Consider the following 72,089-nt stretch of genomic DNA (forward strand, 5'->3'; position numbering starts at 1 on the left):
TGCGCCAGCAGGGAAGCCCAGGGCTGTCACTTTTGAGATTAGGCTATGAGAGACTCCGGCTTCCATTTGACACCTGTCTTCTTGCTCACTCACTCTGAGGAAAACCAGCTGCCATGCTGAATTTTACACTAAGTGGAGGCACCAACGGCGAGGAAGGAAGGGAAGCCTCCAGCCAACCAGCCGGTTGGGACCCAAGACCTGCTAGCAGTCACATGAGTGGCTTGGAAGCAAATCTTCCTCTAGTTGAGCCTTGAACTTACTGCAACCTCAGTGACACCTCCATTACAGCCTTGTGCAGACCCAGAGCCTGCGGTTCCCAGCTTAGCTGCATCAAGGTTCCTGACCTTCAGAAACTTTGGGAGAGAGTTTAGTTGTTTAGTTGAAACATCTTAGTTGTTTAGCTGAAACATCTTAGTTGTTTAAGCCTCTAGGTTTTGAAGTAATTTGTCAAGCAGAAATATTAATAGGTAATTAATTCCGTTGCTAAGAGAAACAGAAAATTAATATAGTTGCTTCTCTTTGCACGGAATATATTTCAACTTACTAACATCATGTCCTTCTTATGTTTTTGGTGTTAAAAATGACCTACATTTTATGATTTGATTGTGATAATATATTGTTTTTCCAAGCATATAGTTACCAAAATAAGTCTATTTGAACCCCACAGGAATTTTTTTTAACAAGTTTTGTGATTAATGAAATACACAAGTTTAAGAACTTGGGCGCCAAACATTTTCCAAAACATTTACATTCTTCCGTTTTCACTATTTTGTATAAGATAATATAAATGTTTATTTACATTTGTTTTATCTAAATAAACTGTGAATTTCTGAAGTACAAGGACTATGTGTTATTCATGCTCATCGGCACTGAGTCTGGTATCTTTTGCAGATAGTAGAGTCCACAACTGTGTATTAAATGAGTGAATAATACAAGTATGAATTAATAAAAACGTTAATTCCAATATGTCAGCAGCTTCTCTAAAATATCCTGGCTTCATAACTTATATTGCTATAGTGTGAAAATTCTAGATATAATGGAAAACATTTACTATATCCTCTAGATAACTTCTAATATTGGTTTCTTTTAACTAGAAAGTTCAATTAATCAGAATGCCCATTCTCTTTTCCATCACAGAGTTATTTTCATGCTTGTATTCTATATATGACTCAGTTGGATATTGATTCAAATTTTAAGTTTTCTCTTCCATTTCTATCATTATAAAAGCATAGTGCATGTGAAATATTTATATACTGGGCCACTGACGATAACAATGACAAGCATAATTAGAAATAAAAACTGCCAAAATATGAAATTCTTAGATTTATGCATGATGAAGCAGACAAAGATTCAGGAAACACACACAGTCACACCACCCAATCAATTAACTTTCTGCAATCAGACATATAACAATTGGATTTAAGAGGAACTGAGAACTGTTGTATTAAGATAATATCCTAAAAAAATGATGATAGAAAAGAAAAAGACTGGCTATATAGTGCATGGGGAAAAAAATGTGGAAATTCTTCTGTATGTTCAACTGCTTAGCAAAACTGTGAGCCCTAGAGTCACTGACATCCCAATAGAATCAAGTTAACTGCATTTACATCTTCCCTGACAGAGGACCGTGACCGATCAGCTGATTGTCAGTGTGAACCTTGTGCAATATCTCACCATAACCAAATGGAAATCGCTTCTCTAACATGTCTAAAGCACATTGTATCATGATTACTTCAGTATGTAGCACTAAGAGTTTTAAAGGAACACACTACAGGGAAACTAAAAGTGGCAATGAGATGATTTCAATATGAAATGTATGTCAAGTTTCTTTCAACAAGCATAGAGGTACTATTGTAAAATACAGAATTATGAGGGCACTGTAAAGTGAATGCTATGTTGTTTCCTGCCTTACCACTGTCAGTGTAAGGTGATTTGGTGATTAAGCTACTGTATGATATTGATAAATGAACAAAAAATGGTCAAGTCTATGGAAGCAGATTCTGACCTGACCTCACTCCTGGTATTCATAACCTTGTGAAATCATCTCTTCTTGAATGTGGGCCAGGCTACTTGACTTGCTTCTAACAAGCAGAGCATGCAAAATGTGAAGGGATATCCCTTCCAAGATTAACTTATAAAAGACTATAACTTCCATCTTGCTCATCCTCTGTCTCTCCCTTCCTCTGACTTGCCTACTCTGATGAAGCCAGATGCCATATGGAGAGGCCAACAAGTCAAGAAGCCAATAGCCAATGAGGAACTTGCCCTCAGTTCAAAGTCCTTTGGGAAATTGAATCATGCAGACAACCACATAAGTGACTTTGGAAGTAGATCCTTCCCCAGTTGAGCCTTGAAATGAGACCACAGATACTGCAGACATTTTGACTACAGCTTCTGAGAGATTCTGAAGCATAGGACCCAGCTAAGCTCTGGCCATATTCCACACCTACAGAAACTGTGAGATGATGTGTTGCTGTTTCAACCCAATGAGTTTTGGAGTAACATGTCATGCAGTGATGGATAACTAATGTATTTCTCAATGCCATACAGGGCTAGGCAATGCTAAGGGACTTTTGCTATAGTTACATTAAGAAAATTTTTTCTGTGATCAAATTTCTCTAACAAATACTAAGTATCTTTATAATATTAGGAACCCTCATAGATCCACAGAGAACATGTCAAATTTTATTTTAATAATGAGTTTGAGATTTGGAAAGAATTTGGCCAAAGTGAAACGGAGCAGGACCCTATGGTCCTCCCCCCCCCACTCCATGTCTTCTACCTGCCTTCGGTGTGTGGAAAAACTTTAGCCGAAGAATAAGTTTAATCAGAGAAGTGAGCAAATGCAGAAGCAAAGGAAAGCAGTCAACAGACAAAAATAATAATAGTTTAGTCACTAAAGAAAGTCAAGGACCTTTAGTTCCTCCACTAGGGCTATAGATAATATTCTAAGCCATATCACTTGAACTGTCTTGTTGATACTGAAACCCCCACTGGGTAGAAGAAGTTATCTACGTGATGAACAGACTGTAATCATGACATAAGCTGCCACAATTCTGAGAACTGGCCTCAAAGAAATGGGAACAAACCAATTCTGGAACTGAAGATTAACTGTACTTAAAGCAATCAAGATGATGCTGATCAGACCACTGCATGACCAATTTCAAGATGACTGTCAGAGCTGACTGTGCTGTTTCTGCATGTAGCCCCCTCCCTCCGCCTATAAAAGCTCTTGCCCACTGACTGTCAACGGGGGAGTTGGCCTTTGGACATGAGCCTGCCCTCCCCACCACCAGGTTGCTGACCTCAACAATAAAGCAAACTTTCCTTTCCACCAACCTTGTCTCACAAGTACTTGTCTTCTGAGCCGTGAGCAGCTGGACTCCACTTTTGGTAACAAAAGGAAGCAGGGGCTAAGCTAGGATCAGGGAAATCATTTCAATTCTAAACCAGTGCTCAGGAGAAAGCCTGATCTGGGCTGATACTGGATGTGCGGGGGTACAGTGTGGATGGATACAAAGTGAGGCTTATTTGACGAGCCCCGGCGAGGAACCATGGGAGCAGTGGGCTGATACTGTGTGTTCCTGGCATAAATGGGAAAAGCACAGAACTCACGGGGACTCCAACTCAGCAAGAGTCCCTTCGGCCATCTAGGTGTTGCATTCTCTTGATTTTTGTAACGCTTATTTCTTCATTTCCTAAAATCGTGAAATATATCAGTTTTAGTTATTTAGTTGCAAGCAACAAAAACAAGCATGAGCCTACTTAAGCAAGACGTTATTGGAAATGGGTAAAGAGGCTTGGAGATTTTAAGAGAAAAGTTGAATATCTAGGCCTTGAGAAGGAGAGAAACAAGGGACAGTATGCAGGAGCTAATGCAAGAACTAATAACTCGGTATCAATTGGTTTTGTCTTTGTCATTCTACTCGATATTTAAATTATCTGGAGAAGAAGTCTGGTTGAACTAACTTGAGTTGTACGCTTGTCTCTCACTTTCTTGCTGTGGTCAGTGAGGGCGTGTTCCTATTTGGTCAAGGGTGTCATGTCCTTTGGGACAATAGTTTGGTCCTACATGAAATGAGATGGAAAAGCAGCAGTTACCTGAAGGGAAATAAGGGTACTGTTTAAAAAAAACATAAGGAAAGATATGGGGTTGCTGCACAAGTTAAAACAGCATGTATTCACTATAGAAGCCACCTTGCAATCAGTAGAGCTGTCTCAGAATCAAAGTAATGTAATTCCTTTAACTGGCATCACTTTTAACAGGCTTGATGCATGTACTGACTAGTGCCTTAAAGGCACCATCTGACACCTGAAATACATTTGATGCTAGGTACAGAGGAAATTGCCTTTCCAGTGAAGGTGTGCTTCACAGCTGCAACTTCATATCCTCTTTAAGCTGCAAAGAAATATTCAACTGGCCCTTCAGATGAGGCTGCCCTGCGGCAAGAACTGTAGCAATTCATCCCATCTGGTACTTCCTGATACATAAGACTAGAGATGTTCAATGATGTTACCAATTTATAAAGAACTTCAATCAGTTGCCCACTTCTTAGCTGCTATTTCCATGTATAATTACTAAACTGTTTATTACCCCATTTACGCATGATAGAACAATTAAATGCAATTAAATGGCTTACCCAAATTCATGCAATAGATGGCATACTTGAAATCAGAATACAGATTACTAAGACCCTGTCAAAGGATCATTTTACTACAGTTGCTTCCTTATTTTCAATGCCTCATCACTACCTGATGACATGTAATCACATATTCAGTTGACATGAAGCTGAAGGGATAACTACCATATTGGATTACTGAATCAGAATCCAGAAAAGTCATGTTAACCTGGAATGCTATGCCAAGTCATGAATTCAATCAGGATAAATGTCAAGTCCTGTGCAAAGGAATACTGGGTAAGTATAGGTAGGTTGTGATATAACTTAACAGTAAAAGACCTAAAATTTAGTGAAATATGATAAATATAGGGAAAAATGCAACCTAATTGTTAATATACTACAAAACAAATCTACTCTTGGAATGTATTAAGACATTTATGTGTTGAGGTTCCGTCCTTTCCTAAGTTCACCAAACTAGGTTCATAAAAGTTAAAACACAACTTATTTTTGGAAACTTGTTCTGCTCTGAATCCCTTTCCAAACTGATGCAGACAAGAAAAGAAAGTTAAATGTCCTTTTTCACTTTTTCAATATCTTAAAATAAGCCTTAAACAACGCAGGGGTTGCTTTTGTATCCTCAGTCTCTAACATAGTTACCTCCTACAGAAATTTGTTTTCTCAAACTCCAGGAAACTTAAAGTTGCCCTTCCCTGTGGTAGACATTTGGAGGATTGTCTGCCCTGGTCTAGAGCCATCTGCTTTCTCCTGAAATTGTCTGATTCTGATCTAGGCGTAAGCTTCCAGGAGTGCTGTTGAATAACATCACCCCATGTCCCTAGGATCTCAGCTCCAACTGGTTAGTGGGGGAGAATACTTGCTCTAAACTGTGTTGGGACAGGTGGCTTATCTCTTCTTAGATTTGGAATTCTAACTAAGGACAGTTGGTTGATGTGAGAAAATCTTAAAGAAAACATGTAAAACTGATAGCCAGGAATGTTGCATAAGCCAGTCTGCAGAGAGAGAAAAAGGATAAAGCAAACCAAAGGTCTATAGAGGAAATAAGATATAAGATGGATACTGATAAAGAGCGAGAAAGAAAAAGAAAAAAAGGATGAATGGACAAACTTTATGGATGTTTTACAGCTCTACAGATCCTTGTTCTAATTCCTTTCTGAAGGTTGGCTACATTCCTAAGCTTCATTTCCGTGAGACGCTTCTGAATTTTTATAGTTTCTATAATACAGACTCCTTGTCTGACTTAAGCAAAATACATACCAATAGTCCAAGATCTTAAAGAATTCCACAGACCTTTCAAGCCCAAAGCACCAGCCAAAGCCCCCAACCCATAAATCCCTCCCACTCTTTTATTTTATAGTTTCTTCACACTTTCATCTAACATGGAAACACAAATTCTTTGCAGTCAATGTTACTAAAGACTTAGAGGCATTGGCAATATCCATAGGTTTAGACAAGGTCTGAAATGATAACTTGAAACAGGGACCCATTAGGAACTGTAGAAGCCCCTCAGGATTGTCAGCTTGGAAAAGAGGTGACTAGAAAAGGTAAATGATCTGTCTGCAAGGTATGTAAGGAAATATTTAATGTTTTATGTAGGATGACTTTTTCTTAATGCAGGACCATTAAAATAAAATGGGTTCTTCTGAAAGGTAGTAAGTTCCCTGAAACTAGACGTATTCCAACAATATGTAGCTGCCCTCTTAGTAGAGTGTAGGAAAAACTATTCAAGCATCAAATCAAATGAGTGGTTGTGTTTGTTTATCTCTAAATTCCCTGCCAACTCTAAGATTCAATGATTCATCGATGTATCCCAAATGCCTGTAGCATAGACTGTAAAATGTGATATTAATCTCTATATGGCTAACAACATCTTGTTGAAATCACAATATGTAGTACTAGACAAAACTTTCTGATGGACAGGCATTACGAAAATATTCAAGGCAATCATATTTACCAATCGTATGACCTGATCCCCAAACAAAGGAGAAATGACATTTCTCCTTTACAATGACATTTAAAGGTGGACTTTTAAGATCAACTGTGTAGAAAAACAGCAATAAGTACAAGGTGGTTCAAACACATGTTCAGTCTTAATGACATCATTTCTGAATTGTGTCTTCAGCTGAATCATCAAGCCTGAAGTACTGTGATCTCACCCTTCTAGAAAGCTTTACAATCACACGTTTGCTATTGTTGCCAAGGTCACAAATTAAGCTCATTAGAAGCTTCAAGTTTTTAAAGTGCGTTGTTCCTCCTTTTCAAAAGTGCTTACTGTATAATCCAGACATCCTCAGATGGATTCTTTTATTTTTTTAAATAAATTTATAATGCAGTTTCTGCTATTAGGGCACATTACAACAAAAAGATTAAGCCAGTTAAAGCACAGAAACAATTACTAAATCTCATTCAGCTGGATGCTCTGATGGTCTAGGTACTCTTCTCTTCCAGACGTGAGAGTGACATACAAGAGAGTAACTGTGTCCTGTTTCCCACAATTCCTTCCCTCCAAATACCCAGAGCAAATTTGATACCAAAAACCCCATCTCCTCCTTCTTCTTTATATTATTTAAGATTATCCATACATGTTGGGCTTATTGGTGTCTCCCAAAACACATGTTCATGTTCTAATCCTTGGAAACTGTGAATATTACCATATATGGCAAAACAGTAAGTATTATCTTGTATAACAAAAGATGCAGTTAAATTAAGAATGTTGAGAGGAGAGGATTATCCTGGATTTTACGGGTGGGACCTAAATGTTCTCACAAGTCCTTATAAGAGAGAGGCAGGGGGAGATCACACACACAGAAGTGGAACAGACAATTTGGGATGGAGTCAGAGATTAGAGTGATGTGGTCCCAAGCCAGGGAATATTAGCAACCACCAGAAGCTGGAAGTGAGAAGAAGTGGAGTCTCCTTAGAGTCTCTGAGGGAATGAGGTCTTGTTGACATCCTAATTTCTGGCTTCTTGTTTATTAAATGTTTGCCTATTTTCTGTATTTGTCCTTGAGTTAGGGATGAAGCACTCCTAAATCAATAATCTGATATTTTTAAAGACATGTCCTGCACAGACAATCCATAAAAAAGAGATCTGAAAGGGTTCTCTAAACATATGAAAAGATATCTTCATTCTCGATCAGAAGTGTAATTAAAACTGCTCTGAGATACCATTTCTAAACTATCAGATTGGCAAAAATTCAAAAGCTTGACAATTCCCACTGTGTTGGAGAGCCTGTGGAGAAGCAATCTCAGACATTCCTGGTGGGAATGTAAAACGCACAACCCTAGGGCAGGAATAGAGACATACACGTAGAGAATGGACATGTGGACACAGCGGGGTAAGGCGAGGATGGGACGAACTGGGAGATTAGGTTTGACATAAATACGCTACCATGTGTGAAATAGATAGCTAGTGGGAACCTGCTGTACAGCACAGGGAGCTCAGCTCGGTGCTCTGTGATGACCTAGATGCAGGGGGGAAGGAGGGGCGGGAGGTCCAAGAGGGAGGGGATATAGGTATACATATAGCTGATTCACTTTGTTGTGCAGCAGAAACTAACACAACATTGTCCAGCAATTTTACTCCAATAAAAAAATGAAAAGAAAAAAAAAATATTCTATTAAACTACACTGCACTTAACCTCTCAATCTAGTAGTCCTACTTCCAGGAACTTACCCTGAAGATATACCTCCAAAATACAAAAATGCAGTAATAATATGCATATGAATAAGGTGATTCACTGAAGCATTATTTGTAATTGCAAAATATTGGACACTACCTCAGTCTCCAAGCATAGGAGAGTGGGTGAATTTGTGGAGTGCTATGCTGCTGTGAAAAAGAATGAGGAAGGACACTATTAACAAGACAGACTCTTAAGTGAAACAGCAGAGTGTAAAACAAGATACATGTAATGCTATATATTGTATAAAAAAGAACAGAAAATGAGAAAATATACATTCACTTGCTTATCATTACAAGCAACCACAAGAAGCACAAACCGGAGAAAATGAAGTTGTTTAACTACACTGGGTGAGGTGGAGGAAGGGAAAAGAGAAAGAGTGACACTCCTCTGAGTATACCATTATGTACAGTTATGACTTTTTAAGCATGTTAATATCCTACATATTTTAAAATATTAACTACATTAATAAGAATGGGAAGGGAAAAAACTGCAAGCAAACTGAAACAAATGAGTCTAATCATATGTCAAGTGAACCCTAAAATCATATGTCAAGTGAACCCTATAACTGAGAAAAACTAATATAAGTACTTGTGAAGAGAGCATTTAGCTATATATATACCCTTACCCTTGGGCAGAGTGGGTTGTAGGGTGGAATGGCAGAACGCAAACAGATCCTAAATTCTTTTTAGTAGTTTTGTTTATAATAACTGAATGTACAAAGAAGAGAAGGAAAGTAAGAGAAAAGAAAAAAAACAATAATTATACAACAGAGAAAGGAGAAATGGGCAACACCTTGACCAGATGTTAAAATTAACACCATTGATGAGAACAGATGGACACTGTGTGGCTCCAAATGAAGGACAAGATCTATCGACTATGCAGTATGCAAGTGACAATGCATAAGCACAATCTAGTCGACAAGCAAATATCAAACCAACATGCAATGAGAAATATTCTATTTTTAAAAAGGTGGGAGGATATTTTTCCAAAAATGTCAATGTCATTAAAGACAAAGAAAGAATATGTAAGTGATCCAGATTGAGGGACTAAATATACATGACTAGTAAATGTAATACCAGAACCTAAACTAGATCCTGTACTGGTAGAGAAAAAAATTGCTATAAAGGATATTGGATCACTGACCAAATTGAAGGTGGATAGTAGTTTAGACAAAGGTATTGTATACATGTAGATCTATGAAGTTGACAACAGTAATGTGGTTATATAAGAGAATATCCCTAATCTCTGGAAATCCTGTGCTGAAGAATTTATGATGTATAAAATTTACATTCAAATGATATAGAAAAAAATAATTCTCTCTATACACATATATAAAGAGGGTATGAGACAGAGAAAGAGAGAACATAAATGATAAGCAAATGAAATAAAATATTAAGAATAGGCAGATTTAGATGAAAGGTTCACAGATATTCTTTGTACTATTTTGGTGATATTAAGTCTAAAATTACCCCAAGCAAAAAGTAAATCCAAAATATATCCAAAACCAGAAATTTTTTGAATCTTGAAATTGCTCAATGCCAAAATAAAAAGTTATTTCTATTTAACATATTTTATAATCAAGATACATCTACCCACTATTCTCCCCTGCCCACAAAACACACACACAAACAATACCTCAAGCCTCAAAGAGCTTACAACCTAACTGAGGTAATGAAAACTGTCACAAGAATAAAATTAACAACTTCGAGTCTCAAATAAATGCTAAGTGAAAGGTGCATGTAACAGTTACTACAGACATTTGTTCCTTATCTAATCGAAATTCTATTTTTTATCATTTCTGCTCTTTCTTTTTTTACCCAAGTGAGTCGATGAAAAAATGATTATTACTTTTTGCTAAATAACCTCACATATACTTGAAAACCTAATGAAATATTGTGTATCTTTTGTTCGTCAGCTTGAGGAACTCTACTTCCTCAAATCTGTTGATCTTGCTCATATTAATTCCCTCCCTCAAGAGTACTATATGCTGATCAGCTGCCATTTATGCAAGCCTGAGGCTAACAGAGGATGCTTTACCAGCAGCCTTCTGTGTCTAAGTATTAGAACTTCTGTTATATGCTTCAAATAATAAATTTGGGGTTCAGTTGATTCAATTTTTCATCTATTACAGGGTCTTTTCCCCAATGTTAAAAAGGAAGCTTTTTTTTTCCCAGTAGAGAAGAAAACTTGGTGATACGAGCTGACGAAATTTCATTTAACTACTGATTACCCAACTGTACTCATCACACAGATTTTTGCTATACTTATCACTACATGGTTTTCAAGTACTTTGAACACTTTCTGTCAAGCTAAAATTTTACTGCCAAAGTATCTGAGCATAAAATTTGATTACATTAATTTCCTCCATTCATAATGTGGAATATTTTTTAAAAGTAGTTTTTGTTCTTGTTTGTGAACCATGATTTGTTTATTGTTAATTAGGATAATAGAAAAATAATAGTACCTTTAAAGATAACTTGTTCAAGAAGCATATCTGACAGTAGAACAGAAACTGATGATATTTTTAAATTAATGCATAAGCACTAATGAGTAACCCAAAAGAAGTTTAAATTCTTTCCGTTATAGCCATGTCAAGGTTGTAAACTTGAAGTTCAAATATCCCTAAAATAATCTGACAATAATTCAAATGTTTGTCAGCAAAATATGTAAAGCATTCCAATATACTGAACACTGCATGAGTTTACAAGAACTTTCTATTTATATTTCTGTTTGTAGAACTTTCAGAATTTTACAGCCTTTTTCAATTTTCATGAATTCTTTATTCTTTCCTCCACTTCCTCTTTTCCTCCTTCCTTCTTTTCCTCTCTTTCTTCTTTCCTTCCTTCCTTCTTTCCTGATAGGGGCAACAAATGAGTTATAATTTTTCACTGACTGCCCACTATGCCTCAAATAAGTGTAGAAATCTGAGATTCCAGTTTTCTTTCCGCAATTGCTTGTTTGCAGTCACAAGTCACTCCTCCTTTTAAATATATCATCACCTTTCTTTGTTCTCTTTCTTTTAGTAATAAATATGGGCATTGAAGTGTAATTTTTTACTCATTCATCCATTAATTTATTTATGAATGCATGTGTGCAATTTATTAATTCATTTCATCATGTTCCAGACACAATCAAAAGTTGACATAAAATCATAAAAAGAAGTGTGTTTCTTTGTTTTTTAAGTACCCTACCTGAGTCTCCCAATTAGAGGCAGCATCTGCTTTTTGATTTCAGGTGTGTAGCCAGCCAGAATAATCTATTTAAAATGTACAAAGGGATGAATTGGAAAGAACAATTAAATATGTTCATTGCTAATGAATGATTTTCATGCTGGGTTAGCCCATAAAAAAGTAATGAGAGTTATACAATGGGCAGCTCTTAGGAACTATCCAGTTCCTTAATTCATGTTCACCCACTGGCTGAAAATGGATTCAAATGGATTCATCAGTATACAGTCTACCAGCTAGCATTTGCCACGTAGGAGAGATTTTCACTGTCAAGTCTAATGAGATATTTCTAATGGCAGGTAGTTCCTGGCAACTGCTGGTAGCATTTATCTGGAATAAGAAAAGTATAAATGAATTCCATGACAACCTGTCCTGGCAGCAGGAAAAGATAAAGGAGCATGCAGAAGGGATAGATCACCTGAAGGTGTAGGGAGAAATACAATGAAAGCTGGTTTAAAGGCTAAGAAGGCACACTTTCTATCACACAGTTGCCTTGGGTCACCTGGTACAGAAAGAGGAATTTTCTGTAGATATGCAGATAAAGATGGAGAGGAGTGTGCTTCCTGGCAAAAGATGAAACCTTTCCAGGAACCCTCTAGAATATCCAGTTAAAGATATTGTCTCACTGCAGATTTCATAGCCCCATTCCACAACTGAGCTTTTGGTTTATGTCCTTTTAAATTTTTCACTTAAAGTACAGAGATTAGAAGCTTTTAAAGACTTGAAGATTATCATCATACTATAGCAAATTACATCTGTTGTGCCCTCTTATTTTGATTTCTTCAATAGAGTGCAGTATCCTTAAACTGTTTCTTATTCATATTCATACTGGCTTCCTAAGGACCCAAGTAATCAATAAGTTTGATTGTTACTACCCATATCAGTCATTAGGGGATCATTCTATTGTCAATCACTCTCCTACTTTTTATAGTAATTTATTAACCAATTATTACAGTAATACAGTAATCACATAACCAAGTTTTGTGTTTCAAAAGATGTTAATGGTAATATGCCTTTTCACAAGGCTTCACCATCTAACTCTTGCTTATATCTTTTCATAGCATCCTTGGTATAAGATTGTGTAGACATAATGAAAAACGTTGAGGAAAACACGGCGTAATCATTAATTTTATGTATCAACTTGATCAGGTCATAGGGTGCCCAGACATTTGTTCAAACATTATTTTGGGTGTGTCTATGAGGGTGTTTTTAGATGAGTTTAGCATTTAAATCAATAGAATGAGTAAAGCAATTTGTCCTCCATAATGTGAGTGGGTTCTATCCAATCAGTTGAAGGCCTGAATAGAACAAAAAGGTTGATACTGCTATGAGTAAAAAGAAATTCCTCATCCCTGACTACCTTCAAGCTGGGACAATGGTTTTCTCCTGCCTACATAGTTGAACTGAAACTTCAGTTCTGCCTGGGTCTCGAGCCTACCAGCCTGCAGACTGAAACTACACCATAGGCTCTCCTGGGCCACCAACTTGCTGACTGCAGATCTTTGGACTTGTCAACCTCAATAATTACGTAAGCCAATTCCTTATAGTAAATATCATTGTCAGCCCTCTATATCCACAGGTTCTGCATCAGTGGATTCAACTAACCACAGATCAAAAATGTAAAAAAACAAAACAACACAAAACAAAACAAAAAACTTCCAGAAGGTTCCAAAGAGAAAACTTTGAATTTGCTTTGTGCTGACAACGATTTACATAGCATTTACATTGTATTTACAACTATTTAAATATCATTTACATTGTATTAGGCATTATAAGTAATCTAGAGATGATTTAAATTATGTAGGAGGATGTGCTTAGGTTATAGGCAAATACCATTTTATATAAGGGATTTGAGCCTTCTCAGATTTTGGTATCCATAGGGGTACTGGAATCGATTCCCTGAGGATACTGAGGGGTCACTGTATATATCTCCTATTAGTTCTGTTTCTCTGGAGAACCTAAACTAACACACATGGTAACTTCCAAAAATAGTGAATTTGATGAAAATATGTTTGCATTGACTTGATTGTCTAAATACCTGTGCACATACATGTTGACTATTTTTTTAATAAGTCACAAAGTCTGACACGTAATTAGTGCCTCATAAATATTTTCTAAATAAATAAATAACCTATTATGTTAATTTTGTACATCGTTAGTATGCTGTGTTAATTATGTATACAATGAAGTATATGTAATATTAATTGTATTATTTACATGTAAGGAAACTTTGTGTTCAAGTTGTTGTAAAAGCTATATATCTGCCCAAAATTGGACAACTAATTGAGCTGTCTTGAAAAGTCTTTCTTTTCCCCTAATATATGGTTAAAAAAGAAGTTTTCCACAACTTGCAATGTGGTTTCAAGCAAGTTATACATGCAGTGTCTCAATTTCTTTAGTTACAAAAAGAGAAAGTTGAAGATTTTTCAGTGTCTTGCAACTCAGTAATTAGAATCTATGTCAGTATAACACTCAGTGATCAAAATATTAGAAAGGGGAGAAAGAAAGAACAGTGAAAATAAATTTATTAAAATAATCAATCCTAATTTTATTATTTCTTTTGGATATTTTATCTGTTGGAAGACAGCTTATTGAGGGTTGGTTTAGAACTGATACACTGAATATTCCATCTTTCTTGCAAACCAAAAAGTGAGAAACAAAATGTCTAATTATATGTTCATTCTATATCAATATTTTAAATTTTATATTATTGATGTCAATTTTATTTCTACTTTTCATTGTGTAAATTTCTCTATTATTTCATTTTTAACCCCTATGGGTCAATCTTTCCTAACATTTGTATATCCTTGCTAATACCTCTTTATAGAATAAGCTACCAAGTTTAAAAGATTATTATATACTTTTTATTTCTAATTTCATAATTGTATTTTAGATTAAGTAAATTGAGAGGTACATGTTTTAATATTAAAATTTCTTTCTTTTTACCTTTTCTTTATGTAACAACCTTAACTAGGGTGCATTAAAGATTGTTTTCAATACTTAAAGTAAATACAATTCAATTTTATAGTGAGCACACCCATTATAACATGAGGCCAGTAAAAAATATGTGAAATATATTTTTTCTCAGTTTCCTCTATATTTTGCTTTATCATGAAACTATGATAATGAGGGCATAAAAAGAGAGAGGGGGTTAGCCAAGGAAAAAGTAGTGAAAGAAGGGAAGAAAATGGGATTTAAAGGCATTCTGTGTCTATAAAGCTATCTTTTTATGTATACACGTACTGCACAAACACATACACTATCTGCACACATTATAGGTAACCAGAATAGGTAGAAATGATTTTGAAAAAAAATTAAAAAACAGATTTATACTAATAACTCATTGATATTATTAGAAAGCTTAACTTTTTTTTTTAATTTAGTAAGTTAACTAAAACAAAATTGCAAAAGTGGAGAAAAATACTCATAAAACACTTAAAGAAAATAGTAATATTATGCCTCAATGGGAAAACAATAAATACCTCAACAGAAACATAGGTGCAATAATTAATAAACAAAATATAAATGGCATGTATGATATAAAAATAAGTACCTCTTAAGAAAAAGACATGAACATAAACAATGAAACAGAATCATAAACCACTGGGGCAGTGTGATTTGAATCAATCTTTCTGGTGTATAATATGTCAGTATTTATTAAAAATTGTAAAAATGTACCTGACTTAGACCTTTACATTTCATCTACAAAAAAAGGAATCTATAGGGTAAAAAAGAAAAAAAAGAGCTATACATAATAGCAAAATAGACATAACCTGAAAGTACTCTCAAATATGTTATTTTAAAAATTAAATACTAAATATTACACAATCATAAAAAGTTTTATTTTTATAAAATTGATGAAATTTGTAAAAAAATTTAAAAATTTTTATAAGAAATTTTGTTTTTATAAAAAATATTTCTATGCAAAATTCTATTTGCATAGAATTTTGCAATTCTATGCAAATAGAATTGCATAGCTTATTTTTTAAATATAAAAATAGGCTTCAGAATATGCAATCTGTAATCTGCCATCTTAAAAAATGCAATCCAATATTTTACACACACACACACAAGTGTGAACACACATACAGGAGTATAAACACACATATTTGTGTGTGCAAATAAAAAAAAACAAAGTATTTTATAAATGTTGACATTGGTAGGATTGTGAATGGTGTTTCTTCATAAGTTTTTCAGTATTTTCTCACTGATATCTTATTTTTTATCAGGAAAAATGTTATTTAAAGGAGATTGCTGTAGAGAATTTCTAATTTCATTCTTTAATACTTCACATTGCACTGTATTATGGTAGAAAGTGTTAGTTTTTTATGTTATTAAAAAATTTCATATTCTTTAATATATAACTGTTTGAGGATATAAGAGTAGGATTTTATAAAGAACAAAGCTGAATTATTTACTCATTTTTTAAAACCAGATCACATAGTAATTGGCTACTAACAACACTATCTGACTTTACTGTAAGAAACTAACTTTCAAAAAGTGCTTTATGAGAGAAAGTACAATTTATGCCATTTAAAAAAAATCACTTAACCCATTTAACTTCAGATAATGATTACCTATAAGATAAAAGCTTAAAAGAGAAGTTAGGGGAGATAGCATGCTTTAACATTTTCATCCCCCGAGACCTTAATATGCTAAGAAAGAGAAAAGAAAATCATAAAGAAGCTTTTGGATTGCAATTTTATTTAAAGTCACTGAGATGGCATCTTCAGACTATTCCGTCTTACAAAATAATTATCCCCTCCAAATGGCAGTTAAAGGAGATTGTATAACTTTTACCAGGATGTTGTCGCATAGGAATAAAAGTCTTGAGACAAAAGAAAGTTGCAAAGGACCCTAGTATTAAACCAATCTGGTAAGTATATACAGACCATATTTCAGTTTATGCTTTTTGCTAATTAGTATGCTTTTCTCTAACAGACAACAAGGTATTTGCTATATTAGGCTATATTAGGCTTCCCAAATAAACTATTTCTTACTGAAGAAAACTAGTAAATCGTCCTTTATAAGACAAAACATGAAATTTTGGAGGGCTGAAGGAATTTGGGTACTTCTAGGCTGAATATTTCAAAGACAGTTGGAGGGTGGAGGAGAGAGATAAAATGTACTGACATGCTTCTCAAACAAAACGTAAGTAGCTTTATAGTCATTTTTATTTTCAGTTCAAATAATCTGGAAGTTGTTTGGGCATCACAAAGTAGGTGCCAGTAGGGCAACACACACACAAACACACTCTCAAAAAACTAAGAACCCAGAGAGTGACAGAATTTGGAAACACAGAGGTAAATTTCCCACTATAAGGGAATCTAGATCTGCTCTTTAAATAAAAGATCAAGGGACAAGGAATCTGGCAAACAGCCCTAATGAGGAAAAGAAAACTTTATAGAGAAATCCAAATCTTTCAGAAAATCTTACATCCCACATGTTTATTACTCCTGTATAAGTACCAAATGGTTTTATTTATTTTGAAACAACACTGACACTCTTGTGATTTTGAAGGATACAATCGATGGAAAGGCTAAAAAATGTTAAATTTTCCCTGGAAGTATAACTAAATTTCTTTCCTCATCAACCAAAGTAAAATATTCCCCTATGTTCTGAGTACCTATGTGGACTCAATTAACACTCTAGAGCATGTAAGATAAATACAAGATATCCCCTCTGAGTTTCCTAGTTTGCTTAAGAGATGGAACTGACACAAAATGATAAGATAATGGTATAGGTAGAAAGGAATCAGTGGTCAAATTACACAATTCAGAGGAAGAACACTTTGCTTCTACAAAGTTCTGTGAAAACATCATTGGTTGTGAAAAAAAGAAAAAAAAAAAAGAAAAGCAGAGTTGAACGGGGAAGAGGTGGGGGGCAAGCAAGGACATCGCCTCTTACAGGCAGACGTGGGGACTGGGTCAGAACTGCCATTTCCCTCACTGTGACACCTTAGGTCACTCTGGGATCTGAGATGGTTTTGAGCATTTAAGGATAGAGAGGAAAAGAAATGGGAATGTTCTAAAATTATTTAAGAGTAGGTGTTTATTTGAGATGATTCTCAGGAAATCCCTGGCTTGTCCAGGTGCCTTGGGTTCTGTTCTGGAGCTACTTTTTGCCTTTCAAATGCTGTTTAAGTGCAAGTCCTCACATGCCACCAGACACTCTTCCTGTTGACAATTTTGACCTTTATTAATTCAGGTCTGCTCAATCTCCCACACTGATCTGTAATGCTGACACCCTGTTACACTCTGATTTTTCAGAGAGAATGCTGAAAGAGTTCACAGGCTATCACACTGGTTGACTTGATGCCAGAGAGAAAATAACAATAATAATAAATCCAGGACTGACCTCATTCACTTTCTATACTAAAACACAGGCCCAATTGAAGTTGCACTGAGGATTACTTATGTGTTCCCAAGAGTTCTCAAGATGAATACCAGACATACTATGGGGATCGTTATACTATTCGTATGCTTATATAAATTGGTTTTCATGAGTAAATTTCCTGGTTTGCCCTTTTCCGCTGAAATATGTCCCTTGTTGCGGGAGAATGCAATAAAGCAAAGCAGTATGTTTTTTAATCTGTGGAAAGTTGAAAAGGTTACATGCTGTGAGTTTTCTATTCTCAGAATATACATAACTCATTCCATGAAACAAACAAACAAACAAAAAGCAGCATAATTTAACAGATCCCTGTGTCTTTGTTATCCCTACACTGTAGTTTTCTGGCAAAGAATGAATAAAAGTAACTTTGCAGAGAAGCAGCAGTTTGTTTTTGTAAATTTCAATTGATAACCATGACCTTAAGTCTTTTCTATGCAAGGAAAGTAAAAATGAGAGGTGTGTACCCTTTGAGATTAACTTATTACATTGCAGCAATGACGCTCAGTGATGTTTAACCAATAAAGTAAACCACAATTGGCTGACATGTATTTAAAACTTAGGTATTTTTGTTTTACCAATTTTTTCATCAGATTACCCACAACATGACTATTATTGAATAGACATCCCTTACTGATTACACTATCATTAGGTGAGTGGTATTAATTATTTTAATGTTAATGTTTAATTTGAATCATCTACTGATTTTAGCCACATTCCTTAACAGTAGTCAGCATCGGGAAGACTGAGGCTGTGGAATGTATAAATCTTTTCTGTATACGGCTAACTGGGATTATACCATCAAATTCGAAAATTGAAATTTAAAGAAATTGGACCTTGAAGAAATGCCCTCATTTGACAGATGTAAATATCAGAGAAGCTATGTAAGTTGTACATGTTGCACAGCACATTAGAAGTAGAGATGAATTCTCGAGGACTGGAGTCTCCTTCCTTCCCTTCAATGTTGCTGCTCGTAACAGTCACCCTGAGTTAGTTACATACACAAACAACGTAAAAACAAAGAAGCCAAAACCTCAGGCATTTGGAGTTCATTAATGTGATTTTTAAAAAATACTCCAACAGTCATTGAACTAAGCCTTGCTTTGCAAAAAAAGTTTTACTTAAGTAAGATAGAAATTTGTCTTTGAAATAACAATAAAAGCCTTCAAACTTTAAAGCTGAGGGATGGAGATAGGAAATGGCCACCACCACATTTTTTACTACTTCTTTCCCCTTCTACTTCACATATGGGCAAAAGAAAACTGGGCCTAAGGGCATGTTAGTGGATGATCACAGTAAGAGCTATGTTGATGAAGGATGCACCATGTGCTAGGAAGAACTTTATATTCCTTCTCTCACTGATTCTTGCTTCCTTGATTCAGGCAGAAATTATTCAGCAAGCATGCCCCAGCAAAACAGACCTAACATGTAAACTCTAGTTCAGAGACAAAAATGTTTTTAGTAAATCGTAATCTGCCTTAAAATAATGTAGACAATTGTATATAAATTGTGAATTACTTTAAAAAGTAGGGATTCAGATTTTTTTTTTTTTTTTTCCCACTGAATTTCACATAGAAGTTTAAAAATAAAAGTACTGAAGTGTAACCTGGGGATAATGCAAGTAAAAAAATAGACGGCCTGAGAATGCACATGCTCGGTTACATAGAAACAAAGTGTGCATTTCTGAATATCTTTAAGTAAATAAAAATTATATATCTGGCATATATCCTCTCTCGAAGGATACTCAGCCTTCCTTAGGCATTCTTTCAAGGGAACGCATTGCTCTAAAGTTTCTAACATAAATATACACATATATTTATGGATATTTATGTTGATTTATATATTATATACATATTTTTTCAGATTAGGATTATTACAAGAATACACAGAAAAGGTGCAAAAATGGTACATATTTTCAAGTGTTCTCAACCCATTAACAGAAAAGCATAATATTGGGACTGTTAATCCCAAACCATTATTATGTTTTCACTAAAGCAATGTTCTAAATATGTAAATTTGACCACTTATTTCTTATAAAAAATATTAATGGTAATCAATTATTTATTTGGTGTATTACTTATTTTTCAAAATTTAACCTAATTATTTGATCACAAGCAAACCAACTCCCTTCATGATTTTACTGGATTGGTCACATACTTCTTTATGCATGTGAAATTGCAAAAGTCACTTGTAGTAGATTTCATTGAACCATCTCTGCTAGCACGTGTATCATTAGAAAGCTTAGTTTATCAGATAGGTGTTAGTATTGGAAGGAATGTCTACTACTTCCATCTACATTAAGACTTTATCTGTTGTTTTTCACCAAAGGTTTTATATTTATATTTGATCTTTAGTGCAGAAATAATGCACAACAGTATGTAATATGCCAGTATGATCATACCTGCAGACTTCATTTAAATGTATCCATTCTCTGAAAGCTCTTTTCAAATTAAGGACTGCAGCGTTAAGTCTGTTGTATGGATCACTTAATATAGGGCGCCCAACATGTGTTCCAAAGAGGCCCACTTGATAATCCACTACAAATAGCACAACATGATTCACCTAACTTTGTGAAATATCCCCATTGTAGACTCATAATATACCCTTGTACGTTACAGACACTTAGATGTTGAGATTATCATACTCAAAGATAATTTCTCCTTTTTTCATCATGATCATGTGTCAGAGTTTAGAGTTAGGAAATATATCAATACGGTCCCTGAGAAATCTAGGAAGGAGGTCTTCAAATAGGTGTAAAGAAACGTCATAACACATTTCAAATCATGTAATTCCCTAAACCTCTGCAACCTTTCAGTGGTTTCTCACCACTGTTGTAAAATAACAAAAATATTTTTTTTTAAAAAAGAAGAAATACACCCAATCCATATATGTTCTTTTCTTTTCTCACAATTATTCATTACCGCTTAATTATTGTATGCAACAGGGTTAAGAAGCAGGGATTTTCTTTAAGTAATTCATGAAAGCTTCCATGTATCATCAAAGTCATCATGCCTGCCCTCCCTTCTGTACTCTGCCCTTTTGCGTGCAGCTGAACATGACATTAATAATAATGTCTAATTAATGGATACCTATCCATTCTGCTGAAGAAAGTTGTATGGCACATTTCCAGAGTCACAGGAGGGCTCTTTTAGAGTACTGAAAACTAATCTCAATTTTTCAATGCCAATGTCAAAGATGTTTGCCACAGTACCATGCTGTGCTCAGTTGAAATTTCACATGTGAAACTTCTCACCAAATCAGAAACAAGGAGAAATTATTTGGAGCACACATGCAAATAAATGGAAGAAAAATCCCCTCATCTCTGGCTTCTGGGAACTCATTAAAATATTTTATTCTAATGCATTAAATAAATGTTACTGTCAAACTTTTCACCCGGTTTTCTTCACAGGTCTTCAATGGGGGATAATCAGGTGTTAATATTAATATGATTCTTTGGGAAAGATGGGGAAAATAATGACGTCACATGGAGACACTGACATTGCTGAGGAGATGAAGAAATTTACAAAATGAGCTCTGCAGCCATTTTATCACAAAACTTTGACTTGGGAGCAACCTATGCTTCAGATAAAGTATGGGCTTTCTTTTCTTTTTCTTGAGGGATAAAATATATAAATGCCATATAATTTGTTTAACAGGAAGAACTATTCGTAATCATCTGTTGAAAAACAAATGGAAAAACTTTGTTTTATGGATTGAATGTATATGTCCCCCTACCCTGAAATTCATATGTTGAAATCCTAACCCCCAATATAATGGTAATAGGAAGTGGGGCCTTTGGTGATTAGGTAATGAGGGTGTGCTCCTCATGAATTGGATAAGTGCCCTAATAAAAGAGATCACACAGGGCTCCCTTACCCCTTCTACCATGTGAGGACACAGTGAGAAGATGGCAATCTATTAACCAGGAAGAGGGCTCTCACCAGAGACTGAATCTTTAGCCCCTTGATCTTGTATTTCCCAGCCTCCAGAACTGTGAGAAATAATGCTTGTTGTTTAAGCTACTCAGTCTATGGATTTTTTGATATAGCAACTTGGAAAGACTAAGACAGAAATCGGTACACACTGAAATTATTTTTTAAAGGCAATCTTGAGATAACTTGTTTTGAACTGAAAAAAGTAATGTATTTTAGAAATAAAGTATACAAACGTCATAGAATTATTTTAACCAGAAGAACCATTAGTAATCATCTCTTCGAAAACAAACAGAAAAAGCCTTCAAATGCATATAAGTAACCTGGGCCTCAGTGATATTATAGGATTGCTCAATATCATACAGCTGGTAAATTGCAGAGATTTACAAACCACCAGATTTCCTGACTTCCTACACATAACTATCCACTATCCATAAACTTTAACTGATTCTGGAAAACTGAGAGTCACTATATAAACTGTGAATTACAACTTTTCAAAAAATACATTCTACTTAAACACTACAGCTATAAGTAAAGAAGAAGGCACAGTGTAATATAAATTATACAGATTTTATAAAAGGAGGAATGAGGAGACCCAAGTCATGGCTCTCAAATGTATCAGCTTATGCTTGAGTCTCAGTTTCCTCTTCCATGAATTAGGGTGATAATAAACTCTGTAGCAGCGAGGTTCATGAGAATTAAATAAGAAAACCTGACATAATGTAATTTTAGTATTCTGTAAATACAAAGAGTTATAGGAAGAGCAGTGATCTCCACTGTACCATTCAGGGGAGAATTTTACGGTTATAAACTAACTGATTGAGTGATCAGCTCCAAGTGCATTTACTAAACACTGCATAAGGAAGTACTATTCTGACTACTCCTTTAAAACAAATGAATCCCTGATTTGCCCCTTTTTGTCTATTTCGTAATTATAAAGTGTAGAATATGGAGAAAAAAGCTTCCTGTTAAATTTAAGTTTTTTGGTTGACTTTCATGCAGCTGAGAGCAAGGAATTACTAAATTGATGTGTTCAGGGCTTCAAACCAAGGCTTGTAGAGTGTCCCGCTGGCTTCTGACCCTAGGATTTTTTGAACCTTAGTAGATATAAACTCAAGGGTGCGGAGAGGGAAAGTGACACTCAACAGCAGCCAAGCGGTTTCTACCTCTCAAGTGTCAGAAACTTCAATACCATATTTCTTTAGGCAGAATGCACCTTTGTTCTGCGAAAACCACCTCTAACTGAGTCTTCTAGTTATGCAAATGTAAAGCAAATACTCTCCTCTGAAATGGAGATGGACTTCTAAAGATCAAAAACTGTTTCTTGGGTAAGTATGTAAAAGTTGTCTACTCAGGTTGTCTTAGGAGAAAACGCCTTACTAAGAAGAAATTTGCCTAGCCTCCTTGACTGAACCCCAGTGACTGTGGTCGAAGGGTGAAAACTCTTTCCAGAAGATAATATGTGATATTCGGGGCCCAAATGAGCATTCCCTTAGGTCCCAGGAAATGAAGTGTCACCCAGAGTTGTTACTTCCTATCTCCTTCCAGAAGCCAGCCCCATTCCTGTATGTATGCTACTGTTATGATTTGTCATTGTATTTTTGGAGTTGATTTGTCATTGTATTTTTGGAGTTATTTTTATAACTTTAAGAGTTGTATTCTTCATTTCTAAATCATTTTTGTTCTTTTTCAGATCTGTCTGCTCCTTTTTACAGTCTCTTTTTTGTTTCTCATTTTGTGGTTCCATCTTATATTTTATATATTTATATATCTTATGAATGCATGTGAGCATTTTTATTCTTTACATCATAACGGTGAGATCTAAAGTACTTGAGGATCTAACTCTTTATTTTTTCTGCTAACTCGCATGCCACTCATTTTCTCGCACATTTGGTATACTTGAATGGAAGCTCATATTTGTCCTTATCTGTGAAATATCTGAATGCTTAAATTCATGGTGTTTTTCTTTACATGTAGGTTTTTTTTGTTTGTTTGTTTGTTTTTTCCATGAACCAAGGGTCACCACTGACGTGGATCTACTCCAGTCCTATTCTGGCTTCCTCCTGAAAATTTATGACAGGTGGGCCAAAGGCTCATATCCATCCAAGAGGACCAAGATGTGTGCTCACTGTTCACAGACTTTGTTTCCACTCATTGTTTAATTTCTGTTCCTCTTTCCTTTGTCCTTTGGTGATTCCCTTCATGACCTTGACCCCAGCAACACAATCATGATATTATTTTATGATGCTCATCTTGGTGTTTTTCAGGAGGACCTCTCAGGATATCTGTTTTGCCACATTGCTAGACAAGAAAGATTATTTTTTTTTTCACTGGTAAAAGGGTTCTCTGTTCTCCCTTCCAGTTGGACGTGAACATTTTTACGAAAAGCCAATAGTAAATGAGCAGAATTTATATGTACACCTTGCGGGTACCTTCTTAAAGACAAGTTGCTTGCTTTGGACTTCTTACCCACTCAGTCCCTGACCTCCTTCCTCCTGTCTGAAAAACAATAACAAATGGAGCACCAACTGTTCATGCAGTGAAGGAAGCCAGGTGCCGAGGAGGTCAGAACCTACTGGCCAGCCTGGATCCCTACGTGACCATGTGGAGTAGAGACCCCCTAGATGGTCTGAATGTCACATGCAAAGAAAGAGCCAAACAAACTCCTCTACTGTTTGCACCTCTACATTCTGTGGTCTCCTAAAGCAGCCAACCTACATCCTAACATATGTATATCCTTTTTAGGGATAGCATGACCAGATACCCTAAATACTTTAAGGGAAGGAAGATGTCAATTTCTGCAAAAACAAGTTCTCTGATCTTTTAACTGAAGATTGCAATTGAAATTAAAGAAACCAGAACCTAAGGGAAGAGAAAAGAACGTAGAGAGAAGCGGGGCATGGAGAATTTAAATGTGACAGAAAACTGTAAAAAGTCTATCTTATCTTATGCCAGGGTGGGGGTTGTAATTACCCAGTAAGATAAAAGCTGTTGAATTTGTAGCAATGGAAATATTAAGACAAATTAAATACCAAGCTTATCTCTGCTCTGTGCTATCAATATTTTATACTAAACATCTGTTCCTTGTATCTCATCTCAGAAACACTTCTACACTTTATCAGCGCAAGCACAGCTTTTCAAAGCAAATTAAGCTAAACCGTTTTCACTTAATCACCAATTGATCACAACATGCAGAATGCCACATATTGATCTCCAAGAGCCCCATTTTTCCCAATTCAGAAAAGCATATTGGAGGAAACACTTGATTTGCAATCAGCGTAAACTGGTTAGGCTTACACTTCTGACATATTTTAAGTAGGAAGTATTTCAGTGATTAAAAGGATAAAACAACAAGTATTTTCAATGAGAGGTGAAAACTAGGCAATTTCCACCTTTTAGTTACAGGGTCTTAGAGCTACAGGAGATCTTCGAGATCCCCTAAGCTTTATTAAGTCTCCTTGGGGATCCCAATAAGACAGGCATTTTTGTTTTGCAGGCTATTATGACATTAATACCTAGGCGCCACTGAGAATCAGACAGAAGCAATCTTTTTTCCTAAAATCTGCTCAAGGGCCATTATTCCAAGCTAGGTGGGTCTCATGCAGATTGATTGCAAATCACTGATCTAGTCCAGAGGCTATATATTCCAGTGCCTACAGGAGCTGAGTGGTTAATGCAAAAGAGTGAGGAAGCACATTCTGTCCATATCATATGAGTAGATGCTATTCAACTCCAGATGATTACTGTTGCCTGGTACACATGTAGACCTCTTGTTACCACACCTTCTTACTTTTCAAGACAAGCTTCAAAAAATAAAATAAAAATCAAGATAAATATGAAAAATCTCATGCTGTTTTTGCATCATGGTGTAGCCCAAACAAAACTGATGTGTGAATTGGATTTGGCTTCTGACCATAAATTTTAAAGTCTCTGATCTAGTCTTACCCACTCAATATAGAAAAAAGGAATGGGAGGTCAATAAAGAAGAAGCATTAGAACTGGTGCTGGAATCCAAGCTTCAAGACCACGATGACAAACTGTCCTTGTTTTCCAAAGATTCTCCTAGTTTTAGCACTGAAGTTTCACATCCCAGGAAACCATTCTGATCACGGCAAACTGGAACAGTGTGTTATCCTAATCTAGACTCTTGTCTCAGTGATTTTTTTTTTTTTTTTTCACCACACCCTGACGTGTTCTTCATCTCTATCATAAGAACACATAATGAGCTTGTGGCCCTCGTAACTCCACATAGGGATGGGGAAGCCAAGGTCCCAATGGTGGCTACTGAACACATCAGCTATGGCATTTCTCACCAAGGCAGAGCTAGAACGAAATGGGAAATGGGAACCAGCAGTCAGGTAGACTGAATGATTAGCTTTGGTGTGGAAATTTAGCTTCTGTGACCCCTTAACCAATTGCTTCCTCAAGAGTGTCACATATTGGGAGATTACATATGCTTCCTTGGTGTAATGTTTCTCTCCCTCTCTCTCTTTGAGAGAGTTATAGTTAAATAGTTTTAATCTGTCTAAAAAGATAACCTGAACATAAATAATAAAGCTTCAGTTTAATTTCTGTTTTGCATGTACATTGTTTTGTTCACTGAAATTCCTATCATTTAACTAGTTAGCATGGCATATCAAACCTCACAAGTTATACAAATTCCAGCCATTTCCAGAGCATGAAACAAGGACCTCAGGGAAAGAGAGAGAAAGTGAGCAAGCCTTACGAACTGTGAGGTTACAGATCTGTTACTTATTTTACTCCAAGACCCAGGGAATCTATCTGTGCTCAGAGTTCCAACCAACTTCAAAGGGAGACTTAGGATCACAGAAGTTCAATGAAATAATGGAACAAGAATAAAATTGGCCCTGTGTGAATTAGATTGTAAAGGCAGGAACTTCATTTACTTAAGAAGCCAATGTTTAAATTAAAACCTTTATATGCCCTCTGTGTTTTCCTAAGAGTCCAAATTTTGTACCAATGACTAGCCCAGAGAAACCAACACAGAAATTATAGAGGGATAAAACAAAAGTGAGTAATTTTACTTTTACTCGTTTCAAATGATTGCTCTTACAGAGGCACTTACCTTTTTTTTTTTTTTTTTTTTTTTCCTTCCCAGAGCTAGCATAGCAGTGACAATTAGAGGATGATTTTTTCCCCCCACTTTGGCCCTGAAGGGATCTAGGGAGAGACTTTAGTATTTTTCTCTTTGTAAAATAAAGACTGGCTTTGAAGCCAGGATCTCTGAAATGAGGCATTGCAAATGTCCTTTGATGAATCAGTCTGTGTGAAGGAGAGAGGGAGTGGAGAGGGGGGCAGCAGATTGATTGTGGCTAATGTACCTCTCCTGCCTTGCCCTTTTAATATTCCTCGAATGGCCACGGATAATCAAGAGGTCAATCACGAATCCATCAAGGGGTCCTTGTCTCAGGGAAGTTTCCAAACTGTTGAAGCCCTCTCTCAAACAAGCTGTTTAAAGCAGTTAGCCAGAGTAGGGCTATATGGTGTGTGTGTGGTGGTGGTGGGGGGGGCACTAGAAAACATCAGCTTCAGGGGCGACCTGTTAACAAAATGTGAGAACACGTCCAGGGAGGAACACTTCCGCAGGGTGTGCAGAAAGTACCTGACCATGAACTTCATCCGTAAATAAATAAATAAATGGGAAACCTCCCATTTGGCAAGATGGGGCAGGCCTGCAAGACATTCTGGGTAAAAACAATAAAAAAAAAAAAAAAAAATGTCCAGAAGAAGACAAGGAGAGAGTAGAAAACTCAATTGTGGATCAGAAACAGCAGAGTTACAAGTTGTAACCTCTGCTGACTGACACTCCAGCAGCACTTCTGCAAGGTGTGCTAAATGTCCCCTTAGGGATTTCATGCCTCTGGGGGCCCTCTGTCTATAAAAGAGAGACGGAAAAAGAAATGAGTTTAGGGGCTGAGAAAGAATTGCTTACATTAGGAAGCCGTAATATCCGTGAAGTTTGCTCGGAGCAGGGGTGCCAGCTTGCTGTCCTCAGTAGAAGCACTTGGCAGCTTCGACCCTGCTGGCCTATAAAGAAATAGCCTTTTCCTTTCCTCCAAGGACATCTCCGCTTCAGATGGCAGCCCTTTTTAAATTCTGGATGAGGTGTCAAATGAAATTTGACAGCTAACTGATAGGTTCAAATTCTCACAGGGCAGTCTATCCCTGAGGACACGGAAAAACTAATTCACTGCCAGGCCGGCAAATTTTCAGCGATCCTGATCATTCCACATTCGGTTTGATGCGCAACCAACTGCTTTTTCTGGTGGGAACACAGTACCTCTCATTAGATGGGACAAAGGACAATGATTTTAGGAGACACATGTTATTCCCCAAAGTTCTCTAATATTCCAAAATGTATTTATTTATGTATTAGCAGTCCTAAGAATTGCCTGTTACTAATGGTATTTGTGAAAAATGTTATTTTTAATATCACTGAGGTCTCATCTCATGAAGAGTCTTCCAATCGAATAATAATAAAAATTCAAATTTGTACAGCTTGCACAAAATTTTAAAATAAACGATTTTTATTAGCATCTTACATGACGTCTAACCCGGCTTACTTTAGTTTTTCCTCATCAATAGGTTCATGTGCTTCTGTCTCTAAGTGATCCTGTCCCAATCCTCAATCCAACCAAAACTTGAAGCTAGAAATATTAAAGCAGCCTTAATCTCACCTCCTTCTTAAATGTAAGAAGCGCACTGTGGCAGAGTGGTCTGTTTTCAAATTTAGGCTCAGCTCACCCTTACTACATCTCTAACAATTGACAACTCACTAAATTATTTAGATCTCCGTTTTCTCATCTGTAAAATGAGGATAATAGTGGTACCTAATGCAAAGGCGCTGAGGAGTGTGAAGCAAACAATCCCTGACACAGAGTAAGGGCTGAGTAAATGGTCGTTTAAGGGAAATAAATATCAGTCAAGAGTAGCCTATAAGACTGTGCTGTTCAGTAGGTATAATACATCTTGTGTCCTATAACTTAACTTCTTTAAATATTGCCTGGAAAGCAATGTTTTTGGATTAAAGAGGTAATTGGAGCTCACCACTGTCCCCTCAGTCTCAGCTCAGTCCCTCACTATTCTTCGGAGCTGATATCAGGGAAAGTAGTCTTGAGTTTATTGTCTGAACTCCCACTGTGTTATTAAAAAAAAAAAAGGCTGAATGTATGCTTTGGTCTCTATTTCCATGACCCATTTCCTCCAGTCTGACTGTGAAAGCTTGCTGTGCTGGATAAGCAATGCCAGTCTCATGGAAGAGGGAAGATGGAATAAGCTATGTATTCACCATCTTGGCTGAGCAACAGAACCAGGAGAATTGAAGCCGCTATACTGTTAAACAGAAAATTGTTACCTTTCTGTGCCATAATGTTCTTACCTATGAATAAAGAAATTAAGAGTGTATTATCTCAAAGATCCCTTCTATCTGGATAGTCTGTAAGGTGGGCCAAAGAAGCCCTGACCAACGTGGGATTTCAAAACAAAATAAGTTAAATGGGAGGTAAAAATTTTAAGCAAAAGAGTGAAAACAAAAAGAATAATTGAAAAATAATTGAAACAAAAAATAATTGTCATCATTGAAGAAAATATAAACTGGAATATAAAGTAAAGCATAAACATACTAAGAAAAAGAAATACTATTAAATTTACTAAATGATGAAGAATATGAATACCTTCATGTTTATAGTGCAAAACAATCAAACCAAGAAAACAAACATTGTTTGTTTATAGTGCAAACAATGCTGCACATGCAGCAGTACAGAACACCAGTTATAAGAAAGTGTTTACAGATTCCACAAATATTTATTGATCTGCTTTATGCTAGGAGGCCTTTATGGATCTGTGTCTTAGACCCTTTGGGACACATCAGTAAGAAAACCAGATAAAAATCCCTGACCTTGAGAAATTTATATTCTGGAGTGGAAAATAGTAAATAAATGACAAACTAAACAAAAAAGTAACATATTTGATACTTTAGAAGGTGCTGTATATTATGAAAAACATTTAAGGAACAACAGAAGCAGAGGGACAGAGATGAGTGGTCAGCTGAGGCAAAGCAGAGTGACCACGATAGGTGGTCATTGAGAAGGTCAAAATCTGAAGAAAGTTGTGAAATAGGTGAGGAAATTTGCTGTGTAGCTATTCAGGTGAGGGGCTTCCAGACGTAAGCTCTAAAAGAAGGTTGGGGAGCATCTCCAGTGCTGGACTGGGGTGTGTGGAAGATAAGGTCAGAAAGTGAAGCAGTCACTGAGGCCATTCTGGAATGGAGGCACTTAAGCAAAATAGGAAGCCACTGCAGAGTTAAGCAGAGGAGTCACGTGATGTGATCAGACTTGAATTGTAATGGACTTTCTCTGAGAATAGTGGGGGGGTAGGGGGTGGGGAACAGGCAAAGTTAGAAGCAAGGCATCCAGCTGGGAGGCTAATAATTCAGATTAGAGGCATTGATGGTTGGTGCTGGAGGTGATTAGAAATCATGGAATACTATATATATATATATATTTTGGAGTAGAGACAGGAGATTTTCCCAAAGGATGTGAGTATATGGGTATAAGAGGAGACGGAGAATGCAGAAGGCAGCAGTAGGCTCTATCTAACACACTAGACAAGGACTGGTTTTAGATAAAGCTATGGTAAAGGGCAGCAAGACAGAATAAAAGGGTACAAATGCTAGTAGGTGGATAGGTAAGTTGGAGGGAGTGGTTTGGAGATACTCTTCTGGTGGGTTCAATTTTCTCTGAAAGGTAAGAAGCAATATCAACAGCTGGGAATGAGGATGGAAAAGCTTTATTGGAGGATTTGAGAGAGAAGCTGTGAAATTGCTAACTAAGAAAATGGGAAAATGATTAAAAAGTTAAACTGGGAATGCCCGGCATCGTTACAATTCCAAGTGAGATTTTTGTTTGTGAAACTTAAAAGAAACCAGTCAGAGTGGTTGTGTGTTCTCTATTGCATTTAAGCTGCAAGCATGGAATAAGTGGAAGGTTCGTTTTTATAGGACCTTGGTTTTACCAACTGAGTATGAAGTGAGAGAGGAGTGGAAGTCAAAATATTAGCAAGTGTTTACAACAATTGACCATAAAATTACTATTTGTAAGAAGTGAGGTAAGGACATTAAATGATGAGGAACAGTGAGAAGTTGACAGAATCCATTGATTAGAGGTGCTACTGTCTTAAAGAAGCTGCATCCTAGAGGGAGACTGAAGGTGGAATTCAGAGAGTGGAGTGGACATAATATTATTAAAGGGTTGTAGTTATCGGTGTTGATGAAGTATGATTAGGACATACTCTCAAGTTCTGACTTTGGGAGTGGGTAACTAAAGCAGGGTGGGGATAAAAATCTTTGAAAAAGATTAGTTTCAAAAATGTGGATCTAAGGTGTTAGAAGGAACATCTCTCACTATAAATTAAAACAGGAGTAGTGTTGGAGAGAGTGACAGTGCACCATGGGATAAGGTCATCTAGAGGTGAGAAGAAATTACATGGGGTTCTGTAGTTGATAGCAACAATAAGGGATACTGGTGATATAATCTCATACCTTGAGTTTCAACGTTGGTGGTTTTAGGGAAATGTGAGGGAGACTAGTCTGAAAGCAGTATTAAGGAACAAGAAGGACATTTGTCTGGTCTGTGTGACCAGGCAAATGAGGAGAAAATGCAACCATGAAGGGCAATAGTGTCCTTAGGGCACAGTAGGTAATGGAATCATCTAAAGGAAAAAAAAAAAAAAAAGCTTGTTGGTAGAATTTGAACATCATAATACAAATTTAGTGTACATTAGAACAGTTGTGCCCTCTGTGTTACTTTTTATTTTTCCTTTTTTTTTTTTTTTCATTTTTTGGTCATGCCACAAGACTTGTCGGATCTTAATTCCCTGGCCAGGGATCGAACCCATGCCCCCTGTACTGGAAGCATGGAGTCTTACCCACTGGACCACCAGGGAAGTCCCTGTGTTACTCCTCTTTACATTAATTCATATTTCATTGATGGATTAATTTCACTCAATTAATTTAAATAGGAGAAAAATATAGCCAGATTTTAAAATGATTGCAATTCTTAATTCTCCATTAAAAGAAAAATTTTCAAAAAAACAAACAAACCTCAGGTAAAAACAGTTGTACCATTTAAAATGGGTCTTCTGACTTTGATTCTCCCTTCTTTGGATAGATGAGAGATGAAGGCAATGGAAGGGGTCCTTGTTGCATGAAAGAAGCAACTCTATATACTGTTATTTTCAAGTTTGATCAATCATTTCCAACTCATTTCCTGTTTTTCCTTTTAAAAACCCTACCCCACCAAGAATTTCAATAGCAGCTAGTAAAATAATTTGGGTGGCTGACAGGCAATTCAATTTCCTCGCAGATTTTTAGATAATCAGACACCCAGGAGAAACTTGTAAATTTGTTTTATTCATGGTCAATTTGCTATGGCACATTTTTCCCTACAAGCTCAACTCAACATTTTACTCAACAGAGAAGTAGAGCATCATTATGTAGCAACACAAGTGGCTTAGGTGGTCAACCAGGCACAGCTCATCATTTCTGCAAACAAGTCCTCTCCATGCTCCCTGTATTCTTAAATGAATTGCACTAGGGTCTTTGTTCATCCATTAGGAAGTTTGTGCTAGACCCTTGTGGCTCAGATACACAGGGGAAATAGAATTAATTCCTCTGACTCTCTGTGCCTCCTGGATCCAGTGGACTCTGAGGCAATTACCAGAATATTAAGAGATCAGCTGATCCATGGGTCAAGAGCTAGAGAGCAAAGGAGGAACCAAATATAAGTACTTTGATCAAGTCACTATATGTGTGCTATGATAAATACTGACAGGGAAGCGGATGACTATATGTACTGTAAAAGATATCCAATCTCTGCCAATGAAGAGGGAGGTAAATGTGGCCTTTTCTATTGTTTAAGAGTATCTACAGAGGCCCAAAGACCAGAAACAATAGGTACCAGGAGAAGGGGCTATAGTGGAAGCAACCTGTCTGTCCTTCTACCATTGGTAGAGCAAAGGCCAAGTGTGGACTCTGAGAAAGGGAGACAATTTTAGTGTCTTGAAAGGGATGTTGCCCAACAAAAAACATCTGACAAGTGACCCCAACAGAGGTGGACCACTTTGTATGACTTAGGGAGAATTGTAAGAGGGCAAATGGAGGAGAAAGGCTGAGCCAAGGTGCGCAGAGTTCTCCAGTAGAGGATACTCCAAAAAGGCTAGGAACACACCTGCCCAGGGTAAAGGGAAAACAAAGAAAAAAAAAAGAAAGAATTGTCCTTTGAACATCTGCCCTACCCAGAGTCATCAATGCCACACTCCAGCTCTGCCACCTGCCAACTTGATCACTTAATTGGAACATCCCTGCTTTGTCTATGTTGGGAGGAATGTTATTTAGCCTGTTGTTACTGTTAGGACAGGTAGACAGCTAGATATGATCAAAGGAAGGGGGGGGGTGGCTTATGTGGCAGGAAACCATACATCTTGTAAAGAATGGATTTTCTTGGGCAGACAAAGAAAAGCAGGAAGCTCTGGACTGATAGGAAACCACACATTTTGAGTGACAAGGGTTCTGGAGGCAGACAAAGAAAGATGGGAAAAGGTGAGAATCTCCAGCTTCTGAATGTAACTTTTGCTCATTATGCTCTCATTACAATAAAATTGGCCTTGCAGATAAGATGTTCCCATCATGAATCAATGCCATAACACTTCTGATCAAGGCTAAATAAGGACCAAAATCCCTCCTCCCTTGTGGAAGGTGAGTTGGGCTGAAAATTAGGAAATATGACCCCAAACATCTCCCTCCTCAATGCATATTCCTCGCATTCATTTTCACACCCCATATAACCAGCTTGCCAAAGAAACTCAGGGCAGCCACTCACCTGAGTCTGCCCACTCTCCCCTTGAAAGTGTACTTCACTTAGTAAATCCTCAGTTTGCTTTCCTTACCTCTGTGTCTCATCTCTGAATTCTTTCTGTGATGAGATAAGAACCTACTCTCCAGTAACATTACTATGTAATAGAAATAAAAGCCTACTGCCATATTTTCCAAATTTAAAAAATCTGAATCTTTATCTTATAAATGTCTTTACTCTTAAATAAAGAATATAATTTAACAGTTTTTATTAATTGTATATCAAATTAAATATGCTTAAAGGCCAGATACACCCCATGGAGCAACACTCTCTGCCCTTTGGTATCAGCAATACCACAACCAGTAAGGTCTTTTATACCCATATCTCAGCTATGTTCTTTATTAGGAATGTTTGCTGTGGTGTAATTTCTTTTTTTTTTTTTTGGTTTAAAATTTGTTCCACTTTGTAAAGGTAGAAACATGCTTTTTAGTACCCTCTAAAATATACTTTTTAAATAGATCTTTTCAGGTCATTATTCAGTCACTTGTTCAGTCAATAATCTTCCCAGACTATTTAATGCCCAGACATTCTATGATCTTGATGCCACATGTGATTAATTGGCAATTCTATATTTATGTCTACCTGTCTGTCTGTCTATTAACCAATGATAGTATTATTTTTGAGCACCTTATTTCTATCTTTACTTTGCAGTCTATCTTGATTTGATTTATGTTATTTTCAATTATAAAATTAAATATAAAACTTTAAAATATACAGATAAGTAGAAAAATCAAATATTAAAAAAAAAAAAAAAACTCACAATCACAGTAGTTATGTCCATTGTAGTCATTTTGGTCTGAAGAGTTTTTCTCTCTGTCTCACTTTCTCCCTCCTTCTTTCAGATTATCAATTAATCAACCCTCCACCTTTTCCTAGGCAGAAGGAGAAACTAAATCTTTTATTGCCTTTTTTCTTCCCCTTTCCTCTTTTATACCCTCAGATGAAAGCACCAGTACTCTGATTTTGAACCCTACATAGCAATTTGATTTGATTTGGCATGTAAAAGAAATATGGCTCAGAAACTTCTCCTAGTCTTTTGAAATGTGAAGACCAGTCTGGAAAGCTCTTTTGTTTAGGAAATTTCTTATTTGAAACTTCTTATTTGAATATGCATATGAATAAGTCCTAAGGCTTAGCCAGGCTTGGAGAGTTTGAAACAAAGGAAAGGCAATTTGCTTTGCATAAACATGTAATGGGAATTTTCTACTTTCCCTGAAGGCTTGAGAAGAAGGATGCTGTGAGAAAGAAGAGGCTTGAGATTCAAAGAAGGAAGGGAAAGAAAGTTTTGAGGAGATGGGTGTGCGCTGAAAAATGACATAGCAGAGTGGGATCTAAAGTAAGAGAGCCTCTGAGAAGTTCCTTGAAAGGGTAATCAGGGCATAACCTCAAAAGCATGGCTGTCTGATATCCAGTTTTAAGCTGTCCCCTCTGGTGTGCTATAATTCCCTGCCTTTATCTACAGGTCTTCCTTGAGAGTTACATGCACCAGCATGTGTGTTTTTGGTGCTTTGGAGAATGAGAAACAGGAGGCTCCTGTCCTGTCTTGAGAGAAGATGACCAGAGTGAGCTGCAGCAGCCTGCAGAGGCAGTAAGATAACTGGAGAAGAGCAGAAGCAGGCGTTTGAAGCAACAGTGATACATTTTCATTAAGAGAATGTACATTTACTGACCAAGAAGACCTTAACATTTTCCTCACCTTGATTAAACTTTAGACAGGTATCCTTCTGACTCCAGGTCCCAGACCTCACTTTTCTTAGAGCATTTACTTGAGAAAACTTTAAGTGTAAATTCTTCTCTGCCCCTTTGAGGTGTAAATCTCCTCCCAGCCCCTCGTCAGCTTTACAACCCAGGAATTATTTCTTAAGGCTTGGGATGTATCCCTTTGAAATGTAACCACCAAGAAACAGGGTGCCCCTACCTCCCAGTCTCTGTGGGAGGGAAGAAGCCTAACTAACTTGGATGAATGCCAATCAGCAAACACAGATGGCCTAATCACACTGAATAACCTCAAACCTAATGCCCTCCATTACGCTCCTGTAAGTTTACCCCAGTGCTTGAGAAGTCCTCCACTTTCATTTCAGAGGAGTTGAATTCAGTCTCTCCTCCCTACTGCAGTCTTGAATAAAATCTTCCTTGTTGGGCTTCCCTGATGGCACAGTGGTTGAGAGTCCGCCTGCTGATGCAGGGGACACGGGTTCGTGCCCCGGTACGGGAAGATCCCACGTGCCGTGGAGTGGCTGGGCCCGTGAGCCATGGCCGCTGAGCCTGCGCGTCTGGAGCCTGTGCTCCGCAACGGGCGAGGCCATAGCAGTGAGAGGCCTGTGTAACAGCAAAAAAAAAAAAAAAAAAAAAAAAATCTTCCTTGTTATTTTTAGTAAGTGTCCAGTGTAACTTCTCTTTGATATTGGTGAATATCAATCAAATACTCCAGGAATTATTTGAAACTGAGGAGATCTTTGGATGTGATACAGCGCATGGTATGGTAGACCTTACTTGGCACTTCCTGCCCAGCATCTACTCACTTTTTTTCTTATACCACCACCAGGATTTCACTTTTAAAAGCTCTGCTGCAAAGAGCTTTGTGTGAACTGTCAATCAACATGCATTGCCTCCTCTCCCCATTCCTTGCCAAGTGATGGACCTGTGACTGGGATGGGGGAGCTGGAATTATGAAACACTCAAGGGTATTTGAGTCTTTAATTGAATGCCTCAGGACAGAAAACGGTTGAAGCAAATTCATCCAAATGTCAGCAATTTGAAGAGACTATTCATTAGTCTTCACTTGGCAGAGTCCAGGCGCTCTTTTAGCTCCAGATGTCTTATGAAATGTAGCTCTTGAGTTCATTCTGTTTGCTGAGTTACCAAGCTACCCCATTGCCTTCCTTTGCCACCTACTTTATTATTTTTTCTTACATTAACCATGATTCACACTTTGCTGCTTGCAATAAAAGAACCATAATGGGTACATGTAAGATGGGAACTCAATTCATTTTTATATGTATAATAAAGGACAGGGAAACCATAGAAGTATATTCCATCCCATCCTATCTTATCCTATCCTGTCCTATAATTTCCCTCCCTCTTTTTCCTCCTTCCTTTTATTCTTCCCATATCTCTCAACTAATTATCTACATATCTATTGGTCAGTACACACAGATTTTAATTATATTTTTAATAGAGCGTTCTTAATTTTGTTTTTTTTTTCTTTTTATTAACTTTTCTTTTTTCTTCTTTTACCTTTTTTTTTTCTATTTTTCCTGACACAATTCTAAGCTATATCCTTGGCCCATCAATCAATTGTAAACAGAATATCTGCATCCAATTGTGTGGGTTCTGCTACCCACAACTCTAGGGCTTATAAGGTACCTGGAGCCCCTTGAGTGTAGCCTGCATAACCCACTTGCTGTCCCTGAGGGTAAGGTTCTTGCTGAGAGCTCTTCAGTGACTGTGTATGCTAAAGATAACATTGATATCTTTCAGATCTATCACTCAGGTTATGGTGATCATTCTCACTCCTGGCTTCTCCTCTATGCTGTTTTCCAAGTTATATACGAAGTGCTAATTTGAGTTCAAGACTTTACTACTTCATAGTCTCAGATCAAGATACAACTGCAAGAATCAAAACCTCTACATATAGATTGTAGGTGTGAGGAAGGAAGGGCATGGATGTGTTTTTACATCTATCATCTGTGCATTAGGAGGAGCACGGGTAATGCCAAAACAAAGCAGGTGACTTGAAGTTAATCAGACCTCTGTTAGAATCCTGACTCAAAACATTAAAAAAAATTCTACTTTCATTTCTATTGTTGCTGCTGTTATTTTAATACTGGGCATATTTCCTCAGTTTCCTCAGCTATGATTTTGAGATTATAATTCCTATTTCAGGGGTGCTGTGAAATTATATAAATGAAACTCTCTAGGACCTAATACATAAGGTACAATTAGTTAGTAGAGGTAATGAGAATGATGTTGATTAATACTCGTACTTATTTATTGTGGTGACAACAATCCCTAATGATAGTGCATTGCATTGGTGGAGGAAAAATCCATTATCAGTAAATATCATTGCACCAAGTATGAGCGATAGAAATATTAGAAATGTAGGCCGTTTTGCAAAAGTAAGGGGGCAAAATTCTTTTAATAAAGCCAGGAGCACATGTGACAGCCAAAGAGCTATCACAGGGACCCTGTTGGGAAAACACAGAAACTTTCAGGGCATAGAAATCTTTTGTTTCTCTAAATGTGAAGAGAAATTCCCTGGCAGATGGGGTTTGGTAAGTGCTTACAACTCCAATATAAATAGAAAGAAAGACTTAAAATCAGTAAACACAACCTAGATATAAATACTACAACCTCATCTTTCATGTCACTTAAATAATTAAAGCACTTCTCATTGAATAATGAAGTTATTTAAGGAGAAACATCAGAAGAGCATCCAGCCGGCAGATCTAACTGCCTTTGCCTCGAGTGACATGTTCCCAGCAGTGGGTCATATTATGCCTTCATAAAATGTGTTCTGTCATTTTTTCAGTGCTGTTATATTTGGCGGATACTAAGAAAAAATGTCTATCTATGTTGTATAAAATCTTTGGATGAAAATAAGGGAGTGAGTGATTTCTAACATAGGTGAAGCCCTCCAACAACTTAATGCCAGGCTTGTCCAAACCACAGGGGTGAAACTGACACTCAGGCAGAGCAATACAAAGATGCAGGGATCTTAACACCATAACGGCAGGTGTTTTGCTTTACCACATAAATTTTATGAGAAATTGCAACTATATTAAGGGCAAGATATAGAGTAAAATTTTTGCCCTAGGTCAGCGTTTCTCAAAAAATGTTTTAATAGGTATCTTATAAAGCAGATTTCATGATGAACTAAGTTTGGAAAACACTAGGTTAACAAAGTTAAGCAAATTTTACCTAATATCGCATCTAGTTACTCTACTACCCGATGGCAGAGTTACTATTAACCACGATCTGTCATCTCTTTATTTCTTAGGAGTTGGGTATAAGGCTCAAGTTATATCACATTTCCCAGCCTTCCTTGCGGTTAGGTGTGGCCATATGACTAAGGTTTTCTCCAGTGGAATATGCATTAATATGATGTATATTAGTTAATGTCCTGGCCCATAAACCTTCCCCTGAGCACTCCTCCCTAAGCTCTCACACTTCCTGCTGACTATACGACAACAAACTAGAGTTATCTGAGAAGCCATCTTTTGGAAATGGCAGAACTGCTGACATCTTGGGTCCTACAATGAGTCCAAGGAGCAGAGAGCAAACTTTCTCTGCTAAATTAAAACTACCATCCTGAATTTCCTTCCCATACCCTTGGCTGTCCCCCCTCTATTGTACACGCAATTTTTAAAAACTCTAAATAATGTTACTTAATTAAAACTTTAAGAAAGAGGAACATTCTTAGCATTATGCAGGTACATATCTGGATTTTTAAACTTATGCATACTATATAGTTTGTTATTGGTTGGACATCATATGCATTGAACTTCTGGGAAATGTCCACATCGAATCATCATTGTTTTTGCCACTTTCACATTAATTACTAGAGGGATTTCATGGAAACGACTTTCCTTGGGTTGTGTATAACTTGATTACTAATCATGAGAATAAACTTCAAAGAAACTGAGTTGAGATAAAAATCAAAATGGGACCTATATATCAGAGTGGTGAAAGCCCACTGAATTAAAATATGTAATACCTTTCAATATTTTTATTGACTTTCATACGTTTAACCTCTTATAGTTATTGCTAAAGGGATAGATATAAGATTGGCTTCTCGATTAGCTACAACTTTTTAAAAAACAATTAATTTAACCAGCATTTATCTGAAAACCATTAAATACTATAATCCCAATACCAATCACTGGTTCTCAGGCTAAAACTGTTCATTAGCAAGCATTAAATTTATTGATTCACAGACAGGCATCTCTTTGATAAGATTTTGAACTGCTCAAAAGAACATATGGTAATAACTGAGTATTAGAGTTCTAAGGAAAAATAAAGTTACACATACATAAAAAACAATTCCATTATTTATCTCACTGTGAATATCTACTGAAATCACTGGGTATTTATTTCTTCTGTTTGGGAATCTAGACCTAGGTATCTGAATATACACATGACATATATATATATCTACATACTGTAGATTTTTGATGTGGATCACCAAATGTCACACAAAGTGAAATGCCTTCTTATGGACATTAAGAGAGGACTAAGTTTCTACTATAAGAAAAGTATATGTACATATGTTAATTTAGACTTGCCAAATACTTTCATATCCAGTGCCAAATTCATGAGGTTTTTTTGTAACTAATGTGTTGCGAAAAAGTCTGAGGCTGAGTCCTAGCTCAGTAAGAAGTAATGTTGGCATTGATTAGTGATGATGATTGTGAGTTCTGGAACCATGATTGATAACATGTCAAGGAGCCATGTTTCCTGTAAATAGTAACCTAAATTTTGGTTGAGGTAAGTTAGCTATTCATTGAGTGGCATGGTTATTCTGATATCTAGTTATGCAAGATTTATGCCAATTTTTCTCTGACAGTGTGCCAAAACACCACATGTAAAATACAGAAAATATTTCGGTTACCAACTTTTTACTGGTAGCAAGATACTATCTGGGAGTATCAAATGATGTGGTCTCCCACACATTTCTCTTATTTGGTCACAATCATCTTTTGCCTCAGGGAAGAAAATAATTGACATAGAAGGAAAGTAAAGAGAAAGGTGAGTCAATAATGAGGTTTTGGCTTCTAAAAGTAGGCTCTTTCAATCTTTATCAGGGAAAGTGCTTGTGAAAAAGTGAATATTTTAATTTGCAAGCACTTGGGTATTGTTTTGGGGGGATATGAGAGTAGTTGGAGTCTCATTATGAAAGAAAAACGCAAAAACTTAACTATAAACATTAACTGGCAAAAGACTAAATGGTTATGATACCGGAAGACAGAGGGAGCATGAGAAGGGAGGCCAATGCAGTCACCCAGCTTTGGAGAGACCACAGCGGAGCTGGCTTTGAGAGAATGCCCAGTCCCTGCCTGAGTGGGCAGAGTCACCAGAGTTACCAACAGGAAGCTACAAAGGAACCTAACCAATGCCCTGCGTGAATCCTTTACCATGGAAGGGACCACCCTCATTCCGCCTGCTCGGGTCATATTAGTTGCCCTTCCCTTTATGCATTCTTTGGGAGCATTCTCCTCCACAGCTGCCTATACTTTGTCCTGGAAATTTCCTGAGGAGTAATCCTGCCTACCTTATGATGGTAAAATTTTTAGGAATCTTGCCAGCTATGTATTATCAGTCATGGTAGAATATTTATACCAAGAACACTGGCAAATGCTACAAATACCTCGGCCTATAATCTCCCCAGTATAGGTGGTGAAGCCACGGCCAAAGAGGAGGGCATGGAATAGAGAAGTCCCTTAGCACTGCATTTAAACAGGATGGAAGTAAGCAGAAGCATTTGAAGATATCCCTCACACTATTTACAAGTCTAATACTCAACACCAATGATTATTCTTTGAAGGCTTATGATATACTCATCACCAATGATTATTCTTTGAAGGCTTATGATATACTAAGCCCTATGACTATGAATATGTCCTACCAAAATTAAGAAAAGTCACCTATACATGCTTCTAAATGCTAAAGCCCTTGGGGAAAATTCTTTCAGAATTGACTCAAAACTGAGAAAAGACTTTGAGTTCTGTTTCTTGGAACTATTGAAGCAAAAGACCATTAACAGCCTGATGATCCTGCAAAACACGTTTACCTCAGGAAAACTCCTGGGCAATATGGAAACCACAGGAGTGGATTAAACTGCCCACTCAAGTGCTCTATGTTGTCTTCAACCTAAGGTTTAAAGAAGCAGAGCTGAAAAAAGCTGTGCCCCCCACCCACAAACACACATGCTTCTATGAGGAAGTCAAGTATCAAAAAGTCTGTGAACATCATTTCTCTAGTTACTTGTTAATGACATGACACTACTGTGAATTTTGGAGGTTGTGGTCCCCATGACTTCTCAAAGGTCATTTGTAACTACATCTTCTAAGAGCTATGAGCCATTGCCATCCATGGAATAAAGTTGACCGGCTGACAGTAATGAGACAAATACCTATTAGCTTCATGCCTCAGCAACTGTAATGTCCCTAGTGAATCCTTGACATTTACTGTGTGCAATCTCCCCTGGTATAAAACGTAATTTGAAAAACAACGGGAACACACAAACATGTCGACAATTGCTATGCCAGCCAGGAACCGACTCCTTAAATGACGTTATAACCTGTTCCTTGAGTACTGATTAGGGTGTGCAAATAAAATAGCTGCAGATACTTGGAAGAGATGTTTAATACCAAATCATTCTTTTACAACAGTTTCTTTTTATTTGAATCAGGACCTCACCATCTTAAAAAAATATTCTAGCTTTTAGGAATGTGAATTTTTCACACAGCAGGGCTTTATAACATAAATCTGATACGATCACTCCCCAAAGCACTTAGAATAAAATCCAAAAATCTAAACTCTTGCAGCTCTGTGATCTATAAAACTCTCTAGGAGCTAGATACTGTCTAACTCATCTAAGTTATGTTCCCACCACTCTCCTTGCCTTACTATACTCCAAATAGCCTTCTTGTTCTCTGGCTCTAACATGCCAGGCCCAGGGAGCCTCCAGGACTTGCTGTTTGTAGGTCCTTCTCCTGCAATGTTCCTTCCCACCATCAGTCCTTGCATGGTTGGACCGTTTTCTTCCTTCCAAGCATAGCTCAGATTTCTCATCCTCAGGAAGACTTTCCTGGGCCACTCAACCAGTTTGGCCATTGTCACTCACTCTATCACATGGCTCTGATTTATGTTCTTTATATCATATTAGATATTTTGCTTATTTTTATTTCAATAGAATTTGAGCTCCAAAGAAGAGTAGCCCTTTCATGCCTTTGTTTGGATCATAAAAAAAAAAAAAAAAAGTTGCTCTGATCCTGATATATTTTGAGAATGTTGTTTTCCACTGAGCATGTCCACTTGGAAATGCATTGGAAAGTACTTTCTATATCTTGGCAAAGAATCATAGAATCTATGAATAATGGAATCCAAAAGATTACCTAGTCCAACCACTTTGTTTTAAAGCTGAAAATGCTGAATTGAAGTGGCAGACTCAGACATGCATTTCTGGCTCTTATTTCAAACCTTTCTCCAACATACCAGAATCTGTTATGAAGATTTAGCATTAAACAGGCTTTAGCAAAAATATCAACTTTGTCTAAAATTATCAAAATTTTGAAAATTAGATGTAACTTATTTTTTGAATTTCTGGAAAAAAAATCTGAAGTTTTTCTTTGTTGTGTAGAGAAGAAACCTTAAGCTTAGGTATACAAAATTTCCTAAAGCTGTATCTGTCTCATGTAAGATTCCCCAAAGCATTTCCATTCTCATTTTCAAAGGTCTACTTAACAAACCTCCTTTGTTCATGCATTCATTCATCCATACTTTAATGCCTGTACAGAACTGTGGGAGACAAAGCAGAGAACAAGAGCTCATGGACACAAAAAGAAAAAACTGAGTGGCAAGAAAGACACAAAGGTAATGGCTAACTGATCAACAAAGGTAGCACAGATGTCATAGAAACCATCATCTTCATAAAATGAGATTTTCTGAATGGCTACTTGTCAGGAATTTTGGTAGACAGATTTCCAATTTTCATATTCTCCCTGAAAACGCAGGATTATAATTTCTATTTTATAGATGAAGAAACTAATGATCAGTGAGGCGAAAAAACGTATTCAAGGTGACCCATCTCATTTAGTTCAAAGCTAGGTATCTAACTGTAAAAACCATAATCTTTATCCAGTGTCAGTGTTTTTTCATCCATGTGCACAGGGCCCATTGGAATTTTGAGGAGTGGATGGGTTTAGTGTGTGCAGCTCTACACACCCAACCATTTTCAACCAGAGTCCCCAGTGTCTATCTGGTTTATGATGTATAATGAGTGTAGGCGATCTTCTGTGCATGCCACTGTTTTAGGCAGAAATTATATGAAATAGGTGTTCATACAGCTCTAACAAGCATATGTCTTTCATTATTTAAAACAAGAAACTGAATGATTAAAAACAGGGTTTACACAACAAATGTAAGTATCATGTAGACAAAATAGTTAAAACGATGAAAGCAGAGGGGTAGGGATAATAAAAGTAGTCTTTGGTGATAAAAGATTTTGGACAGAAATCACTAGAAGTTCCACCAAAGAGAGAGATGAGTGCAGATAGAATTAATCCTGAAGGATTTTACTGGTACCAAATCTGATAAGCAGCTGTATACAATGGTGTGGTGTACTGGCTTAGATCCATTTTGACAGGTCATGTTCCCTGACCTGAATGGGTGATTCTTATGCCTATTAATCATTAATTGTATTAAAAACCATTCCTGACTAGCACATTAGAGGGGAATTCCAAGGGAATGAGACATGTTTTAAGCACCGATGTTCCAGATCTTATGTGAGATACTTTCCTTGTTGAATCTCACACTATCTTCCTACAAGGTAGTTGTCATTATTTACATTTTAGTGATTTGGAGAAGAGGCTCAGAATTGAAATTCTTTGACTAACATTAAGTAACTCATATTTTTGATAGGTCTTTTCTTGTTATTTTGCCACCCCAAAATCCATAAGTCTTTCTTCCGGTAATAGTACCTTATATTTTTTTGGTGGACTATCTGTCTCCAAATGGTAGTTCATATTCTACCCTAGGCCCTAGGAATGTGAAAAAAAAATGCTATGCTTCTCTGGTCAAGGTGATACCCTTATAAAAGATCAAAACCCCAACCAATATAACTCAGAACCTAAATAGAACATTTGCTTGAATGATTGGGAACAGGACAAGTTCTCCTCTGCTTGAAGTAGAGCTATGAAGATATAAATGTGATATTACTTTAAGCTGACCTAAGAGGAAGGCCCATCTCCAAATAAACTGGACTGTAGAACAGTTATACAGAGTGAGAACACATATTTTAGACAGTAGTTAAGTCCATATGCACCTGAAGTCATAAACCTTCCCATGCTTTTTTTCCAATTCCATTGGCTAATACATTCACTTATTTGCTTAAGTCAAATTGAAATTCTCTGCTACTTACGACCAAAACAGTCCTGAACAGTGGTGCTTGGAAATCTGTGGAGACATTTTTGGTTGTCACTATAATATAATAGTTCTATTGGCATTTGATGGGCAAGGACCAGGGATACTTAATGTTCTGTAAAGCCGCAGGAAAATTCTGCAGAGGAAAAAAAATTGTTCTGCCCCAAATGTCAGTATTGCTCCCTAGAGAAACACTGGGTTAGGTGGAAAGAGATGTGTCATTTGGAAGAAATCTTGCAATAAACAGCATGCATATAAGAGAAGATATATGTAAAAAAGTTTAGGAGATAAGGCAGATACCAATAAAATTGCAAGGGGCTTTACATATAGCAGTGGGGAGTGCAACTCTAAAAGCTTTGTTGTTGACAGTACATAAAATTATGCATTTGTATCTCAGAGTAATGCAGAGCCACAGAAGCATTTTGAGCAATAGAATAACATGATACAAAACTGTGTTATAACCACCTCACATCCTTTATAATGGCTACTATCCAAAAAAAAATGAAACAAAACACAAAAAAACAAAAACAGAGAGAGAAAACAAGTGTTGGCAAGGTTATGGAGAAACCAGTACACTTGTACACTGTTGATGAGGGTGTAAAATGGTATAGGCATTGTGGGAAACAGTATGGAGGTTCCTCGAAAAAATTAAAAATACAATTTCCATATGGCCCAGCAATTCCTCTTCTAGGTATCTAGTCAGCCCTCTATACCCATGGTTTCTGACTCTGTGGATACTGAGGGCTGACTATACTTAACTGTTCAAGGATGTGGGTATCCAAGGGGGTCCTGGAGCCAATTCCTAGTGGATATCAAAGAAAAACTGTATATCCAAAAGAATTGAAAGCAGGGTCTCGAAGAGATATTTGTACACCCATGTTCATAGCAGAATTATTCACAATGAAGCTAAAGCATGGAAGCAACCTGAGTGTCCATCGATGGATGAATGGATAAGCAAACTGTGGTACATACATACAATGGAATATTAATTTGCCTTAAAAAGGAAGGACATTCTGTAATATGCTGCAATGTGGTTGAAACTTGAGAACATTATGCTAAGTGAAATGAGCTACTCACAAAAAGTCAACTACTATATAATTCCAATTATATGAGGTACTTCGAGTACACAGAATCATAGAGATAGAAAGTAGAATGGTGTTTTCTGGGGGTATGCGAGAATATGGAGTTATTGTTTAATAGTATATTTTTCAGTTTTACAAGATGAAAAGAGTTATGGGGTTGGATTGTAGTGATGGAGGTACAACAATGTGAATGTGTTTAACGTCACTGACTGGACACTTAAAAATGGTTAAGATGATAAATTTTGTTATGTGTATTTTAACACAATAAAAAAATAAAAATAGGGGAAAAAAAAGAGCAGGGATATAGGATGACTACTTTGAAAGAAAGACAGTGAGTAAATTACTAAGCAGAGAGACAGGAGGCAGAAAGATTAATTGGGTAGCCCAAAACACTCATGCTTTTCTTTATAGAAGAAATAGTGTACTTACACTCTCATTTTCTGTTTTTTTTTGGTTGTTGTCTTCCCAGCATATTAAGATTAGATAAATTTTAGAAGTTCAATAATAAATCAGCCCTTTGGCAAGGAGTTTGTGTGTGTGTGTGTGTGTGTGTGTGTGTGTGTCTGTCTGTCTGTCTGTCTGTCTGTCTGTCTGTCTGTTATGGCTAAAGTTAAAATAAGAGACTATGACCAAACACAGAAAGATAATTAGTACCATCTTCATATGAAATGTGTTTCTAGTTATTTTGTGAGTAATGGTGATTATCGTAGCCTACATAAGACCATTTTTATTTGATTAGAACTACAAAGCTGTGAAATGACTGAATATGAATTTGGTAACTTCATCCATCAGACACTAATCCAAGTATGAACTTTAATAAGAATATACTTAGTGCAAAATATGTAGAATGAGGCAAAACACAATATATTTAATGAACATGTATGAATGAAAGTATGTATTTTAGTTTCTGTCAATACAGATGATAAATTTCTTGCTTAGTTTGTCTAATTGGTAAAGTGACATAACATACATCTGTGATCTCTATTGACTCAGAGATTCATATTCTTTGGACGTTGCTGCATGGTGTATGCTTTGCTATTAATAATTAGTATTTTTATCTACCAGAATGTGGATTAATTGTTAGCAACAGGCCTATGCGTAATGGAAACACAGAACTGGAATATGACATTTTGTTTTGATTCTGGGAAGTTTAATTATTGAGACTATAAATATTAAGCAAAGAGTTTAAATATTTTGATCACTATGATGGACTGGATATTTGTATCCCTCAAAAATCCATATGTTGAAGCTGTAATCCCCAGTATGGCTGGTGGCTGTATTTGGAGACGGGCCTCTAAGGAAGTAATTAAGTTTAAATGAGGCCATAGGGTAGGGTCCTGATTTCATAGGATTAGTGTCTGCATAACAACAAACACAGAGCTCTCTCTCTCTCTCTGCATTCACACACCAAGGAGGAAGGGCCACGTGAGGACATAGTGAGAAGTCAGCTACCTACAAACCAGGAGGGGTGTCCAGGAAGTGAATCAGCTGGCACCTTGATCTGAGGTTTGAGGCCTCCAGAACAGAGAGAAAATAAGTTTCTATTTTTTTAAAACATGAAGTCTATGGTATTTTGTATTGGTAGCCTGAACAGACCAACACAATCATTCTTCACAAAAATAGAGGCAAATTAAAGAAAGTATATAAAGAAAGACCAAAGAAATAAGAATTGATTTTTGTGGTCAATTCTTAAAACACATAAGGAGATAAATTATTTATTCTGTGATCAAGCAAATATGGGACAAAGAATAAAACAGTATTACCAATACTGAACACAAGATATGAAAAGAATTCTTACTAGAAAAGGATTAATTTCCGATAGACTTTCTGCCTCTATTAAGAATAGATGACAGTTATCATATAATAGAACAAGTTTTTCCCTTTACATTATTATTTTTCTCCTACTAGTTTCCAATCTCTTTGGGGCCAATAACTCGACCTGTGTCTGTATTTATATCCACATCTGTATCTATGTCTAATGAAGGCTTGATGATTGTCCCTAGTTTTCATTTCAAAAATATGTATTGATTGGTTCATGGATTTAAAAACTAGCATATCACATCATATTTTTATTATCTATTCTCTGGCCCATATACCTACCAAACTACAAATTTCTTGAAGGGGGAACTGTGCTTTTACACCATGCAGTAGGTATTCAATACACAGATACTGAGTGTAAATAAATGACATAATACATCAAACTGAAAACAGGAAGCTGTGAGTTGGGTTAAGAGACTACTTTCTTGAATGGAAAATTAATTGTGAAAATGTATCCGCAGTTGGGAGCCACTGTCATCAGGGACCCTAAAAAGGAAGCTCAGAGAATGCTAAAAACTAACAAACATGCTAGAGGAGACTGAAAGTGAAGATTCTATATTGAAAAAGCTTTGGAACAGAAAAGGTTTTAAAGAACCATATACATGCAGGACAAGATAAATTAACACTGAACTCTAAAGATAAGAATATATATATATATATATATAAGCATTTGCAAAACATAATTGCTTCTGCTTAATCTATTTAAAAGAATCTTAAAATGCTAGAGAGTAGGTCGTTATACAGTGTAGAAGTCTATAAAGGTTCTGACAAATAACCTTTCCTTCTCAATTGTCCAACGCACCAAATGCATGACCTTTGTCCGTCTCAAAGCATCTGTTCCTTGAATATGTTTCGATCAGAGCCAACTAACAAATATAAACATAGCTAATAACCTTCTGTTCTGCAGTACCAGCTAGTTAAAGACAATAATAACTGTGAAACAGTGAGACACCTCAGACTTCACACCACCCATTGCTTTAGAAAATTTTCAAGGGCAAATGTACTTAACATTGAATGTAGGTTTGATTGAATGTAGGTAACTTCCCTCTCCTGAGTGGTAGCTTTGAAGAATAATTAGGAAGCACTGGAATAAAAACTGCATTTTACAAAATCCTAGATTTAGTCATGCAACTTGATGTCAGGAAACAGCTTATTTCAGAAGGGAAAAAGCAGAGAGTATAAAGAACTGAAATGAGAGATGGGAGTGAATGAAGGAGGGGAAAGGAGGAAAAGAAAGAAAACAGCAAAGATCAGGATTCTGTCAGAGTATGCCAAAGGTCAAATTATGTTTAATAACCTTTCTAATTTTATGAGGTATAAATATGATGATAGTCATGTCATGACATCATTTGCCCTAGAACTGAAGGAATGCTTGGTCATTTAGATAATGGAGCTAAGGATGATAATAGGATGAAACGTGTAGTGCAGGGTGACAGGTTAGTTCTTTTAGGATCATAGCCTCCTTCCTAGAATTGCATAAAAGGGATTATTATATTGGCTTTCAGAAGTATCTTGACATTTCCATTAAAATCATGATTTTGACAGGTTTATATACTCAGCCCCTTTCATTTGCATGGGATTGAAACTTGACATTAGAAATCCTCTAACCAAATGCATTTTAAACATGATGCATATTTGCATATTTATGTGTGAACACAGTAAGTGCAACATGTAAGTCTACAGAGTACATATCAATTTTTAATAATCCTTCTACTTTATAGTTGTTACTGAATTGCTCATTACTTTGCTAAGTGTTACATAATCTACCAAGAGGTGAAAAATATTTGAAGAGTTAAGATGAATGTGGTCTGCCTGAAAGTGATATTTTTGGTAGTGCCCAGGATATTTGGTACTTAGCAAGTTACGTAGCCTGAGCTTTTAGGGCAATTCTTAAAGCCATTCATATAATTTTAACATGTTATTAAATTTTTTTCATACCTTTTGGCTTTTGTTTTTCAAGAGCTATGCACTTCATTTCAAGTCCTCCATGCAGACTCATTATCACTTATCAGGTCAAAATGGGCTTTCTTGACTGTTGCCTATGCCCTAGCTACTCAAAATGTGGCTGGAGGACCAGCAACATTGGCAGCGTGTATGAGCCTTTTGGAAATGGCTCAGGCCCCACATCAGAATTGCCTTTTGCCTCTTAACAGGATGCCAATGTTTAATGTCCCAGGCAACATTAAATTCTGAGAAGTTCTAGTCTAAGCTATCCTCAGAACAAAAACAAATAAGCAAAAAACTCTGTAAAATATCCTAGGATTTTCAATTTAAAAATTATCAATATAGGCAGACATAACCAATTACCAAACCTTTCAGCCTTTCACTAGAAGCTTGATGTTACAGGCACACTTCTCAAATCCTTGAAATGTTCATATTGCCATTTCGACTACTGTGAAAGCCCTCTCTAGTAGGGTTACAGAAACTCGTCCTCGGGCCAAATCAGGCTTGTAGACTAATTTTTATATGGTCTGTGAGCTAAAAAAGATTAGCATTCTTAGTGGTTGAAAAGAGTAAAAAGAAGAATATTTCATGACACATAAAAATTACACAAAATTCAAATTTCAGGGTCTACAAAGTTTTAGATAATTTACTTATTATCTATGGCTACAACTAAAGATTTGAGTAGTTGCAACAGAGAGTGTATGTCCCACAAAGACAAAAATATTTGCTTTTTGGCCCTTTAGTGAAAAAAAAAAAAATGTGGACCCCTGCTGTACAGTATAGGTTTTGTATGTGTGTAACATGTGATAATACTGTTCAACATGAAGTCACTTTGTTAAATAAAATCACTCAATGTTCTTTAGAACTCTGGATACTCAAGACAGATGAATAGAGAAATAAGTATATGAATCAGAAATTATTATTTTTATTACATTTTGAGATCACAAAACAAAAATCTCATACCATAAATAAACATCCATAACATTTCACATGGGTAAATCCTTAGATTATTATACAAGGACTTTAGAATGATGTTTAAATTTATGGGAATGGCATGCTGTGAAACCTTGTAGAAGCAAAATTGACTTCATGTTTACTTCTGCTCAAATTAGGATATTGCTCCTGTTAGATATTCTTTGGAACCTCAAAGTTTCTGGTTTGGAGTGGACTCTTTGATATTTCTCTTTTTTCAGAGTGGACATCCCCAAATTGCCCACTTCAACAGATATATTACTAGTGGTAATAAATCCCTTCCAGGACATGGTCACAGAACTAAAATAGACAAAAATTCTTGGTGAAGAGAAAATATCTATGACAAAGTCCATGAGTTTTATGACAAAGGCAAGAAGGAAAAGCAGCAGTTCAGGCTGGTGTACTTAAAATACTGTTAGCAGATTAGAAGATAGCCATTGACAGGAAAAATGGGGAGCATGAAGAACTATTGCCATGATTATAGCTTAGGAAAAGGACAAAGGGCCTCAAAAACTTATGAAGGCATTACTCTAATATTGCAGAATATAATGATGGCTGGTCGTAATAATGGCTCTGAGTCAAGAAAAGAGGCACTTATCTTAGCACTCTCTGTTTAAAATAATAATAATAATAAACCAATGTAATGTTTGACACAGTTCAGAAGGATCCCCATCAAAATGCTTAGCTCTGCTGTTAAGGAGAGGTGCTTTAGGTGTCTGGAATATTTGAATATGTGAACAACTTTGCAGACTATGCTGGGTATAGGAGATCTCACTATTCTAAAACAATGCCTAGAAATAGCATGCCTGTACTTGTTTTAACCAGGAGGGTCAGCAGTCAAGGAAGAGAGGTTATTTCATTGGAGAGAGCAAAAGTATCTCGTGAGGCAGGTAAACAAATGTTTTACCAATATAATTTTTTTTCCCTTTGCATTCAAAGTTTTATTATTTTTCACTGTGAATCTTGGTAAGAATCACATTCTGCACTAGAGAAAGCAAAAGTACAAAGTGATAAGACCCGTTAAAAAAGGTTAAACATATTTTTAAAAGTGAGAAACTTACCCAGAAGGTTTTCCAGTCACCTTCTAGGTCTTTAGACAGTTCTTAAGTAATGTGCAATATATAGCCCACATTTACTCAAATAAATTGGTTTGAAAATGTGTAAAAGTGAGTATTCCAAATGCTTGCCTCTGAGAATAAAATGTGTTGCACTGCATTCTAGCAATGAGCACCATTTTAGTATTCAGCTAGTGATTCCTTTATGGGCTGTAACTTGGCTCATTCATCAGCCTGAAATGGGCTAATTTAAAATAGTCCGAGAAAGAAAAAGAGAGAAAAAAACTAATTGTCTGCAAAGAGGTGTTAAGAATGAAATAAAAATATAGAAAATTAGGAGTTGAAGAGGTATCTGTTTCAGCTGTCACAGCCCAATGTCTGAGGATGCGTACCAGTAATTTGTGAAGATGTGTGGGTATTGAATTGCTCCGTGCACAAAGCCAGTCTAGTGAGTGATAACTCCAATACCAGCTTTGACTTGAGTGGATTAGGTGCTAAGTGGGTTTAACAAAATTACACAGAGCATTACATCATATTCCTCCCACTTATTGTGACAGAAGCTATTACTCCTGTCGGACTCTTCTGAAAATGAAGTGGTCGAGAATATGAAAGTGGTGAAAGGGTAAGGGGATAAGAATGATGGAGTAAAAAGGGGATCCTTATGACTAGCCCTTGTACTCTGAAAAATCGGGGAGAGTTTTGCCAAAATCAGAAGTGCTTGGCTTAAAGTTATATCTTAATAATATTTCTACTCTTGTGAAGATTTAGCAAGATTATCCTTAAAACTTGCTACTTGTATTTTCGATTTTGGACTTCCATAAATATTTGAGATAAATAAGAATCAATAAAAATGGCTCCTGGGCTTCCCTGGTGGTGCAGTGGTTGAGAGTCCACCTGCTGATGCAGGGGACACGGGTTCGTGCCCCGGTCCAGGAAGATCCCACATGCCGCAGAGTGGCTGGGCCCGTGAACCATGGCCGCTGAGCCTGCGCGTCCAGAGCCTGTGCTGCACAACGGGAGAGGCCACAACAGTGAGAGGCCTGCGTACTGCAAAAAAAAAAAAAAAAAAAAAAAAAAAAGGCTCCTACATGGTGACAATAGCTAACAAGACTGTTATAACTATGTGAGGTGACTGCTAACAAAAGACATTGGGGTGAGCATTTTGCAATACATATGTTTATGAAACCATTATGTTGTATAACTGTTTCAGGTGATATATAATGTTATATCTCAATTATATATCAGTAAAACTGGAAAAAAGAAAAGAAAAAAGTTAATTTTTCCTTCTCTCTCTTCCTCCCTCCTTCCTTCCTCTCTCCCTCCTGCCCCTTCCTTCTCTCCCTTCCTTCCTTTCCTCCTTCCCTTTTCTCCCCCCTCCTTCCGTTCTTTTCTTCATGCCATGGCCAGGCACTGGACAATCACTGAGGATACAGATATAAACACACAGTACCTGCCCTTAAGCAGCACACCTGGGCTACTATAATACAGAAACAAAAAGAAACTTAGCAATGGCCAGTCTGTAAGACCTGGCCAAAAAAAAAGAAAAAGAAAAGAAACTCTCTGCTTTGGAGTTACAAAGATGTTCATATCAGTCACTGATGTAATACGTGAGTGTGAAACTGAAAGGATCTATGGTACCGAATGTTGGTTGAATGAATACAAAATCAGCAAAATTGAGATGCTCCTCTCTTAACCAGACAATAGGTTAAGTTCCACTGAGAAGTAAAGATTGTTAAAAATAATAATACAAACAACTGTTAAATGTCTACTGACCAAAAGAGGATGCAAAAAAAGTCATATCATCTCATCTGACTTAAATTTCTCAAACAATTAGCACTTGCATTTGAAGTTCCACATCACTTTGCTAATGAGTTATTTTTCATTGTAAAACCCTGCCAATTACCTTCTAAATAAAAGAGAAGACCTCATGAACTAAATCCTTATCTCATGAGGCAATCTGACTCTGGACTTAGCTTCTACTACCTTAACCAAATGCTTTAAAACACAGCTACTGATTTTTCTTTCTCTAAGAATGGGCAGAAGGTAAATGGATTCCAAAGCAGAAAGGGGAGTGCTACTAAAAGAAGTTTTCCTTGCAAGATATCACATGCAATTTCACCAGCAGTGAGACAACAATATTTTTCACCAATTTAATTGAAGTATATATGCCCATAGCAGGTGATATCCCAATGATATGTTTTGTTAATGGTCATCTTAGAAATATTCTGATTGGAGTCCATTTATATTACATTTATTTGAGTCTGAGGTATTTTTAACTATTTTTGTCTTTTTATCCAATCCATTCAGCTAGTGTTAGTCTTTCCACAAAATAGAGTGTTTTGTTTCACAGGGTAACAAAAGGAATGATATTTTAAGCATTGGATTTAGATTTGAAGAAGTAATACAATTCTATTCTATAAACTAAAATTGTTTTCTCCTTGAAATCCCTGGATAAGTATGACTATAGAAGAGACATCTCTTCATTTAATGCTTAATAACTCAGAGGTACAAGATTGGCCTAATGAACATCTGAAGACACAAAAGTTAGACTTTTTTCACATTTTTACTCAGATATAATCCCTCATATTTCTAGGGCTGGACAAATGCAGATGACTAAGGGCATATTTTTACTATGCTCAGTAGAAAATGATAAAGCATCTACTCCTTTTTAGTCACTAACTTAATTGTGATTTTTTTTTTTTTTTTTTTTTTTACGGTACGCGGGCCTCTCACTGTCGTGGCCTCTCCTGTTGCGGAGCACAGGCTCCGGATGCGCAGGCTCAGAGGCAATGGCTCACAGGCCCAGCCGCTCCGCGGCATGTGGGATCTTCCTGGACTGGGGCACGAACCCGTGTCTCCTGCATCGGCAGGCAGACTCTCAACCACTGCGCCACCAGGGAAGCCCCCTTAATTGTGATTTTGATCACACTGGAACGCACTGAGCCTAACAAATTTTTGAAAATTATTGGCATAGCTAAAATTCTCCTCTTTGAAATGAAAAGGAAAAAAAAAAAAAAAAGAACTTACAAACTACCTTACTTATAATACGAGTTTGGGAATATCTATGAGAGAATGGAGAAAGGTTGAAATGTTTTCAAGCATATTCGCTCAGAACCTGGGGTGAGGGCCGAAGCAGGAACTCAAGCTTTTAGAGAAGAATTGACTATTTAGAGAAGATTTAGATTATTAATCTGGTTGTGTTATTTTTAAGTAACATCTTCAATTTCAGTTAAGAAAAAACTTGCATTCTTATTTTCAACCTAAAGAATAAAGCCTCGTCTACTGCCGTTACCATCTTTCCTTTGAATATGGTGTGTATGTGTGTGCATGTGTGTATGCGTGCGCATGTGTGTATGCTAGAGAAGAGTACAGGGAACACTGAGAGAAAATGTCATAATTAATGGAAAAAGAAATGATTATCAGTGGGAATTCTGCAATAATGTGTCAAGGACCTGCCCCAAAATAGCTTCAGGTTGATGGGGAATACTTAACTGCCAGTGGTTTAACTGTTACTGACAGAAATCCCCTAGGGCGAGGCAAGTGATGAGCAGTGCAAGATGCAGGCAGAACACATTTCTGGACAAATGCACCAGGCCTCGTTAAACGTGGAAACTGCCAAGATGCACCAAGATGTCTTAAGCCTGTACCCAGACCCCCACCAAACCTGATCATCTTTCAGCACAGACATCAATGTTTCTGATATATTTACTGACAAAAGAAGGATCCTTGAGATATCCTGACACTGGAAACATCACCCAACAGAACTCTCAGGTTTGGCTGCCTCATGCTTTAATATACCTATACTTAATGCACATCTCTCACTTTGATTCCCGATGAGCTCTCTATGAGATGTGAAAGAAAAATGATTTAACATTTTGCTTAATGTTGTTGTGAAAATCACAGGATACATTTCAACAGTTAGTATTGTGGTATTTTTCTAACAGTTCCTGGTAACCATAAATGGTAAAACAGTAGAGTTCAAAATGTAATCATATTTAACAACTATTCTGTTTTCCTGGACTGATAACAGTGAGTTTTGAATCCTCAGTTCCCTGTTTCTCCATGATAACTTCCCAATCATGAAGATAATTTATCCAATAAGTTATTGATAAATACTCTTATATCGTTTTAGACTTATTCTATGGGAAAGACTATAGGGATGTCAAAAACTTTGAAAATAAACAAATAGTCACATAGTTACTTCACTGAGCCGATAGCTACTAAAATTTGCCTGGAAGTATAAGCATAGCATAAAAGAATAAATATCAAATTTGGGACATTCCCAACATTGAAAGCAAATAGAGAGATATTGGTCATTAAGATGGTTTTAATATGACACTTCAATATAGTAGTAGTTAAGGAAGAAGACAAATTATTTTACCTAGTCAAAGAAATGTTCCAAAGTGTTCTTTAGGTGATAAAAAAAAATGGCAAAGTAATTGGAAAAAATGTTTAGGATCCTGTTACTTTCTAGTGGTGTTTTCACTGTAGATGAACAGGTTTCAGATCCTTTCTTTCTAAAAGAAAATCTTTCCACTTATTTTTTCCCCCCAAGAAGAGCACAAGTTGGGGTAAAAGGAGAAGGGGACAGAATCATATATCTATTCAGAGAACTGTGGTTAAGGTTGGGTTCACATCCAGGCCCCACTGCTTGTTAATTCTATAACGCTTGCAAACTATCTCCTCTCTAGGAGCCTCGGTTTTCTCACGGATTACATGTTGAAACACAGTAGTGTGTGCTTTATAAACGACTTGGGTTATTGTGAGGAATAAAGGACACAATGCATGTTGATCAAGTCTGACGTGTGTCTGGCACGTGCTGCATTAATCAGTGAGTTCTATCATTGTGTTGGATACAGCGGTATTTTCACTACAGCCTCAACATTTATGAAAGTCCTCACTAAGAGCCATGGTGAAATAAGCTTAGGAAATAATAAGTTAAAGAACATAGGACCTATATCTTGACTGTAAGTCTTCTGAGATACTTCAGTTTCCAAGGATGTATCATAAACTTTGAGGAAAGAAACAAATATGTAAGGCTTTACAATTTTATTTGAAATCCCTTTCTAAACAAGTGAGACTTACATGCCACAGAAGAAACTTTGAAAGTGTCACACCTTTTATCTGTAGCCATCCAACTGGATACCCCAAGTTGAGTCTCTCACCCCACTAGTAGATATTTCAGGTGTGCTGTCAGAGTTACCACTAAAACTACAGTCCTTGATATTATTTCCCATTAATTCGAAAACCTTCATCTGCTTTCCATGATTGCAGAAGTTCTAAACTCTTTAGTATGGCATTTGATGACTTTGAAAGTATGGCTTAAACCTTTCCTTCCCATCTCTTTTCTAAGCATACCAATGCCCTTTGGAAGCACTGGGTATCCATGGTTTCTCACCCTATTTTCTAAACCTACAGTGAATCCAAACTACTTCTCCACCTGACAAAACACACTCAACTCTCAAGAAACAACTCATGTGTCCACATCTCTGGATGCTTTCCCAGTACCATTTTCTTTTCAGATAGAACCTCTGAACTTTTATAATATTCTTTTATATTGTTTCACTATACAAATCTATTAAAGATTATTATTGTTATACGTTGTGACTGAATCCATTTATCCTCCTTCTAATAAATTCAGAAAGAGAATGGACTTTCTAAAACAAATCTTCAAAACCTAACATGATGTCTGGTCCATAGTAGATAATCAGAAAATTGGCTGTGAAAAACTGGAAATACTGGAAAAACATGTCAAAGCCTAGACATTGAAACTGTGGATTACAATCAATATTTCCATATATGGAAGAGAGAAATCTACCACTGCTCTACTAAAACCCAGATCCGCCTCAGGGCAGGTGACTACAGGTGTGTTTGCCTGCAGATAGTGAGTACAAGTCAAATTATGTCAATTCCTTCTAAACTTAAAGGGTATTTCTTAGTTCATTGTCAGCAAGAGAATTGGGACAGTCATAGGTAACTTGAATCAAGGGGAAACTCTTAGTTTATGTCTACTGGGACAAGATGAATATAACATATAAGTGGGAATTTCATAACCAGTTTTTATATTTAACAAATGCTATGGATTAAAGTTCCCTCAAGTTGCAGGAAAGATGTACTGTTCAGTTTTAAGGAAGAAGTAATTTTCCTCATTACGGTAAAAATAAGCCTCACCTAATAAACTTTGCAACACACACACAAAGAATATTTCTTCTGAAAGAGCAACTACATTTAAACTGCTTTCAAATTGTCTGGGCCTTATGGAGCTTCCGCCACCATCAGGAAGAATATAAAGATTGTTTGATTTATGTGGAAGGGGAAAATAAATTCTGTGCAATAGTCAAATGCAAAAAATATTGAATACAAAATAGACATTATGCGAGAATTTAGTATTTTAAAAACAGTTAACTTTTAATACAAAGTTCTTACATATGCCTATATCTGAGTTCAAATTCTTCTTGAAAAGAGACAGAAACAGACTGTTAACAATCATGTATGTCCAGAGATTTTGGTAAATGAACATAATCTACTTAATGGAGAAGAAAGAACCTTAGATTAGGAAACTTGTATATCTATTTATAAGGAATCATACGTTCATTTCTTGATTGAAACATTCTTCAGTCTGAAAGAGAAGCCAATCTGACCTGCTGATGCTGTGAAGAATTCATATAGATGAAATGAACTGTTGACAGAAATATCTTAGAGCAGCACCTCCCAACCTTCTTAATAACTCTTGAAAGAAAGGAACCATGTAAGATTCACCTACATAAATTTACACATCCTGAGGGCAACCTCACTGCACGAGGTTCAAGGCTACTACAACTCAAGCAGGAAGTTGTCGTCTTCAGTGGTTTGAGTATCAGAGGAAGGAGCTTCTCCCAGAAAGGCTGGAGATAAATCAGGAAAAAAAATCTCAGAAGGACAAACCCTCAAAAGAGGGAATACCTCGTTTGAGTTTAAACTATTATCAAATACTTGACAGATTCATGAACTACATATGAACAGGAAATACTCCAGAAAGCCCAGTGGAAAGCAAAAAGTTTGAAGGCTAAGAAATCTAAGCCAATATTTCAGCTGCTACTGACCACAGGTGATACTGAGATTGCAATACATTTAATTAGAAAAGCTGGATAAAAAAACTAAACTTAACATTAAAAGTACAGAAGGGTCAGACATTTAAAAATAAAGCACAGATTGTTTGCACGTTAAAGAAAAGAATATGTCTACTATTCACAGTAAACACGAGAAAGCTGGTGTGGCTACACTGTATTAGATATTCGAAGCCAGGAGTATTACAAGAGATAATGAATGCCATTTCACAATGATAAAATATCAATTCATCAGGAAAATATAAAAACCATAAATATGTATGTGCTAACAGCAGATTTTCTAAATATATGAAACAAAACCAGACAGAATTAAAGGTAGAAATAGATAAATAGACAACCTAGTTGGATATTTTAACACTCCTCTTAATCTCAATAAATGATAAAGCAAAAATCATAAGAAACAAAAATCAGTGAGATAAGAGAAAACATGAACAACCCTATAAAGAAGCTTAAGCTAACTACAATTTATAGAACCTCACACCCAACAACTGCAGAAATCATATTATTTTAAAGTGCACATGGAAAGTTCATAAAGACATATAATCAACTATCAACAAATTTCAAAAGCTGAAACCAATTACCACAACAGAATTAAGTTAGAAATCAATAGTGGTAAGATACCTAAAAAATTTTCCTAAAATACAAAAATTAATCAACACACATAAATAATCATGGTTCCAAAAAATTACAAGAATATCAGAAGAAAAAATTATAAAGTGTATGAAAATATTTTTTTTTTTTAATTTTGGGAAATGCCTACATTGTTGCTTAAGGGAATATTTACAGCTTTAAATTCTTATAATATAAAAGAAAAAAAGAAGTTTAAAATCTGTTATCTAAGTTTCCTCCTTAATAATTAAATGCAAATAAGTAGAAAGAAATAATAAATGTAAGGGAGAAATCAATGAAGTAGAAAAAGAAAAAAGAGAAAATAAAGCCAAACAATGGCTCCTTGGAAATTATATAAAATAATAATCTCCTTCCAAGACTGCTCAAAAGAAAAGAGATAAAATACAATATATCAGTATCAGGAATAAAATAATTTTGTTATAAGAGATTCTATAGATATGAAAATCATAAAAAGGAATATATTATAAACAACTTTGTACCATAAATTAGACAGTCTAGATGAAATGAACAGACTCCTTAGAAATTACAACTTATAAAAATTGACATAAGAAAAACACAGAAAGCCCAAAGGACCCTATAACTATTAAATAAATTAAATTTGTAATGAAGAAAAAAATGTTCTCACAAAGAAATAGGCCTGTCAATATGGTTTGACTGTGAATTTGCCAAACACTTAAATAAGAAAAAAATAGAAATCCTAGACAAACTCACTTTATGTGGCTATCATAGCTTGATTCCAAAACCTGACAAAGATACTGTGTAAAGGAAATTAGAGACCAAAATCACTCATGAACATAGATATAAAAATCCTTAACAAAATATTAGCATGTGGAATCCAGCAATATATAAAAAATAATTCCCAGAAAAGCAAACTCTGTTTAACACTGAAAATTCAATCCATAAAATTTACCATATTAACAAGAAAAAGGAGGAAAATGCCACCTAAATCAAAAAGGGTGTCCACTTCCATGATTTCTATTCAATATTCTGGCCCTAGTCAGTGCAATAAGGCAAGAAAAAATAATGAAAGGTATAAATATTGGAAATAAAACATAAAACGAGGGTTATTCACAGATAACATGATTATTTTGGTAAAAAAATCTTAAGGAATTCTACAAAGCAAACAATAGACCTAATGAATAACCAATTTAACATTGTCACAGGTAAAATATTAGTATACAAAATTAACTGTAGTGCTATATACCACCAATAAAGAATTAAAAAATAAGATTAAAAAATGAATCAATACTATTTGCAATATCATCAAATAACTTAACTGGTTAATAATATATTTAAGAAAGAATTCAAAGATTCGACCCTGAAAAATACAAAACATTACAATGAGAAGTGTTAAAAGACCTAAATAGATGAAAAGATATAACATTTTCACAAATTAGAAAAATCAATATTGTTATTGATTTTCAACATATTTATCTATAAATTCAATATAACTCCATTTGAATCCCTAATAGTTATTGTTCTGGAAAAATTGACAAGTTTATTCTAAAATTCATACAAAACTTCAAATAATGTAAAAGAGCCAAAACAATCTAAAGCCAAACAAAACACACTGCTGTAGAAATTACCATAGAGCCACAGCAATCAAAACAGTAAGCATAATATAAATATAGACTTATAAATCAAAGAAACAAATGAGAGTGTTCTGAGAAAAGACTCATTTTTATATAATCCATTAATTTTTGACAAAAACACCATTTCAATTCAATGGGGAAAGGACACTTCGTACAAATCATACTGGAAAAAACATAAATAGATGGGGAGAAATGAGTCTCAATCTTTATGTTACATCACGGACAAAAACTAACTGGAGTGGACTCACAAACCAAACTGTAAAATTTCAAATGATAAAGCTTCTAGAAGTAAACTAAGACTTCTGGAAAACTAAGTGACTTAGAAAACTGTCACTTTTTTTTGTGTCTCTGGGACAAGCAACGATTTCTTAGGACACAGAAAATACTACGTATTTTTTTTTAAAGTGATAAATTGGATTTCATTAAAATGATAAGGTGCTATTCATCAAAGGCACCAAAACTGAGAAACAGAAGGCATTCAATAGACACAGAATACGTATCTGTAATACATGTACCTGACAAAGGACTTGCAGACAGAATGTAAAGAGAATTTTTACATAAAACAATAACAAGAACAGCAATAACAGCAAAAGCCCCAATTAAAACCATGGGCAAAACTGCTGAACAGGTCTTTCACAAAAGAAGATTATATATATATATATATATATATATATATATATATATATATTCAAGACAATAAACACATGAAAAGAGGCTCAGCATTATTAGCTATCGAGGAAATACAAATTAAAACATTCACACTTGAACAGCTAAAATTAAAAAGGCTGATGTCACCAAATCTTGGTAAGGATATGGATTATTACTCTCATACATTGCTGGTGGGAGTGTAAAATGACAGAACCACTTCTGAAAACTGTTCGGCAGTTTCTTCTAAAGTTAAAAATGTATTTACTTTATGATCCAGCTATTTTACTCTTAGGATTTCACCTAAAAAACGAAATGGACAAATATGCACATGGGGAGAATTTGATAAGAATTTCATAGTCTGGTCCACAAGAGGCAAAACCTAAAAGCAATACAAATGCCATAATCAGAAGAATGGCTAAATTAAATTGTGATACATTCATACAACAGTACTCAGGGAAAAAACTTTCTGAGTTGCACAGTTAACTACATGGATGAATTTCCAAAACATTACAGTAAGTGACAGACCAAATAGAAATACTACGTACTATATCATTTTATTTAAATGAATTTCAAGAAAAGATTTGATAGAATGACAGAAATCAAATCAGTAGTTGTCTATAGAGACAAAAAGTGACTTTAAGGAAGCACTAGGGAACATTCTGGGACAGTGGAAATATTCTATGTCTAGATCAGGATGGCTGTTACACAGATGCATGAATTTATCAAAATTTATCTAATCACATACTTAAGATCTCTGAAGTTACTGCATGTAAGTTTTACCTCAGTAAAAAAAATATATTCTGTCATGTTATGAAATGGGCTTTGAGAGAAATTTAAGTTCAGCTGCAGAACAATAAAATTACAGTTATTTGCACACCTTCGTTCTCACTTTATACAAATACACAAACATACTCAAACAAATTCTTGCAACTACTATTAATACATTATCCAAAGAAAGTAATCATTTTTAAGTACAAGAGAGGAAAACATGGTAATGCTAATTTCTGAGATGTGTGGAAATTAGCATTTTCAATATTTTGATTTTTTCCTGTCACTTAATAAAAATTTTGCATTTGAAGTTTTTTCTATATTCTGTTAAATTCTGCTTATCTCATAAATAATGTTTTAAATAGAGAGCTGTAAATGGACAGCACTGATTCTTATTTGTTTTTACATGTTCTTTGCCAGCCAGTATACCAGTTGATATTTAACATTTAAAATTGAAAGGAAAGCACAAAAATTTACTATATCTCAAAAATAAGATTTAGTTTTACTTTAAAAATATGGAAGATGTCAGAGAAATATTGTTTGTTTACAAATCAAATATATCATATCACATTTTTCTTTTAGTAAAATTAATAAAATTTTTATTTTTGCTCAAAACAGGTTAATGAAGTAAGATTAGGAATCAGACCCATTTTCTCTCAGAAGTGTTGGCTGTAACATTAGTGTCAAATATTTCATTTTGCAAAGGCATTATTTCATATAAGTGAATTTAATAATAACAATAATAAAGTAGCACATGTTAGTTTTTTGTTTAAAAGATAATTCAAATTTGACAATGTGGACACTTCTCCTTTGGAAACTTGCAAGACAGGGTTATGTATTTTCCTGCCTGATGGGCATTTCCATCTATCTTACAACCCTAAACCCTATCAGAAATATCACAACTTCTTTGATGTTTATATATATGTTTCAGATTCAGGGGAAAATTCAAAGAACAAATGCCGAGATTATTAAAAATTCTCATTCCCTATTTTGAATTCAAGAAGGTACTAGCAACAAGAGGGGGAAGGAATTACATCCCATGACCCTGTTTTATATTTCTCTGCATAACTAAGGCATTCACACCCTACTTTGTCATATTTTATATTAATACCCTGATAAGTTATAAAGGTTTCAATAGGTATCACAAACTCAAAAGCCTGTAGGGTCATGTAGGTAACATAAATAAGCAAAGGAGTCTAGAAGTACATAATAAAGGGTGGTGGTAAGGATGTGACTTGGAGAGCATACTCTCTATATAAGGGCAGAAGGCACCTACTGCTGCCTGGCATGGTACCTCCAGAACGTCTGCATCTTCATAAGAGGCAAAAATATCTGCATTTTAATGCAAACCCTTTGATGTTGAAAATAAAGGTTCAAAAAAATTTAGTTAGTGTGCAAGCTAGAGAACCCACCTTCTGACCCAAAGTTATCTATGGGATGTCAGTTCACAACCTGTGACATAAAAATACCTTTCTTAATTTATCTCACCTGTAGTACATTAAGTGAGGAATTTTTATCACTTCCTTTTTAATGACAAAAAAAAAAAAAAAAGACAGGGAGATGCCCAAGAAATTAAGTTGATCATACAACCATGATTAGGTCCTGTATTTAAATCTTCTGCTTCCCAGTTCAGTGCCCTTTGATCTAAACCTTTGAACTAGGCAGCCAATCTTCCAAACATCATGACTGATAAAAAGCAAGTTCAGGTTAGAGAGCAAAGGTAGCTTTAAGTAAAGTTGGCTCCTTTTTCCTACTTTTTGCTTTTGGGCTCCATCTGTCTCTGGTCATTTAGTGTCACTATTTCTTCCACTTATTCATCCTGCCCAAAACTCTATGATTTGGAAATAAAAATGGTGAATAAAGTTCTAAGAAATAAGACATTTATGATTATTGGGCATAACTTTCACTTTAAAATGAAATGGCGAGGAATGGCAAATTCTTAACTAAATCAAGTTATATAATATTTAAATTCGGGGCATCTATCACAGGCCAGGTGGAAAGCTGGAGTTGACAGGAAGGTTCAGAGACCCACCCAGCATTATGGAGGCTGTGCTTCTTTGATGACTGTGATTTATTGCATTCTAATCTGAGATTGAGTGATACCTGTGTAATTTGAGATAAAAAGACATAAAGAATTCTCCTAAAGCTACCTTGCTTTTCCTTCCCTATAACTTTTAAAACTAAAAGAGAAGAATATAGAGATGATGGTAGATAATTTTACACAATGACTCATTTGTGTGTCAATTCCAAAGCATCACAGTGTTATAGCCTTAACAACCAAAAAAGAAATATTAGTAACTCATCTCTTCTAAGTTCTTCTAATTTAGGGGGTTCTTAGAAAATTCTGAGGTATGCAATATGCCAAGAAAAAGTGGTGCTTAGCACATTTCACAGCTAATAAATGCTACTATAAAGATACATAATTCTACATTTATTACCTAGCTGGGAATTTTACTTTACGTGTCAAGGAATGAAATTCAACTATGAAGAAGCATGTTTATTTCACTCCCTCTTCTCCTTCTTTGTAACTATGTATGCATCACTAGATTGTAAGGGTCCTTCTTCCAGTACACATGCTGATGAAACTAATCATATGGTGTCTTATAGTTGTCCAGTGGAGCACATCTGGCTTTCTCGAGGACACGCTAAACAGACTTAAATCCATCAATAATCTCTTTTCAAACATTTTAACAAAAGGTATCAAAGGTTTGAAATGTGTCTTGAGATAACTGGTGAAATCTCACATTACCACATCCAGGTATATGCTCACCAGGTATATTCTCTCCATTTATATGGATGCAATCCAAAAAAAATGTGACTGGGCTTTCCAGGTATTCTTAGAGATAAAAATGGAGAGACATCAACTTTGTGTCTGAAACACACACACACACACACACACACACACACACACACACTTACTTTGCATCTATATATATTATGTGTATATATACATAGTATAAATGTACATACTGTGTGTATAATATGAAATTTTCTTATTCTTGCTTAGGCAAAAATAATAAATGTAACCACGTAGAGGAAGGATGTGGAGAATGACAGTAGTTCACATCTGAGCTCTGAAAAGACTGATGCAAAATGTCAATATCTGAGTTTTCAGCAATTTAATCACCTAAAGAAGCCATAATTGCTGCAGAAATTATTTTCTAAAGCTGACATTCTTGGCTTGATAAAAATATACAGACATCAAGGAAAAGCATTATTTTCTTCTACTAAGGGGACTGAAAGTCTAAGCCTTTCTAACCAAGGAGAAATTTAGCAAGGATAGGCACCCCAAAATAGAAACAAAATAGGAAACTGATCTTTCCTAAAAAGAAACCATCTCTTGAGGTTACAAAACTCACTGTTTGTTAAAACTGCTCAACTAAAGCAGCTGAGAGAGCAGATATTTCAGATTATATCAGGCCATTAAAATCATTTTGCAATATTATTAGTTTCCATATTATATGGAATAATTTACTACAATTTTAAAAGAAAACAATACTTGCTGAAATAGTGTTACAGGGCATTTCATAGAGTAGGTACTTAATACATATTAATCTTCTCTACTTTTCCAAAGAGATAATCACAAAATATCTTATACAGGAGGAAAGGATGGATCATGTTCCTTCTCTTTACCTTGTCATTTTTTTTTTTTTTTTTTTTTTTTTTTTTTTTGGTACGTGGGCCTCTCACTGCTGTGACCTCTCCCATTGCAGAGCACAGGCTCCGGACGCGCAGGCCCAGCGGCCACGGCCCACGGGCCCAGCCGCTCCACGGCACGTGGGATCTTCCCGGACCGGGGCACGAACCCGTGTCCCCTGCATCGGCAGGCGGACTCTCAACCACTGCGCCACCAGGGAAGCCCTACCTTGTCATTTTTAATTCAAATGTTAAAAGTCAATTCTTTCAAGATTTTTTTCTCAAAGTTTAATGGAACTCAGCAATAACCCAAATTATTATGAGTGAATTATGAGAAAACAATTATCAGGTACCTACACTCTGCCTGACACTTTGCTGGGTATTAAGAAAGGTAGATATAAAATGTTTCTTCCCTTAAGTAGTTTTCAACCTAGTTGGAAAGACAAAAGGCAACAGATAGCACAGGAGAAAATGATACATAAGAATAACAGCTGAATTTGAATGGTGCCAGGAATTTACAGCATGGATATGTCAATTACCAAAACAAATTAATGGGCTACACTACGATTCAATATTCTAACATTTATGTGTTTTTGTACTCTATTTTTTGGCATTGGTTATAGTCTTACTGGTGGAGAAAAGGGGATATTTGTGTGAATAGTAGATTAACTGAACTGTCTGGGGAATGAAGGCAAGTAGATTTTCTAATTTTTTCATAGACTTTTGTTTAAATAGGGGAAAGAAGGTATTTTTTAACATGATGATGCAATATTTCATGAATGATTTCATTGACTTTTCCTAAAAATAGTTTACCAAAAAAATGCAAAGCATAGGAATTTGGGAAAAGTCCTTTTATATCAAAAGTCACACATTAAAATTACAAATCATATACTGTAAGCAAGACAAAGTTGAACAGACCTTTCAAAACACAACCAGAATATTAGAGAATAATAATAAGATGTATTTAAAATATTGCACTTTTAAAAAGAAACTGCTGAATTCCTAAAATGTGAAGAAATACTATTGTAAATAAAGGAAATTATTTAAAAAATAAAAAGATGTAGGTAATTTGATGAAAGGGGATCATAATGAAGGGTTGAAGTTGGTAACAGTGAAGATTAGGCAGAAATGTACAAAGAAAGGGGAAATCACAGCAACATTTCTGAAAAAACTGCCTGTAGCAAAACTGAACCAAAAGGAGCTATGGGCATGTGAACAGTGTTCATTTCCTCTGCTCCTTGCTTCATTCAGCTTTGTTAGTATGCTTTGCACTGTGCTGCTTTTACGTGGTGGTAAAAATGCCACAATTTGCCAGAAGAATTGTTTATGGACCGCTGTGACTTCCACATGAAGATGATGGAATTCCTTAAGTGAAATAAGCCAGAGAAAGAAATACTGCATGGTATCACTTATATGTGTAATCTAAAAAAAAAAAAAAAAGTCAAACTCATAGATCAGAGAGTAGAATGGCGATTGCCAGGGGCTGGGGAAAACAAGAGGTGTTTGGTAAATGGGTACAAACTTACAGTTATAAGATGAATAACTTTTGAGGACTGAATGTATAACATGATGGCCATAGTTGATAATACTGTATTATAGAATTGAAATTTGCTGAGATAGTACAATTTAAGTATTCTCACACACAAGAAAACGATATTAAAGGTGATAGATGGTATTAACTTGATGGTGGGAATCCTTTCACAATGTATACATATATCAAATCATCAATGTTGTACACTTTAAATATATTGTAATTATTATAATTATTTGTAAATTATAGGTCAATAAAGCTGAAAAGAAAAGGACAGAATTTGTCTATTTACCAACAATTTATAAGCTAATTTACATTACAGAAACATGTTGTAGCAGAAGAAAATTGTTTAAAAAAACAATTATATAATTTACTACCTTTGGATTTTCAAAGGGATATTTTGCTTTTTTTAATGAACACTAGGATATTAATATTCACAAAATTGTTTTAATAGTCTTTACAATATGTTGAAGGAGAAATACACTAAAATAAGTACTTACAACACAACATAGTAAATATTAATACTGACACACAAACAAAATGTAACTTTTAGAATCCTGAACATACTATTACTATTATCTTTCTGTCTTCAGTACCTTAGCTTTTAATGCCCTCCTCCTCCTTGGCCAGGGTCCAATTTCTTATTCATCTTACAAGAATTTCCTTCTTCAGAGCAAAAGCCAGCTCTACCCACCACCAGTCCCTCCCATCAGGAAACTTACAGAAGCCTCTTAGATAGCCTCATCCACCAGAGGGCAGACAGCAGAAGGAAGAAGAACTACAATCCTGCAGCCTGTGGAACAAAAACCACATTCACAGAAAGACAGACAACATGAAAAGGCAGAGGGCTATGTACCGGATGAAGGAACAAGATAAAACCCCAGAAAAACAACTAAATAAAGTGGAGATAGGCAACCTTCCAGAAAAAGAATTCAGAATAATGATAGTGAAGATGATCGGGGAACTCAGAACAAGAATGGAGGCAAAGATCGAGAAGATGCAAGAAATGCTTAACAAAGACCTAGAAGAATTAAAGAAGAAACAAACAGAGATGAACAATACAATAACTGAAATGAAAACTACACTAGAAGGAATCAATAGCAGAATAACTGAGGCAGAAGAACGGATAAGTGACCTGGAAGACAGAATGGTGGAATTCACTGCTGTGGAACAGAAAACAAAAAAAAGAAAGAAAATGAAGACAGCCTAAGAGACCTCTGGGACAAGATTAAATGCAATAACATTTGCATTATAGGGGTCCCAGAAGGAGAAGAGAGAGAGAAAGGACCTGAGAAAATATTTGAAGAGATTATAGTTGAAAACTTCACTAACATGGGAAAGGAAATAGCCACCCAAGTCCAGGAAGTGTAGAGAGTCCCATGTAGGATAAACCCAAGGAGAAACATGCTGAGACAATATAATAATCAAACTGGCAAAAAATAAAGACAAAGAAGAATTATTGAAAGCAGCAAGGGAAAAACGACAAATAACATACAAGGGAACTCCCATAAGGTTAACAGCGGATTTCTCAGCAGAAACTCTACAAGCCAGAAGGGAGTGGCATGATATACTTAACGTGAGAAAGGGGAAGAACCTACAACCAAAATTACTCTACCCGGCAAGGATCTCATTCGGATTCGATGGAGAAATCAAAAGCTTTACAGACAAGCAAAAGCTAAGAGAATTCAGCACCACCAAACCAACTCTACAACAAATGCTAAAGGAACTTCTCTAAGTGGGAAACACAAGAGAAGAACAGGACCTACAAAAACAAACCCAAAACAATTAAGAAAATGGTCATAGGAACATACATATCGATAATTACCTTAAATGTGAACAGATTAAATGCTCCAACCAAAAGAAACAGGCTTGCTGAATGGATACAAAAACAAGACCCATATATATGCTGTCTACAAGAGACCCACTTGAGACCTAGGGACACATAGAGACTGAAAGTGAGGGGATGGAAAAAGATATTCCATGCAAACGGAAAGCAAAAGAAAGCTAGAGTAGCAATACTCATATCAGATAAAATAGACTTTAAAATAAAGAATGTTACAAGAGACAAGGAAGGACACTACATAATGATCAAGGGAGCAATCCAAGAAGAAGATATAACAATTATAAATATATATGCACCCAACATAGGAGCACCTCAATACATTAGGCAACTACTAACAGCTATAAAAGAGGAAGTTGACAGTTACACAATAATAGTGGGGGACTTTAACACCTCACTTACACAAATGGACAGATCATCGACAATGAAAATAAATAGGGAAACAGAAGCTTTAAATGACACAATAGACCAGATGGATTTAATTGATACTTATAGGACAGTCCATCCAAAAACAGCAGATTACACTTTCTTCTCAAGTGCACATAGAATTTTCTCCAGGATAGATCACATCTTGGGTCACAAATCAAGCCTCAGTAAACTTAAGAAAACTGAAATCATATCAAGCATCTTTTCTGACCACAATGCTATGAGATTAGAAATGAATTACAGGGGAAAAAACGTAAAAAACAGAAACACATGGAGGTTAAACAATACATTACTAAATAACCTAGAGATCACTGGAGAAATCAAAGAGGAAATCCAAAAATACCTAGAGAGACATGACAATGAAAACACAACTATCCAAAACCTACGGGATAGAGCAAAAGCAGTTCAAAGAGGGAAGTTTATAGCTGTACAAGCCTACCTCAAGAAACAAGAAAAATTTCAAATAAACAATCTAACCTTACAACTAAAGGAACTAGAGAAAGAAGAACAAACAAAACCCAAAGTTAGCAGAAAGAAAGAAATCATAAATATCAGAGCAGAAATAAATGAAATAGAAACAAAGAAAATAAGAGCAAATATCAAACTAAAAGCTGCTTCTTTGAGAAGATAAACAAAATTGATAAACCATTAACCAGACTCGTCAAGCAAAAGAAGGAGAGGACTCAAATCAATAAAATTAGAAATGAAAAAGGAGAAGTTATAAGACACCGCAGAAATACAAAGCATCCTAAGAGACTACTACAGCAACTCTATGCCAATAAAATGGACAACCTGGAAGAAATGGACAAGTTTTTAGAAAGGTATAATCTTCCAAGACTGAACCAGGAAGAAATAGAAAATCTGAACAGAACAATCACAAGCACTGAAATTGAAACTGTGACTAAAAATCTTCCAAGAAACAAAAGTCCAGGACCAGATACCTTCACTGGATAATTCTACCAAACATTTAGAGAAGAGCTAAGCCCCATCCTTCTCAAACTCTTCCAAAAATTGCAGAGAAGGGAACACTCCCAAATGCATTCTATGAGGCCACCATCACCCTGATACCAAAACCAGACAAAGATACAACAAAAAAAGAAAATTACAGACCAATATCACTCATGAATATAGAAGCAAACATCCTCAACAAAATACTAGCAAATAGAATCCAGCAACACATTAAAAGGATCATACACCATGATCAAGTGGGATTTATCCCAGGGATGCAAGGATCCTTCAGTATATGCAAATCAATCAATGTGATACACCATATTAACAAACTGAAGAATAAAAACCATATGATTATCTCAATAGATGCAGAGAAACTTGACAAAATTCAACACCCATTTATGATAAAAACTCTCCAGAAAGTGGGCATAGAGGGAACCTACCTGAACATAATAAAGGCCATATATGACAAACCCACAGCAAACATCATTCTCAATGGTGAAAAACTGAAAGCATTTCCTCTCAGATCAGGAACAAGACAAGGATGTCCACTCTCACCACTATTATTCAACATAGTTTTGGAAGTCCTAGCCATGCCAATCAGAGAAGAAAAAGAAATAAAAGGAATAGGAATTGGAAAAGAAGTAGTAAAACTGTCACTGCTTGCAGATGACATAATACTATACATAGAGAATCCTAAAGATGCCACCATAAAACTACTAGAGCTAATCAATGAATTTGGTAAAGCCGGAGGATACAAAATTAATGCACAGAAATCTCTGGTATTCCTATATACTAATGATGAAAAATCTGAAAGAGAAATTAGGGAAACACTCCCATTTACCATTGCAACAAAAAGAATAAAATACCTAGGAATAAACCTACCTAGGGAGACAAAAGACCTGTATGCAAAAAGTATAAGACACTGATGAAAGGAATTAAAGATGATACAAACAGATTGAGAGATATACCATGTTCTTGGATTGGAAGAATCAATACGGTTTAAATGACTATAGTACCCAAAGCAATCTACAGATTCACTGCAATCCCTATCAAATTACCAATGGAATTTTTTCAGAACTAGAACAAAAAATCTTAAAATTTGTATGGAGACACAAAAGACCCCGAATAGCCAAAGCAGTCTTGAGGGAA

Source organism: Leucopleurus acutus, assembly GCF_964270905.1.
Source record: "Leucopleurus acutus genome assembly, chromosome: 3".
NCBI lineage: Eukaryota > Metazoa > Chordata > Mammalia > Artiodactyla > Delphinidae > Leucopleurus > Leucopleurus acutus.